At 38.4% G+C, this 72089-nt stretch overlaps 1 protein-coding gene across 1 annotated transcript; it reads left to right on the top strand.

Annotated features, from left to right (window-relative positions):
• Window positions 1-17380: 17380 nt before the first annotated feature.
• On the top strand, window positions 17381-70053 carry MTUS1 (microtubule associated scaffold protein 1). Its single transcript, XM_026078180.1, has 10 exons — window positions 17381-17839; window positions 37827-38044; window positions 52001-52067; window positions 60698-60912; window positions 61459-61564; window positions 62603-62676; window positions 62775-62870; window positions 65277-65393; window positions 66797-66894; window positions 67746-70053. Exons 1-10 carry the CDS (start codon window positions 17719-17721, stop codon window positions 67960-67962), a joined length of 1329 nt encoding a protein of 442 aa, XP_025933965.1. The 5' UTR covers window positions 17381-17718; the 3' UTR covers window positions 67963-70053.
• Window positions 70054-72089: the final 2036 nt, after the last annotated feature.

Raw genomic sequence — 72089 nt, 5'->3', positions numbered from 1 at the left:
ATACAACTAGGAAAATATTCCGGAAATACTGTTCACCAGTGAGATGAGAGTTGAGCTTGTGTGTGCTTAGGAAGACCTACATGCCCTGGATTACAAGACGCCTTCTACCTCTGACTGAAAGCTTTCAAACATTTTTAGTGAGAAAAATGAAGATATATAGCTCTTCTGCAAGATCATGCTGATTCTAAATTTTCATTTTAAACACTTTTAATGATTCAGAATTATGTTAATAATTTTCTGATCTGATGTTTAGTGCCATAGTATGTTTAAATGTTTGGTCTTTGCTGTATTATTTGACATCATTTTCCAATTTTGTAAAAATTAAGCTTTTAAAAATGTTGTCCATTCTCAACACCACCACCCACATACATCCCAAAACCAGGCCCCCCTCCCCTTTTTCTGATTTATGCCAGTGTTGAGTCATATCTGGTTTTTAACTGTTTAAATTTCTGGTGAGAGGAAAATATCATTAACTGACAGTAATCATTATTTTTCATTATGACTGCTAGCATGTCAGTCGTGTGATCCCTTGAGAATCTGTGCAGGGTGTTAGGAAACACAAAAGATGTAATCTCTTCTAATATAAATCCTGCTTAAGAGAGTTTTATGTGCCAAAGTCATGACACGACTCCCAAACAACTCTCCAGTTTGTCTGATTTCCTAGCCTGGGAAGATGGTTTCCACTGAAACCACATCATTGTGTGAGTCAGAATATTCTACCATCCTGGTTGGAAATACAAGTTAGGGGACCAGAAGAGCATTAGGCATGAAGAATTATGTATTCATGGTACTAGCGCTTGACATGGTGGTTTTGAGGGAACAGCTCTTATCCTGCTTATGGCTGAAGGATCTATGTAAATCAGAGACAGGCTTAATTTTGTTGGCTCCTAGTCTAAGTCTGACTTCAGCACTCCCGTTCTGCAGAGAGGATCCATCTCAGAAAAATGTGTTTCTCTCACTCAGGATATCCCAAGTCCAGTGGGTAGAACAGATTGCTGGAAAATATAAGTTCACTCTGCTTTGGAAAGAATAAAGCTTATAATTCAGGCCCCAGCCTGTTCTGAAAAAGGTTGACACAAAAGATCTCAGTTGACTGGCTCCTTCATTTACTTGGGACCCTAGTATCTCTAGATGTTTCCTTACACTCTCTCTGAAAAGACAGATACCTCAGATGTCTCCTAGATGTAATTATTTAGTTAATGGACAGTACTTAGATTATGTGTTTGACCTTTGGGTGAACTACACATGCAGCAGGTGAATCTGTCGTGTTAGTTCTTATCACCTATGTTGGCTATTCCTTCTTAAAGCATATAAAATAGTAGGCAAAGCATTTGCAGTACCCAGTCTGGCATATAAATACTAGATACTGTCTCTAAATCTGTGTCTGTAATTTTCTGGCACACTCAGTTATTTCTGTAAAGTGTAAGAATCATAAACATAGAATCAGAATAATTTAGGYTGGAAAGGCACTCTGGAAGAAACCCTGCCCAATCCCCCTTTCTCTCCCCCCCCCCCCCAAAAAAAAAGAAGGGGGGTGATAACGAAGCTTGCTGTGACTTACCTGCTCATTGCCCCAGTTTAGACCTGTGTTTCAACAGACTGGAAATGCATTTTGTGCTACATAACCCCCTACAATTCTGAAGTAGACAGAAGACTATTTTCCTGCCTTTCAGGCTTCTACATCAAAGYGTCCAAAGAAAGTATAGGAATTAGCTATCCTACCCAAGAACTGCTGGTGATTTTATGACAAATGCTTATGGAAGCTGGGAGTTGTTCATGACCTCTGTTCTTTTTACACTGTGTAGAGATAAAAAACTCAAAAGATAAAAAAGGGTTCCCTTATGAACAATTAATTTTAGGCCAGTGTATTCAATTTCAATTGCTTGACATATGCCTGACAAATTCATAGTCCTTTCAAAGTCAGAGACAGATTTTATAAAAGCTTCTACCCACTCTGCTCTAGTTTTAGCTTTGCATATACAATATGGTCCAAAAATAAAAAAAGGAAAGTCAGGCAAGGTATGTGTTCTATTTTGACTGTTCTTTACCAAGGAATAGATGCAAGAAAGGCTACAGGTAGCTTGAGGGAAGCAAGTTTAGCAAGGATTTTAAAATATTTCTTGCTGAATATGAAAGCTCAGCATCTCTGTGCTCTTTATACAGAACTTCTCTGGATTTCTGCCAACTACAGGTAAATTTTATTAAAGTAGTAAATGAAGTGCTAGAGAACAAGAAAAAAAAAAGAAAAAGATAGTCCTGTGTTCTTCAGTAAGAAAAAATCCACACGCTGGTTATGTAGTCATATTGGGAATATATCTCTAGTTATTAGTAAGATACTAAATCGGTGTCTGGAAACCACATATAGATAACAATGAACTATGCATTATGTAAATGTACATTATAATTTCTGATAGTTTACTAATTAACTTTTTAGAAAGACATTTTATGGATTACTTATGGGTTACTTTGCTTACAAGTTTGCAAATACTTTTTCATTGACCTCTGTGCTCTGGAATACCTCATTATTAGAGTTTTGTTTCAGCATTAACACTGATGAGTGTTCCTTCAGCTAGGCATCCACGTTTTTCTCTTTCTTACCTGAGACACAAGATTATATCAATGAGAACTTTAATCCATTGATCTATTTCCGGCTGGAACGTTATCTGTTTTAGTCTTATGCTGAAAATATTTTGTAGCTGATGGTATTCATAAGCATAAAGTAAATCAAACCATAAAAGTACTCAGAATCTGTTTTGGTCATTCCAACCTCATCTGTTGATACTGGTGTCCTTCAGTGTTATCTGACAATCACTCCAAATTAGAGTTCTCTACCTTCTTTGATAACAGAAAGCTTAAATTATTCTTTTAATTCAGATAGGAGTGGGAACATTAGTGTAGGAGGATTTTACTTGAAGTGAAGCAACAGCAGCAACATTACATATGTTATTTTCCTTAAATGTTGTTGTGAACATAAATTGTCCTTAACTTTAGGAAGTACCAACAAGTGTGAAACTCTAAAACGCACATCATTTTCTGCAATATAAGTTGTATGTATCTTTGCCTAGATACAATTCTGCTATTTGAACGTATCCAAATAAGTAGTTCTTGCTATTACATTTCAACTATTTTAGTAATACATTGCATCTTTTAGAATATTAGTGAATATTTATTGCTTCAGCCAAACCATTGAATTCTAAAAATGAAAACCTCAATGGGTAGAAAGAGGTCATTCTTATACCATGTAACTCAGACTTCATAGTTATGATTTTCAGTTTGATTACAAGCAAACATGAAATTGAACATACCCATTTCCCTTGCCTATGGATATTTTCTTTAGGGAAATGCATATATAATGTAAGCAGCTTGTGTAATGACTGTAACAAAAGAGAGAAAAATTAACTTCTTAGGGGCTGGTTAGTTGGCTGGCTTTTTCTAAAACCTACAGTTGTGGGTTTTTTTGTTTTTTTTTTATGGTCATCTGCAATAATCCCTCCCCCCTTTCTTACTCCAAACTCCTGCTTAATTAAGGCAGCTTCCTCCAAGTGTTTTTCTTTAGTCATCGTCTACAGGACAAGAATAAAAGAGAAATCTGAAATAGCCTTCCAGGGCTAGGTGGAAGGAAAAATACATAGCGAAAAGTATAGTTCTTTCACTGTTAAACTGCACAGTAGCTTTCCCTGCTCATTACTGCACCTTGAAAAAAATCATTGAGTCAAAACTCTCAAGTGAAAGGCACACAGCTTTTCATTATTGCTCCATCAAAAGAGCCCTTCTACATAATGCTTGGAAAAGTAGATCAAATAGTGTCAAAACTGCAGCAGATTTACAATTCTGCACAAAGCACTGTATAAAAGAGCACTTTACCTGTATGTTGCCCAACTTGACAGATACACATTTCAAATGTTCTCGTGGCACCACACTCTGGCACACTTTTTGGGACTTGCAGTTTCAGGAGGGTTTACTGAGTAGTGGTAATGCACTATGAATGCCTCTCCATACGTTCCTGAATGCTTCATCAAAGGAGCTGAAATGGCCAGTGCTGTGGCCCTGCCCTCACCTTTTAGTACCAGATAGTACAGAAAAGATCCAAAACTACAGAAAAGAACCAAAAAGGAGCTAACCAATCCCCATCCCAAAGCTCTTCTGGGAATCATGAAGATCCTGGCTGACTCTCTTCTGTAAGTCTCCCTTAACTGCAAAATTGGAAGCAGTGAGCACACGAGGGAGAGGGATGTGGGCTTCAGTAGTTCTTGAGTTATAGATCTAGTCATCGCAACTCTCTCAAGCACTTTATGGAACAAAATTTAGGAAATAAATGTGAAAAGCTTTTGAAATATGAAACTTTTTTTTTTTTTTTTTGGTGAAGTGGCAGTCAGTAATTGTTATTTTGGAAGTGTTTGCTGTCAGATTTCACTTGCTATCTTTTATGTTCCCTTAGCTAAAGAGAAAAACACTTTCCTTGTTGGGCTGAATTGATGTGAAACTTAGTAAGCAAAACCTCAAAGGCTTCAAATATAGCAGTATATTTACCCTGTTTTTGGTCTTGGTTTCATCCTTATGAGATCTAAGCTTTCAAATCATTGCAAAGTTCATCTGTGATGGATATTAGAGATCATTGTAAGTTTTATATTTCTTCTGTGGTAAGAACTGGAAACCTCTCAACCTGCTACTTCATCTCTCTTGAGTGGAGGGGAGGAAATGGAACAGTATGCATGGGTACAGAGTAGGAAAACTAAGCAAGAAGTAGAAAAGAATGACAAAGTGGGACTGCAGATATCATATCTTCTTTTCTCTGTTGGCAAGTATCTTATTTCTACTACTTGAGTTGTGAAGGACAAAGAACTGCTTGGTCTTTGTGTCTCTCCTCCTTTTAAGCTTTCTATGGCTAACTAATTGACATAATCTTGTCCTATGCACTGTCCTCTTAGACCATAACATCATAAGAAACAGCAGTTTTGCTCCAGCTAACTGATCTCGTATCTGGGATCAAGAAGGAAATTTTTCTTTCATAAAAAACTGACATGAAATTTTGCCAGTATTTTTGTCTTAGCATCTAGGTCACAGTGACAGTGCTGGGCTAATGGTAATATGATTTCCAGGATTTCATACAGAGAAGCTAAAACTTTTGGCACGTCACAGCTAGCTGTTATAAAGTTAGAAGATCAGTTCCCAGAGGTAGATGAAACCTGCGACAATGTTGGTGGAATCTGAGCTTCCTGGAGCAGAGGTTGTCTGAAGCCTCTTTGAATAGAAGCTTTCRCACATAACACTTTTTTTTTTTTCCCCCTCTCTCAATGAACCCTACTCCCTAGATAAACCAAATAATTAGGTAGGTATATGCCACACTGGAAGGTTTGACTGCCACTTTGCTTATTCATGGAGAAGAAGCTGGTAAGCCTGAAGAGATTTTGCTCAAAGATTTGTAGAAGAGTTTACTCAAAGCTGCTGATTATTGGTAAGAGTCTTCTAACTTGCCTTGGAATCGTTTTAATTCAATAGTATTGATATTTCCTTGTTGTCTTGTAAGCAAAAGCAGAGAAAACTCTTCTTTGATTGAAAAGGTAAAAGATTAGGCATGATCAAGAGCTGGTATTTCAGTTTCTAAGTGTTTCTCTCTGCATGTTTACATAAAACTGTGATCTGAACTAAAAGATAAACCTCATGTTTTTTTCTTGAACAAAGTTTCACAAGAGAATTCAGCTTAACTTGGCGTCTTTGAAAACAAGATTTCTATTAGAAGTACTGATACAAACTTAGCTTTAAGAAGAGTGGGTAGCCGTGCTGTGTTGAACATGCTTATGTTTTTTTGCATGCTTAGCTAAACAGTGATATTTGAGATCAAATTAGAAAAAAAGTTTCCTTTAATAGACATAGAGTAGCCTGTAATAACATCAAACTTTTTTGTAATTTTATTATGCAGATACAGTATCATAGTATTTGCAAATGAGATAATAATAGCGCTTCCATGATTTATTTTGGATAAATCCATATATATCTCAAAAACACTCTCAGAAAAGCATCATTATTACTTTATTAAATACTACTTTTGCCTACTTGAGCTTAACAAACAAATCTAATGGTATGAAAGAATTTAATTTCAGAGCTGAATGATAATTTGTCAGGCATGGTTAAATCATATAATTCAAAGTTAATTATGTTTGCGATATTAGAGAGTGCTGTAATTTTGTTCTGTTCAGTTGCAGCTTTTATTAAATCTTACGTTTTGATTAGGCAAGCCAGGCTTTAAGAGTGTACTGCAAATTTAAAAAAATGGCAAGGTGTGGGGAAGGGTTTGCAAGCATGTACTTTTGTTCGTGTTCACATACACTGTTGTGTTACATGACTTTGTCAATCCAAAGCTGTCTTAGGTACAGTAAAATCTTTACTGACAGTGTGTCCTAAATGTGATTTATTTCTGTTTTTCTGCTTTTGGGAATGTTACAACAGATGTTCCCAAGCCATTTGATAACTTGATATAATGATGTACAGTGGGTTCTTCAACTGTACTTCTTGGACTAAGCAGCAGTTCTCCAGCTATATTCTTCTGTGAAAGAAAAGGTTTTCACAGAGTGGAGATTTCCAAAATCAGTTAAAAAATGTCAGAGACCTTCTGACATCAAGTCAGTTCATTTCATTGTTATGCTTGGGTCATTTATCAGATAACTCTAACTGTATATTCAACAAGCACATTTTATCAGTGTTAAAAATATGTACAATATTCTGTATAAGCTATAATTCCAGAAAAAGAAAGGCAGGTGAATGTGTAAAGTTGTTAGGTTCTTTGAACAGTTGCAGAATGTGTAGGAATTGTCTCATTTTGAAGGCGTTTACCTGGGTTCAGGGTAACTTACTGACTTGCCTTCCTGTCTAATCTTGGTTATATTCTTTTAGATTTGTCACTTTGTTCTTTATCAGTCTTTCTTTAGAYATATGCTATTCTACCTAATGGGAGAAAATGGGAGTAAAATGGGTGTCACATCTTGTTCTGACTCACAGGAGTGCTGTGATACTAAATACAGCAAGCTATTAATGTTCTCCAGTCATGCAGCAATATTAGTATTAGAGACAACTACTACATCAAGGTGTAGAAAAGCTATGCTCAGACTAACACTGTACTGGAGGTAGTACAAATTTCTGGCTATTTTCATTGTGGGTACTCCTGTAGTCCTCCCAAATTCTTCTCAGGCCTGATTCACTGGACGATGATTCTGCTGATGAAGGAATAAAACATTAGGCATCGCCTCCAGGACAAACTTCTCTCCTTCTCAAAACAACTAGGAACTTCACAGAATCCCAGAATAGTTGCGTTGGCAGAGATTTCCAGAAATCATCTGGTCCAACCCCCCTGCTCAAGCAGGGTCAGCCACAGCAGGTTGCTCAGGACCTGGTCCAGTCAGGTTTTGAATATCTCCAAGGATGGAAACTCCACAACTGCCCTGGGCAACCAGTGTTCAACTACCCTCACAGTGAAAAAGTGTTTTTTTTTTTTTTGTTCAGATGGGATGTGTTTCAGTTGTGCCTATTGTTTTTTGTCCTTTCACTGGGCATCACTGAGAAGAGAATGGCTCTTCTTGACACCCTCCTATCAGATATTTATACACATTTATAACATCCCCCCTGAGCCTACTCTTCTCCAGGCTGAACAGTCCCAGTTCTCTCAGTCTCTCCTCCTATAAGAGATAATCCAGTCCCTTAATCTTTTTCATGGCCCTTCATTACACCTGCACCAGTCCATGTCTCTCTTGTACTGGGGAGCCCAGCACTGAACACAGCACTCCAGATGTGGCCTCACCCAGGCTGAGTAGAGGTGAAGGATCATCTCCCTCAACCTGCTGGCGATGCTCTTCCTAAAGCAGCCCTGGATGCTGTTGGCCTCCTTTGCCAGAAGGGCTCATTGCTGGCTCGTGTTCACCTTGTTGTCCAACAGGACCCCCAGGTGCTTCTCTGCAAAGCTGCTCTCCAGCAGGTCAGCCCTCAGCAAGTACTGGTGCCTGGGGTTATTCCTCCCCAGGTGCAGAACTTTGCATTTCCCTTTGTTGAACTTTGTGAGGTTCCTCTCCAGCCTGTTGAGCTCCTTCTGAATGGCAGCACAGCCACCTGCTATATCAACTTCCTTTTACTGTTTTTTTTTTTCCTCTAAGACCAAGGTTTAACATTACAATTTTTAATTTTGATTTCCACATTTAAAAAGCTGAAGGTTTTTGTATGTGCACTCACATGAAAAGCAAACCTATGATAAAGAATTATAGGGTGTCAGATTTGAGTAGTTGAGAGGAAAGGGGGATGTAAAGAGTTGCATATGCCAAGAAGTTCCAGAAATAATCTTCTTCACGGATCAGACTCAATTAATCATGGAAGTACATTGTGCATCAAATGAGGCAGAGCCCTATCACAAAAGCAAAATGGAGTCCATTGTTCATAAGCTCATAGTTCCTAACATAATGATATAGTCTTAACTGCATCAATACTGTAATCCTTATGTCAGGGAAGGAGGGAGGCATGAGTAAAATCTTGAACAGATAACATAATTCTGGTATTTCTTATCTTTTGCTGTTCTTTTAGTACAAAATTTCTGTGTGCATTATATACTCATATTTGGTCTTATTGTTAATTGCATTGGATATGTCATAGCTGCTGTCAGACTGCAGGAAGCAGCATTCTGAAGCTAGCAATTTTATCAGAAGTGCTAACAGCCAATGAATGTCTGTGAACACTGAGGACATAAGTCATTTAATGACTGTTAAAATTCCAGTCCAAAGGATTTCCACAAATCTGAGAATCCCTGCTGAAAAGAGGCCTGTTCTTGGGATGAAAGCCATTTTCTTTCCTTGTGCCAAATTTAACAATATAGAATTTTGTTCTCTTCTGTCAAATCTTCTTTCTCAAAGAAAATTCTTATTTGACAAAGCAAATGTAATATTTGATTATACTTAGGAAGAACTTTGACAGAAAGAAGAGAATCTTCTGAAGAATGGTGAGATCATTTATGTTTAGTTATTGTACAACATCGGACTTTGTGTAGGCTCTGAATGGATTTACTAATGCAGTAATTTTCTTGTGGTTCTTATAGTCAGAAGTCATGCTGCTTCAGCTGCACCCAGAATATTAGCAAAGTCATGGATATTTTTAAAGGGGAAAAATAGCTTCCTAGTATATCTGACATGTCACTGATAATGCCTGAAGTAAACACTCATGTGATGCCAAGTATTTATTTCAACAAATCTGAATTGTTCAGTTTCTTTGAGAAAACACACACACACACACACACACACACACACACACACACACACTTTTACTGGAAACTAGGGTATCACTAGCATAAAGGGATTGTTTGTTTAAAGCAGGTGATATCGTCTTCTCACTTAATGTCTTCTTGAGAAATATCTTGTGTACCAAATCTCTCTAGTAGCTGGGATTTGTGGTTTGTGTTGATGAATTGCCCAGTGACTTACCAGTGAGCTTAAGCACACCACCCTAGTTTATGCTTGTACCCAGTGGCCATCTGCTTGGAGTATTTAACTTCAAATTTTGAATGACTTCTGCCAGTTGAAATTCTGCTTTTTTTTTTTTTTTTTTGCTATGCTCCAACCCTCAAGGAGCTCTAGTTTATCATCTAGTGACATGTGACATGTAATAGTTGAAACAAATGGGAACAGACTTTGCAAAACAATTCCAAAGCCAGTTGTTTTTCACATTATGCAGTGTAAGAAAAATACAGATCTAAGCAAAAAATAGGAAATGTCAAATGATCTCCCACTGCAATTTTCTGACCATCATTCTCTTTAGGATTTAGTCAGAACATGTTATGGAGTCCAAGATACTGCAGAACACAGGACCTAGTACTGGAGCGGCTTTGCCAGTCACTGAATCCAGTTTTCTGATGTTGCAAGCAAGTCACATCCCAGTTTAAAGTCACTCAAAGGCCATCCTGAAATCTACGAATCTACATTCTGGAACATGACTCCTATCATGCCTATAAGTATCCTAAACTGAGGACTAAATTTATCCTGGAGAACTTCATATGCATGTTTTTTTTTACACAATGTGTCCTTTAGCTTAAATAGTTCTTTTTGTCACCTGGTATTTATATTCATCTCAGTGTACAGATAGACAACTAACATATATTTCCATTCAAACTATGTTATGCTATTGGTTCTGCTCCTGTTGGCCTTGGAAAGCAGTATCTTTCAGCTCTTGGATGATCTTGATTCCTAAGGGTCTCCTTTACCTCACTATTTTCCTACATCATATAGGATTTTGGATGTTCTAAAAGGCCATGTTAGTACATCAATCCCTTTATCATCCCTTAGGACATGTACTTATTTTTGTCTCCAAAGAAAGACAAAAAGCTTGGGAAATGCTTCTTCCCTCCTCCCCCCCCCCACCTTTTTTCCCCCCCAAGCTTCAGCCATCCTACTTTTTTGTTCAGGTATCATTTTTTATCTTGCTGGTATCTCTTAGACTCTTCTGTCATAGGTTTCCCTCTCCTAAACACAAGAAGTGGGTACAAATGCAACAGCAACAATTGTAATATGTCAAATAAGCAAAAAAATTCCACATACCAAATAAAATATATTCTATTCAGCTATCAATAGCTTCTCTGATTTTTCTAAAGGAATACGGCCTTCCTTTTACATTTCCTTCAATGTTCAGAGGTATTTTCCTATGTATTTTGTGTTGTCTAATTATGTCAGGAAACCAATGTATATTGGGACTCCCTTGTCTTGATTCTTAAAACTTTAGCCTGAAAACATTCAGGTAGCTTTAGTCATACATAGTAACTATGTGACAGTTAACAGTCCGTACATTTCAAATGTTGGGAAAGATGTCAGCCTTTTAGTCTAGGTTCTTACTATTCTGAGAAAAAGGAGTAGCAGAAGCTATTGAAAGCAAGTTAAATTCAGGTTTTTTTGGTTTTCTTTCCTTTTTTTTTTTTAAATTCAGTAACTGGGAAGCTAAAACATAGCTTTCCTCATTATTTAATAATTCTTCCTGTTCCATTAATGAAGAGTTGTTCACTCAATAAGAACTGAAGTACTTGTCTAGTGCTCGGCTAGTGTGGAGAATAAATGATATGAGTAAATCTAATTACTATTAATTATGGCCCTATCCTCCCACACTGTACATTCCCAGTGAGTTCAGGCTGAAAGCAATGCCAATATCAAGTATTAGATTTGTATTATTCTCTTTTCTTTCCTTGTTATGCAAAAGCTTCACTTGGAAGTGCTTTTCAATTTCTTATGCAACATATTAGTATGACGAGTTGAGGTAATAGTCATTTTTGCTCTTGAAGTCCCACTGCAGAAAGGGCTGTGAATCCTCACTTAGAAAATATTTTTTTTTCTCTGTAGTGACTAGATATCCCAACTAAAACAAAACATCTCTCATACTAGGGAAAAAAAATATGTACAGAAGGCAGGCCTAATGAAAGAACCAATATAAATGGACAACAGCTAGGAAAAAGGAAACCTGATTATTTCCCATTTAACAGATGGGTTCTGAAGCTCAGTGAAATGGTAGGCCAAATTTTTAAGTATTTAGCTACCTAAAGATGCATATGGTGCCTTTGGGTTTTTAAAAGCACCTGTCTGTGCATTAATACAGCTGCATGTTAACTGGCTTTAAAAATCTGGCTTGGAATTGCTTGCCCAAGTTATACAGGAAATCTGCGGTAAAACTAGGAATCGAGTCCTAAATCAGGTATTTTAACAATGATCTAATCTTTCCTTTTTTATATAATGCATAAAAGATAAAACGATGAAATGTTTTTTTTTTTTTTTTTTGAAGAATTAGCAATATCTATCAGCCTGAAATAACCTTTGAAATCTGTTACTTGTTTGGTTAGATTTTTCCAGCATTACAAAAAGTATATAGTACAACAGCAAATTTAAGGATTTAATTCCTTGAATAAGCACTAATATGCTTCAAAAGTCATCAAAGTGAAATGGCTACTACTGATGTTCAGAAAATGCCACCCTAAACTCTAAATTCACCTCTCTGTCTGTCTGTCTGTCTCTCTCTCTCTCTCTCTCTTTTTTTTATATGCAGTGTTTTCCTGAGATCATATATTTGCCAGAATATAATCTGGGATGCAAGAACTGAGACACATGTGAACTCAGTTTTCATATATTCCAGACCAGTTTCTTCAAAGGTCAAGTGGCTGCATCAATGAATTTGTGTTTTCCTAGTGTTCTTTCCAAACTTAATCTTCTGAAAATAAACACTTTGAGAAGGTTGTCTTTTGTTCCATGCTGAAAATCAACACTTCACCACTCTTTCTTTTTTAATAATTTCCGAAACCCAAGACTTGCTATGAAGTAGGGTAACACATGGACCAGCTCTATTCAAGTGGTGGTATTTTGCTAGGAAATTCCCAAATCAGTGGACTGAAAATGCTGGGATCTCTTTACAATCCCCACCACCAAGGATTTGAGGTGGGTCCTATTGGTTTTCCCATAGTGACAGAGCTCATTCCTTAGGCCTTTTGTAACATAACACAAATAGTTTCCACACTATCAGGTCTGTTTCTTCAGTTAGCACTTTTAAAAAAAAGGACCTATTTTCTGGATTTTGAGTTAGATATTTCAGACCTGTTTGCTATTACCTAATTCCAAGCTTCTGTGAGAAACTCGTTCCCCAGCCTAACGCAGCTGTATTCCAAACTGCTGATGACACAAAGGTAGGCAGACTTCCTTCTGAGGGAATGTTTGCCCTTCGCTTCTGTGGTATCCGTTTTGATGTTGGGAAGGAATGCTTGTAGTTCACTTCTGTGGTGCTTATTTTAATGCTTCACAGTAACAACCCATGCAACAGAAGAACACAGTGCTACAGTTTTCTCCCTCTTGTTTAAATATTGAATACATGAGCCTCTACAGGAGCAGAGGGAGCAGCTGAAATGGGTATTATATTACCTTCTTGAAAATGTCATCCTAGAGCAGTGCTTTCTGTAGTCTCTTCGTCTCTTCTCTCTCTCTAGTTAAACATAGATATGAATCTCTTCTGATGTTTCCAAACAAGTCTTTTCTCTCTCTCTTTTTTTTTTTTCCTCCCTCCTGTCCTCTGTGATTCTCTGAAATACCTTAGTTTATGCACACTGTTTTATGTGACTGCGGTAAACACYGAATAGTTAGATGTCATTGTAGTATAGTATAGTTCTTTGGGACCCTTAACTTTAAGGTGGTATCCCAGAGGAAGGGGGTTTTTTGTTTGTTTGTTTTTTTGTTGTTGTTGTTTTTGTTTTTTGCTTTTTCTCTTACACCTCTGTCTAGATCACTGAAGCTTAATATTTTAAGGTATGTTGTGCTAATATGAGTAACAAAACTCCATTGTATCTAGTAGCAATTTTTATTCCAAGCACTGTAGGATTTTTACTGTGAGTAACTTTTCCAAAATGACATTTTTRTTAGAGACACCCTCTACGTGGAATATAACTTGCTGCTCCCTTAAGTCAGAAGTTAAAAGCGAAGTGATTCTTGTGGGATTTTTATCGCCATTCTCAATTCTGAAAGAGTGCAAACAATGTAAATGTCACACTGGGGAACAAGAGACACTGGTTAGCCTGATTTCTGTAGCTGTTTGCCTGGAAATTCACTACAGTATCACTTGGAAAAGCTGCTGACTTTATAATGGTTAAAAGCCTCTGTGTACTAGAAGAAACCTAAATTATTTAGAATTTTAGTTCATACTTGAAGGTGCAAGGGAGAGGTTATCTTTTTCTTCAAGTGAGGATTAGAGCTTAAAGTAAGTCCTGAAACTGCAAGCTCCTGTCAGCATGCCGGCATATGTTGTTGCCTGCAGAAAGACTAGCTTTTCAAACTGGAACGCTGGCTAGAGCAAGATCGTCACAGGAAAGGGGGAAGGAGGTGATAATTTTCTGGAAATAAAAACTAAGATACAAATGACCCTTTTGCTGCTTATAGGATCCTGCTTCTCACTTCTCTTTTTGCATAAGCAATCACCTTTCAATTCTTCCTGCATGAAAGCATGCCAGTAAAGCCCATCTGCTCAGCTCTGACCATGCTGTCTTATTACATGGAGCCAGTTGTCTTCTGCCTGGTGTTTTCAGATCTATAGATCTAACTTTTGATTTAGATTTATTTGCTATGAGATGCTTGTCCTGCTCTGATGGCTCTTAGTGATTGTTGTGTGCGGAAAGAGGAACAGAGGCAGCAGGAACACATACAAATAACTGTAGACTTGGCCTCAGGAGGCTCAATTGAAGAACCTACAGATGCTGGTGTCCTTTGCTTCCTCCTTGTCATATTGCTAGTGTTACCAGGGAGTGGCAGATGCAGTGCTGGGATTAAAACAGATGTAGCCCCACCATCAATCTGACAGTATCGTCAGGTATTAATGTATTTAGCAACACGAACTGACTTGTGTGATCATTATGGGGAAGAGCCTCTCTGTCCATGTTGATCACCTCTTTTGCCCTTGGAGTTGGGGAGAAGACGGCAGTACAGGGCTGGTAAGGAGAAGCTATCCATCCTTTTCTCCCATCAGTGTTGTGTACCACTTCCTATTTTATTTTGCTCTTTTCTGATGCTCTTTTCCATCTCCTTTATCTGATGTCAAGATGGAAATAGACCCCTCTGTGATCCTCATTATGCATCAAGTGTAGAGAATGCATGTTCCTGTCATGCTGAGTTTGGATCTCATGGAATACATTCCTAGTTTTGTACCCAGTCAAAAGTAGGTACTAAATGGTCTTAATAATGCAGGTATGGAGTTGGGGCCAATGTTTTCCTCAGCACAGGAAACAACACTGGCAGATGCACAGACACCACAGCGGTGTAACATACAGCTCTAGAAATACTAGATTGGAGGAACCTTTCTGTGAGTTTGATCTCCCATAAGGAATATTCAAATAGAGACGGTCAGTCCTCTCGCTGACTGCTTGTCAGAGCTATCTGGATTTTGGATGCTAGATGAGACTGACATGCTTCTGTTGCTTTTTRTTAATGCTGTCAGGTCCTACTTCTGCATAAAGCAGACTTATTCCAGATTTGTGGGATTTAGCAGGATTCCAACCCCAAAGGCTAAAAAAGTATTTTCCCCCTAGACATAAGATTAAAAAAAAACAACCAACCAAAAACAAAACAACAAAAAAAGCCACCTTATACTATGTCTGTTTCTTCATGGTCTATTTGAACCCGGACTGGGAGTGGGGAAGAGGGGCAGTGGAAGAGGAATTTTGGGAGATATGTTTGCTTGCTCCATCAGACCTCACGGAGCAGTCCTGTCTTTGGGAAATGGACAAAATGGGCTGCGGACGGCAGAAGGAAAACGGGAGTTGTGGGTTCCATGTGAGCAAGAGAACCTGGTATGGGCTGGAGTTTGAGGAACATTTGAAGATTGGCTGTAGGCCCAGTCAAAGTCTAAGGATGCCTTTATTCTGGGAAGATTTGACAATAGTGATCTAATATTTGAAGAGATGGACTAATGAACTATGCTGAAAATGTGAGACTACTCTGACATGTTTTAACAAGCCTTCTGGCTTACCACTGAGAACTATCTCTAAGCGTAGAGTCCATAATCTTCTAACACAAAAAAGGAAGTGCTATCATTGATTCTGGTGCTGGATTAGGGAGGAGTCTAGAACTGCAGGCCGTTGGAAAGGTAGGCAAGCACATGTTGTTAATGCCAAAATTCCTCAAGCTAGAAGGACTGCATGATGGTGACGTAGCAGGAACTACATGCGTGCATGCCTGTCTGTGTGCAGAGGTTGCCCTGAGAACTGAACAAAAAAGCTAGTTAATTTACTGCCTTTTGTACTTATTCTGAATGGTTTTGAGACTGCAAGGACCAAAGACTAAAGAGCAGTTAAAGTACTTCAAAGTTGGTGGTACACCACTTTGCTGGGAAATAAATATTTTGGAACACCATCACAAGGCGTTCAGTGATATTCTTTGGCAGTATGCTACAGAGGTCTGATTTTCTTGATGCTGGGCTGCACGTCTTTTGCAGTGCTTACATATAGCTGCTTTGTTGTCATTGCACCAGCTTGTGTGATGTCAGAGATGTGCAGAGACAAGAATGAAGCAACAAAATGCTATTTTTAGTTCTAGTTGATGTGGCATATAAACACTAGAGAATTTAAAATTTTATGCTTCTTGAGCAAGTAAGACATGCTATTAAAATATAATAGATAAGTGGTAAGAAGAGGATGGGTAAGGCATCATAGGGATGTGACCTGTCAGTATGATTATACTTGTTTTGGGTTATACTTGCTTCAGAGCAAGTTGGTTTAATGGATTCTGGAACTCGAAAAACTGTCGGAGGGATAGATGCTGGAAAAGATTACCTGTGGTTTGATGAAATGGTAGAAGCAGGGGACTGATGCAGGGGAAGTACCTAATTTTGTTGCCTTTAAAAGGTACAAAGACTGTGGAAGCTCTTCAGCTGAATCTGCAAGCAACCTGAGTAAGAAAATATGAGCTGTTACTGTCTTGTGTCCCAGAATGGCTGTTCTTAAGTGGTACTTGTGTTGTCCCTAGGCTTATGGCTGGCCACCAAGGCAGCTACTGAGTCTGGACAAAGTAGTGAACTGTGTCTGTGCTTTACCCAGAAAAGTGGTCAGTGCAAGTCTGTAGTGCTTAGCAGCATATATTTCTAGATCATAGTCATAGGGAAAAATGTGGTGTTTTGAAATCTCTGTAGTGGATAGTGACTGCTTTAAGATTCCATTTCTCTGTTCTCTAGGGTTTTTTTTGTTTTGTTTTGGTCTTTTTGCTAGTGGCAGCTGGGAGAGACCAATGTGTTTGTAAAACCTTTGCATATATTAAATAGTGAAAAAAAATTTTTTTTTAAGAGGGCTAATTAAATAAGGAGACAGCATCTATTTTGAAGGAACTTCTGTAGCACTGCTTGTTTGCTGTAGTGTTTGGGTTCATTCAGGATCCAGCTGGCAGAGTTTTGTTTTAATGTGAAATGGATGCCTGCTTCCTTGTTCCTATTCTGATAAACTGAAGCGTCTGCAGTGTTGAGCTGCCAAACTAAATAGTACTTCTGTTAAGCAGTCCTCAAGTACTTGTTACAGAATAGACTTATTTGTGGATTTAAGACTGTAAATGTTGACATAATATTTAAAGCCAAAAAACTCTGGTAGAAAATGTTAGCTGATAATTCTGTTTGGATAAACTCAAGTCAGTCAAAAGAAACTGCTAAAAATGAGCCCTGAAATGATCTACAGTGACACTGAGAAGAGAGGAGAGCTGCAATATGCCTCCAGGAATATTAAAGTAATCCTCTCCCTAACAGTCTCCAAAGAATAATTATATGATCTGTGACATTACTGGATGATATATTCAGCTGGGGAGACCACCCACTTCCTCCTCCTCCCTTTTTTCCTCTTCTAGCTCCCAGCCCCACTGAGTCCCATAGCAGCTTAAGCATGAACGCTCTGATGTAATTCAGAGGCTGTTGGTTTTCTGAATCACTAAGTCTGTTTTATTCTGAGGACAAGCTTTGTTTCTGCAACATCTGGTGGGGAGAGGCTGCCAGCAGCATCTACACTATGGATATCTGCTTTTTCTGATTTTGTTTGTCTGTGCATAAGGAATAAGGGCAAAGGAATGGAGTTCTGAATTATTTATTTATTTATTTATTTTTTTAAAGCAAGAATTGCTTGACTTCTGCCAGGGGTGAATTAAAATTATAGTATGTGACAGTATATGGAGGCTGTTTCTTGCTTGCTTATCTTCCAATTGCACTGAAGACATGTTATGGTCCCCGAAATTTTCCTTATCCAACATGCGTGTACGACTGACCGCAAAGGGGTTGCTCCGAAACATTCGACTACCTTTTGGTTACAAGAAAAGCACTGTTATATTTCGTACAGGTTTGTATTTTTAATATGATGATTAGAATATGCATGGGGGACATCTTGTTTACTTCAACAGCAGCTTATTTATAGCAAATAAAATGATCTTGGGAATGACAGTTCTTGAATTTCATGTAGAAGTCTGACTTTTGAGCAAGGTAGCTTTATATTCTGTGTAACTGGAAAGCTTGAGCTTAAATTCTCTGTGTGCACGCACCCATGCTGAACTGCTAATTTGGAAGATGGGTATTCTGTTTATGAAATTCAAATTGGAATTTACTCTTTCCTCCCACAGACCCAAAAATACAAGCAGGAAGTCAGTTCCATTAAATATTTATCTGATCATTAAAATGATTTTCTGCTGAGAGCTATCCCTTTTCTATACTGTGAGGAGGGAGGAATGACTACAGGCTGTCACACAATGTTTTTCTGCTTGTGGCTGTGAGAAATATTTAAATGTTTACATGTAGATGTCTGTCGTCATACAAATGTTAAACATGTCTTATCTGTAAGTAGGACAGGCAAAGTTTTCGCTCACTTGTGTTGATACAAACCTAAAAAGTATGAATTTTTCATTCTGATGCTTTAGAGATGTTCATGACAACATATATTTTTAAAAAAAGCTGCACATGACCTGATTTTGATCTTAAGTGACAGGTAAAGCAAAAACTTGGAATGGGAAAATGATTATGTTCCTCGAGCATTGTTGCAGGGAATACGTACATGTATGTACATATATACATACATATGTATATACATATGTTATTTTTTGCTAGGATACATGACATCCAGACAAAATTATGGCAATCTGCATATTGCATGAAAACCTTTTTTTCCTCCACCACACTAATTTCTTTACATTTTGCTTAAGGAGGAGCAAGCAGCTGCATTAACTAGTTTTGCAAAAGCTCTTCCTCTCAGACATTTCCTCTTTCTCTTGAGCACCACCCTTTTTTTGCTGATATTTTTGGAGTTCAATTCTACAGTCGGCTTTCCTTTCTGTCCCTGGCATTTCACATAGGTAACAACAAGGAAAAYGTTTGAAGTTTCTATCTCCAACAAAGTAAAGTCAGTTTATGAGTTTCTCCTGGGTGATAAAATCAATTATGAACATAATGTGGGCTGACTATCCAAACAAAATCTTGGTTTCTGTTCGCAGTTTGCTTGCATGTCTTTTAAGCTAGGTTCAAAACACCTTGATGCTGAAAATTCCTGTGTGAGAGAGGCCCTTTCTCCATCTGCCTACATCCTTGATATTCCAAACTATGAAATTTTCACATATTTCGGGAAGAAAATCGTAAGGGAGCAAGGGGGAAATAATGTTCAGTCCTCCATGCATTCACTAACTGCTACTGAAATTTGTATCAATTAAAAAAAATAAAAATAAAAATACGTTCCAGCACATGTATGAAGAGAATTTTACAATGATGAGAATCCACTTGTGTTTTGCATTCATTTAGTGGATATAAAAGTAAAACCTGTCTGTTTGATCCCTCTGTTAAATACAGCATGTAAAACAGTTAGCCATGTGTTTCAGTTAGGCAGCCCTCCCTAAATAAGAAGTGCTGAATAGACCTTCTTTGTGTGTGTTCTCTAATGTGCTTTATATACAGCTAATGGAGTAGCACTAAAAGTACAGAAGTTTTGTGCCTGGTATGCCCCTTCTGCTTTGCTGTCCTCATGTCTTGCGGGAAGTCAGCAGGTTAGCAAAAAGCTGACCAGTGGTTGGTTAGTGCTGAATATACCAAAAAAGTAGGACATCTGGAAAACCAGGTCACATGCTGTAGGGGAGAAAGCAAGTATGTATAGATGTGTTGTCTTTCTCAAAACAGTGCACTGAAGCTTGTTTGTGGTTATTTCAGTTCATAAAGCTTTACAACAGTAGATCAGGCAATGACAATGTATACCAGAAGCGTATAGGGTCGGGGATTTTTTGTTAAATGAACCATTTTTGTTTTTGCAAGATCTATATGAATGTCTTCATGCAGTTGTTTAACTGTATTAAAATGACATGTGGCTTCCTTCCAAGGTCACCTAAGCAATGAGAAATAGAATGTGCTAGGAACTATATCAAGAAATAAGTGAGAAAGTAATTGGAAAAAGGAATTTCAGGGTTCATGCAGGAATGTGTGATATCATGTATGAGGAATAGAGTTATGAAAGCATCATTCAATTCTGTTTCTGGTGTGCATTGCATTTCAATAAGTATTTTCATGAAGTCCATCCGTTGCTACCTTCTGTGATAGCACAGAACACCTTCCATGATTGTAGAGCATTCTTGAGATATTTCTGTCGATTATTCACATGCAGAGTTTTAACATAGCCTAGCAGAGGAGCATAGGTCAAGTTGGATTCAACTGTTATGTCTTGGTTGGCAGTCTGTGGTGAGGTATCTTTGTGAAGTTAGGATGCAAAGTCTTGAGAGGAAGAGGATGGAACTTGCTCTTAAGTTTTCATCTTGTTTTGAGGATGTTCTGCAACAGCTTGCCTTGGTTCTCCACAGTATATACTATGGCTGGACATACAGTTGTTTGAACTGATACTGAATTAATCTAGATTAATCGCTGCATTTATAGTGAAACAAGTCTTGGGCTGAAGTGCATTTGCATTGCTTACATCTTATCTTGTTCATGTGGAAATGTTAAGGTAACTGTAATAGGTAGTTAAAGTATTGTCAAGTAAGCATACAGCATGTGCAGGGGGAAAACAAATACAATAAGAAATTTTTCTAGGAATGGGAATAAATCCCAATGAAACTTGCTGTGAAATTTAAAGTGTACTTTAAGGTCATTCAGCTTGTTATCTTGTGTCTAACTTTCATAGCTCTGTGCTTGTCACTGCTTCAAGGTCGTCATATCCAGAAGTCTCTTCCACCTTTAAATGCAGGCAGACATTCAGAAATGTCACTTTTCTCAGCTAGTACACCTGCATTGCTAAGTGTATATAGTGAGCATCTTCAGGAAAACAGAATCACTGAAATACTTCAGAAAATACTGTGTTTACCCATCCCGTGACTTACTACAAATGAGTTTTACTAGTTACTGTGACAAAAATTTTGACACTTCACAACTGCATGATAGGTATGAGTTAAATATGAACCAGTGTCTTTCAGTGGTGAAATATAAAAGGTACTTCCTTTATTAAGCTATTTAATCACTCTTTTGATAAAAAACCTTATTTAAGTGCTTTTATGCTCTTCATGCATCAATGGTGTGACGGAATAGATCATCATCTCTGGATGATTCTACCTAAACTTCAGGAGAAAGACATTCTTAATGATTCAAAATATTCCTTTTGAGTTGCTTGCATTTGCTCTTACATACAGATAAAATTCTGCACAAGCAGAGAGTTTTGAAAACAGATCAAAGCCCTTGTGCCTTTTGTTCCCAGAGTCTTTCAAGGATTGTGTACTGAACTGCACTGTTGCTTTTATGGTAAACGTTTTTTGACTTGAAATGTTTTCATCCAACCCTTCATGCTGCTGTTGCTCTTCTTCCCCTAAGCAAACATATTTAGTATTATCTCTGGTGACTTCCATTGCTTACTAAACCTTGAGACTGTCTTATTAACCTGGGAATAAGAGGTGTCTACTAAGACAAACAATAGCTGATGTTACTACAGCAGTGTCAATTAAAATTTTTTTTTCCTTTTCCCTTGCCAGCAACAAGCAAACATCGTATGTGTTTATTTGAGTAGATGACATGCATTTGCAATATGACCTCTAAGTTGTGCTTCAAATCACATTGGGAACTACCCAAAGCTTCTTCCAAGTGTAGCAAAGCAGTGCTCTTAAGCAAGCAAACAAAATCTTGAGGAATCCGAAATCCTCAGGTGTTATGACTTGCTTAACTGTTCATATGCCATGGTTTTTCCTAAGAATAACTGAAGTACAGATTAATGCCCAACACTGCAAATTAATATAGAACTGCAGAAAGATACCCGAACCACTCAACCTTTAGTATTCTAAATCTAAAAACCTACCAGAGAGATTTGATACTGGATAAGTATGTTAAATATCTGGGTCACCTGCCAAGGAAAAAAATAGCTCAGCAATAAAAACTGCTTATCTGTTCTGAGCAAAAGAAGTTAAATAGCTGGAAATCATTTGTCGTGGGTGATTTTGGATTTAGTCATGTTCCTGTTGAAGCTGATGAGGCTCAGCTCCTGGCTTCATCCATTCAGGAGTGGGTACTAAATGAGTTGCTATTGTGTACTTTATTTCAATCTTAATAGACCTTAGCTATGTCTGTAGGTGATAGCTAGGCCTTTAGGTGATAGCTAAAGGGAGGTTCTGATTTTTCAAGTGGTAGGGCTCTGTGTTTTGGAGTTGGTAATGCTTATTCTATACAAGTCTAATGCAATTCATGCATTTATGCCAAGTATAGTATGAAGATAAGGCTATCCCTTTCCAAATGAAGCCTAGACAGCAGAAAGTGGGGGGAATTCCCCCCCCCCCGATTAAAAGAAATTGTTTGTATGTGATATTTAYGCTTACAGCATGCCTATACTTTAATAAACCATGAACATGTATGTAAATATGTACATAAACTTTGGAGGAAGCAGAACTGGAGTACTGTGAAAAGCAGATGCATGGCAACTCTTTGCATTCTGACTCTCCACTACAGTCAGTGATGTTGGGTTTTGTTATTCCTTCACTTATGCAGACTAATCATCTGTGAAGGATGCCTCAAGTATTTACCAATATTAAATAAGTAGAATTACTGCTTCAAGTTCAACTTCCTATAAGAATAGTTAATTGGATAGTAGATATAAAAACCCTAGCAAATTATCTATGCTAATATCATTGCATATGCTAAATGTGCATTTATTTCCACTTGATATGTGTAAAAATGGTCTGGTTGTAATTTGTATTGTTGTGAAGTGGATTGCAGTTTCAAAGTGGCAGGCAGCTACAAACCTTAATAGCTTTTAAATTATTTTGCGGGATTTCCAATGCATCAAAGCCAGACTTTTAGTATTAAAAACTATCTATTCAAAAGTAAGGAAGCTTAGTTTTTAAGTTTTCTTAGGATGCTGGTGAAAACCTCAAATAAGTAGACACAAATTTTCTCTCTCTCTCCCCTCCTTTTTCTACCCTTGAGCAATCAAATTTCTGTGTTTTGAGGAAAACCTTTCCATGTTGTAGTCATATCCATCTGTTCTGCTTTTTATGGTGTAGCCACCTCTGTATTTAGACTATACTTGTAATATACTTAGTGGAGTCACCAGCACCTTTCTAACGGTCTCCATAAATAATGCTCTTCTCCAGCATGAAACTGTTGTTTCTAGTCTCTGAGCCTTACAGGGCAAAGAAAATAGCACTTGATCTTCTGTGCCAGCAGTATAGTTCATGTCTTTAAATTTCTTTTTTTTAAAATCCTGTTCAATTGAACTGTCCACATACTCAAATATAGAAACAACCCACCTTAAATAACCTGGCTTGTATCTGACAGAGGTGTTTAATTACAGTTGCTGTTCATGAACCTTCCATTGGTATCATCTTAACTGATGTTGAATAGTCATAGCAAGTGAGCTAATAGCCTTGTGTCCTATTTCTAAGTCTTGGTTAAATTTGCTTTTGCTACTTCTAGTCATGGTAATATGCTACTTATACATTTATAGTAAGTACAGGTTCTGTCTCAGATGCTTGTGTAAATGTTTTGAATGTGATGTTATGGAAATAGTTTTAGTTAGGGAAGAAACAGAACAGCTGGGGACATCTCTGATGAAAATCTTTTTAATGAAAACTCATCCTTTTCTTAAAGAGGGCTTGCAGTACTTTGGTAGAAAAGCCTGGGAAATATTGCTAATAATATTAAAGCTATCATTAAGAGATATTATTAAAGATATTAGCCTTCCTTCTTTAGTACTGTTCTTTAAACTCTTGGATATTTCAGTGGCCTTCATTTTTGTCTGCTTGTGAATGTTGTTAATATTAGAAGCATGTAGATTATTAAAAAATGAATGTTTATATTTATTACAAAAATAGGTTTTTGTGCTAAAACTCTTCAAATGCTAAATAGCAAAACAGGAATACAGGAAATGCTTCTAGCTGAAGAATGAGTGAACTTATTTATGGTGCCAGTTAAACTATTGTACTCGGAATAAAACAAAAGCCTAAAAACGTTGCTTTCTTAGCTGTAAGCATATGCCGCCTTCAAGGCTCATTTCTTTCTTCAGTTATTACCATACAAACTACAAAAGACTTAATCTGCTTTTCAAACTAAGGTGTTTTGCCACTTAAAATCCTAATATGAACTGAGTAGCATAAGCCTATTAAAACTATATTCATGCATCTCAGGAGGGACCTCTCAGCTATGAGCTGGGGGTCAAGGAAGACAAGATGCATCTGGAATGTGCAGTGAATATTTTTCTTGTTGCATTTGTTAGTGGCACGAGTAGACGTGTTTGTAGTCAGAGGTGTTAATCTTATGTACAGATTTTAGTCTTCTCAGTAAGTTGCAGGTCTTCCCCAGTGAACTTTGCATTTACCTGAGCTGTCACCTCCCTGAGAAGGTTACTGTTGTCCTTTCCCTGGGTGGGCTCCCCAGCCACTTAAGCAAAAGGGTAAGTCTGCTGGCTTCACAGGTGATGTTCGTTAACTTAAGCAGAAGTATATGGAGGCTCAGGGGAACATTAGATGTGAAGAATGATGCAATGAATGCTTTAAACCTCCTCCACAGGAATTGCTTGGACTCTACAGCAGGCACCACAAACGTTTGCTTTCTTGAGGGGAGCACTAGTACCCCTGTCAGGCTAGCAGTGCTCTTTCAGTCTTTGCCGAAGTGATCTTCAATTGCAAAGTTTGCATTTGTGAACTTTTCTTCCAAATAACTCCTAAGCAAAGACTAGTACTTTAACTTCCAGGTCCAGTCAGCAAGCATGGTAAGGACTGCGTGCCTCTTGGATGTTGAGAGGACGTACATCTTGTGGCTAATGAAAGCTTGGGGCACTGCTGTGTTCTCTGTTTTGTTTTTCAACTTGGCAAGATACTTTTATGTGGGCTCTATTGTGTTGCTGTTGGGCATGATTCAGCAGGCCATTCCTGAGACAATGGTGTGCAATGTTCTAGGATGTCCCTGGGGAGGAATGTTTGCTACTTAATAGCAGGAAAACTGCTTATCATAACAGGAAATACAGAAATAGTTCCCTAACTACAACGTGGTGACTGCCAGTAATTGTATAAGTGGAGCTTTTGTATCTTTTTGAAAAGGGGACGTGCCAGTGGCCCTTACTGCTGGGAGATCTGGCACTTGAGATGCCATATTTTCTACCTTGAAGTTTCACTGCAGTATTGAAGACTGAATTCACATGGGTGATTTTAATTAGCAGCAACTGAAGTGGTTCTATTAAGATGCAATTTTATTCTGTTAACCAGCAAATTGTATTTTGCCCCTTGGGTAGGTTTAAAGTACTTTTTAAAGAATAACTTTAGACATATGTTCAACTATGCTGGTATTTCTTAAAATATGCTATGCTGCTGCCTCCTAAAAGGTGTTGTAACTTTATCTGTAATTTTGGAGGCTTAAATTTTTCTTCATTCTGCAGAGACTTCACTTGTTAACTGTGTAAATCTGTGTAGTCAGAAGGATGCTTATATAATGCAGGTGCTTATTTTGTAAAGTGAAATAGTAATATGTCAAAGGAAAAATAACTTCCACTATATAAATATTTTTTTAAAATACAACTATGCCAATGGAGGTAGATACGTGTGAATACCATTTCTAGTGCCTTGGGAGAACAGTGCTAACCTGCAGTAACCCAAATTCTTAACCAAACTATGAAACCGTTACAGAAATTGATAATGCTCTAATTATGAATAGGACAAGAATAATGCAACTTTCTTTATGYGATCCTCTGGGTGTGCCAGATCAGAAAATAAGGTAAATGTTTGCTTCTGCTCTGTTAATCTGTACTGCGATTTCCATGCATCCATCCAAGTGCTTGGTTATTTCTGAGTTATGGGAAAGTGCCCAATCCGGGACYGAATCTAAGCTCATCAAATGAAGTCAACTTAGCTGGGAAGGAGTAATGTGCTCAGTTGCCAGGCTTTGGCTGCAACTAATCAATCCAGAGTTCAACTGAAATAAGGTTATTGGTTGATGCTGTGGTAAACAATGTTGAAAATACCGTTAGCATTTTCTGCCTAGCTCTTAGAAGCTCTAGGACAGATCTCTGAGGGACTTTGGAAATGGAATTGTTTCTGTAAACTTCATTTTATCCAGTTAACTTCCCACCTACAGACTTGATCATGCCTATATCCTCACTGATAAATTTTTTTAATCCATGGGCAAAGTTGGTGTCCTAGCTTGGTCTGTAAATTGTAATGACTTCCTAAAAGTTGAAGAAAAATTGCTGCATGTGTCAAAAGGAGAATTTGAATGTTAGCTATTTATTGTGCACTTTAAAACTGCAAACTGCAGTCATCCTATTTTATGAGAAAAATGTTAGAATTGGACTTTTTGGTATATAAAATATTACTACTATAGACAGTTTTTTAGCATTAATTGTAATGCCTGCTGTATGCTTAAAATGACATTGCTTAGCTTTTTAAAGAACATCAGTGAATTTCTGTGTAATCTGGATGTGTTTGTATGTAGAGTTTTGTAAACATAGAAAGCTGTTGCTGGATACATTCAGAAACAATTTTGGCACAAAGACGATAATATAAAATATAACTGAGGCTCTGGAGGCTCTTTAAATTCCTACTGCTTTTCCTCCTTCTTCTTCCATAATATCCTTTAGGCAGCATTTCAGTGCCATGCTTAAATGTAGTGACATTTGTTACAGTCATGTAACATCAGCTCATGTGAGTGTGATTGAATAAATAGCTTCAGAGTTCAAACAAAAAACCCTTCTGTCTTCTCCATTCCAAATAACTGCAGATATTGTGCAAGAAATGATGTTATGCACTAATATTATAGTCTCGTGATCAAAATGATATTTTGTAGGTCTCTGTGTACACCTGTTCTCAAGGAAAGATTATTATTCCCTGCAAGTCACTGAGCCTTCCGTAGACCCTTATTTTGAAAGATTTTGAGCAATTCAGAAAAACTGATGACAAACATCAAACTCCTGGACCTAACACTAAACAGAGCTGACCAGTTAACTAGCAGAACATTTGCTTATTGTGGAGGAAGAATTGCTACATTAACTCAATGGCTGGCACAATGATGTAATTAAGTTCAAATGATTCAATAAAAACAAAACAAAACTGATTTTGAACTCTTTCCCCAGCCTGCCTTTATTGCAACAGAGTGGGACTCCATGGTATGTAAGCAGACGGTGGCCTTCAAACTTAAAGGTTTAATTCTAATTGCTACAAGAATCCTGTTGGAATTGCTGTGAGGTTTTTCTTGGCAGTGCAAATTTTCTGCTAGAAAATTTGGAGATTGTTATATTGAAGGTTTTTTTTTTCTTTCCTTCCATTTTCACTGAACTTTGTCAATATTTCACTACTAGGGTTGACAAAGCATGTGACCTTTTGACATCTTTTCACCAAATACTGGCTTTGCTGACATAAAGAGCAGAAACAAATCGTCTGCTGGTGCAATGACTAAAATACTTAGTACTAGTAGAGAGCATAGGGCCATAGTTCAGGAGTGTCTTTACTCTATTAYTTTATCATGGACTGTACTCTAAAACTTGTTCTTTAAAAAATGCACAGGCTGGTAGGTCCAGAATTTGAAGCAATGACATAAGTGAGCTTGTGCTTTTATTTTGGAAGACATCAGCACTTTGGAAGATGATGCATTTTCTCAGGTTTAGTTTAGATATCTTTATAAATGTCATAATTTAGCTCCTTGTAAAGCTTCAGTATAAGGTTAATGTAGGTTGTAAAACAAAAATTATAGTCTTGCAATTATGAAGATTAATCATAAACAGTAACAGTTAAATGCAACATGGAGATTCTGTATGCTTAATCAGTTTAACAACAGAACATACCAAACTGCTGGCAGACTGAACTCTGCATCATTGCCATGCTCCCTTTGTGGGGGGAGAAAGTGCTGTGTTCTGGGAGGAAGTCAGTAGTGCACTTGACAATGCCCTAAAACAGTTGTACAGGCTCAAGAGCTGTTTTCTGTAGGACAGGTGACACCTTAGGGAAACAAAGACACATCAGTGTAAATTGCTTGGAAGAAGACAACTTTTCAGTTAGGAAGTACTGAGGTGATTAATTTGAGGTGATTAATGTTTGGTTAATAGGGATGTACATGCAGTGACCCCGTTCAAAGGCTGTCATGTGGGTGAAAGTCTACTTTATTGCGGTAGGAACTGGAAGGATAACATGCTCTGAGGCTTATCTAGGAACCTTAGTGCAGTGTCACACTTGCATTGCTGTTACTGTGCTTGCTTTGGTCTCCTGGCTTCCATTCAGCTCCTCCTGACTGCAGAGCGAATTTTCTCTGCCTTGCAAGAAGATGGCAGGAACATGCTCATAACCAGACAGAAAAAGTCCAGACCATCACACTGCAGGGTGCCAGGTTTGCTACATGCTGTGGGTTATCACATAAGAACCTGCTAGAGTATTAAGTATGTTTCAAATTACCTGGCCAGGTGTAGGCTGACATCTGTCTTTAAAAGAGCCCTTGCACAGAATTAATCAAGAAGGACTGCCTGGGATTTCTAAACTTTTGGCAGAGGTTGTGCAGAAGCTCAGTTAGAAAGGTGTGCAGTTGGGGGTGGGGGGGAAGGAAATGAGGTCTTTGTTTGGGGTTTTTTTGTTGGTTTGGGGGTTTTTATCTCTTTGTTTCATCTGTCTCATTTCTCTCCAGGCTTCCTATTTCACCCCTATTACTGCGTGAAGGACACTATAACGAAACAGCACCTTTGGTTCATACCTGTTGTTGTGTCAACAGACAGGACGATAATAAGCTGCATGCTGTATATTACAGATTTTGGGTAACAGCTTTAGGGTGCAAGACTGATGCAAAAATGTTTGGTTTCCTACCTAGTAGTYGTCATTGTAATGGACAGTGAAGCCTTTGACATGCTAATGGGTTCTGCTTCTAAAGAGACTTGCTCCATACCAGCATGAAACCCCACRTGGGCAGTGTCACAAGACACGTGTGTTAAGCATGCGAGTAAAACGTTGAATAGGCATAGAACTCTTTGCATAAATACGTCTGAGATACCTCTTTCCTTTTCACTATCATGTGAATGAGGAGAAAATCCAGTCCTGTGRTTGGAAATGAGGAGCAAAAAGGAATAAATCTAAAATGTTATACTGATGCTCTAAGCCAAAAGATAAGTTGACATGTAAGGACAAATACAATTTTGAAACAGTACTCCAAACTGATTGCCTCAAATAATGTGTGATGGCTCTGCACAACCTGTCCAGGACTGTACCAGTATTCCCCCCCCAAAAAAAAAAAAAAAAAAGCCTTTTTACCTCTACAGAGAAAGGCAGAGGGATTTCTGCTGTGTAGGTCTTAATCCTGCTGAATCAGTTTAAGCATCCAGGCCAAGTTTTACCTACCTACAGTCAAATTTTGTTCAGTTACTGTGACCTTTTTAAAAGCTTCCCTCCTCTCCTTTATTTTACTTATTTTTGTTCAGGACAGTTTGAAATGGATTTGGTGACAACTAAAATGCAGAAACTGATATCCCCAGGCATAGGCTAGGGCCTGACCTTAGAGAAGAGATATTCAAGAGGTTACAGTAAGAGTAAAGGAGTGGGAGAGTTGCAGTTCTGCTCTCTAAGCATTTAGTTGTCTTAAATTTCACCCTGCATAGATGTGGGGGGAGCTGCAAGATGAGAAATGGTTCTCTTCCTCCAGCTTCTTGAACCCAGACCAGCTAAATAAGTAGCTAGAAGACTTGCTAAGATACAGCACCTTCTGCAGAATTTGTGGCACTTGTTAGGCAGGCACAACACTGAAATACAAAGTTGTTTTGTTGTGGACAAGAACTGGCTCACGTCTGACTCCCTCGAAGCATGAATGGAGGGAGTTAGGGCTGTCCGCAGCGGTTTATGTAGAAAGGCCTGAGGTACTGCTTAGAAGCAGTACATAGCTTCTTCAGGAGTCTGTACATACAGTTGCTATCTTTAAAAACCTTAGACTCTGAGAGGCACAAAAGGAAAGTGTGTTCACTATTTCCCAAGCTGTAGGCAGGCAAAAGTTAAAAATTTTCACTCAGGAGGACAAGGGGGAGACTGAACCTGTGCCTGAACTTGAGCTTCAACAGTCTGCTGCCTTTTAGTAGTAGCCAAAGCTACTTTTCCTTTTCACGCTTGGTGTCAAATACAGTTGACCAAACTATGGAGCTCTCTACTAGTGGGGTTGGAAGAGTTTCCTCCAAAACACCTAGCCTTCCAAACCCACTAGCGACACTGCTAATTTAATTTTGAACTTGGTGGCTGCTTTCCCTGTTTATTTGTTTGAAACCACTTACTGGATTTACAGCCCAGAGCAGGAGTTCTGAAAGAAACTAGAATTGCAATTTAGAGCTAGCCAAATTCCCTCCTATTATACACATATAGTCCTTTTTAGTCCTTATTCTCTTTTTTTGATGTTTAATTTAGTCATTCTTCTTAGCTCTCAAACTCTTTGCCAACCCAACCCCAGAAAATCAAGATGTGTTTTTTTTGTTTTTTGTTTTGGTTTTGGTTGTTTTCTTTAGTTACCAATTATAATTAGTAAAACAGACTTTTTAGAAAAGGGAAAAGCCAAATAAAATAGATGCAACAACTGGATGCTTCCTCTTTCATGTTTGGGAAATGAAAATATCCAGTTGCTGTTTTCAAGTCTAATCCCAGTCAGGGCTGTACAAACTAGTCAGCCTTGCAGAAGATGAAACCACACTGAAGGTGAAAGTAATAGATATTTTTGTATGATTCACGCTAAGCTTTATGTAAACTTTTTCTTGTTAAATATTTAAAATGTGCTGCATTACTTAACATGGTAGAATATAGCTGTTAGTGTGGTTTAGTGAGTTTTTGTATTAACTGCAAAATTGTGCTTCATGCATTTTTCAAATGTTTTAACTCATAGATTTTTATTCCTGTAATAAAATTATTGGTGTCTGCTGATGGCTAATTATATAGAGGTTTTTGAGGTTTTTATTATTAAAAAACAAAACAAAAAACTTAATAAAAAAAAATCAAGACATACCTCACCCAAATAGATCAGGTTATATTTAAATATAAACTTTTTGTTCTAATCATTAACTTATGGTTGAGAGCAAATCCTCATCAGTATTTGATTTCCTGTTAATCAGGACTTCCCCCCCTTTTCCCCCCCCCTTCCCTCCATAAATAGAAGACAATATCAAGTTATTTCAGATGTATTAAGGACAGAGGCAGCTTAGCTGGAAGAGAAGCTGACTTACAGCAGCAGAAATTGGTACTCCAGAGGCTATAAATTCTAAGTTGAGAAGCTTGCATATTGCTCAAAGCTGTTGCTCATGTATCATTAGCTACAGAATATTTCTATTGAGAGACTGGTTGTAAAATTCAAAGCACCAGCAAGCTCTACAGACTTCCAATTTGCTGTGTAATGCAAAGTACCTACAAATTTAATTCAGGGAATTTTGAAGGGTGTTTTACGAAGTGGAGAAAAGTAAAGGAAACCTGTCTAGAAGTTGCATACAGAGGGTCATCTTTGCAAATCATCAAGCAATCCTTAGGGATCAGATTTCTTATTTTGAGGAGAGAATGCATGAACAGCAGTGATGTCATTCTGGATGAAATTAGTGTTTTCAAATAAAGAGACCAGTTTCCAAGAAGGAAAGTTCTTCACGATGCATTATATTGTATCAGAGAGCACTTTGCAATTGAAGTGGGGGCAAACACACATGGCAAGGAGCTTGCAGTCTTTGGAGCTGGTGGTGTTGGACAGGAAAGGCAAAGCACCGAGTTTAGTCACTTGAGCTTTGTCAGCTGGTTTTTGAGGAAGGCCCCCCGTCAAGGCTCCCACCATGTTATGGTTAGGATTCTGCTCCGAGCCACTGTCTGGGGGAGCCTGTTCCTCTGTAGAGAAATAGAGCACAGTATTATACTGCTGAGTTGAACTACTGTGTTTGTCTAGGGGTGCTGATGTACTGCTAGCGTTCATAATTGGCTCTTTTTACCTGCTTAATCCCTTTTGTCAAAGATCTTTTCTGAATTCAAATTTCAATTTGCACCTCTAATCTGTTTTGTGTACTCGTCCTTACTGATATTTGTGTGTGATTATGAATGCTTAAGAGCTTATGGGATATCTATCCATCTAGAAATGGGGCAGGGGATTAAGGGGAGGAAACTACACCTGCAACCTATAGCTGTGCTAGGAAAAACCTTTTGCTTAAGTACAGGTGTACCACCAGAAAGTGTATGTGTAGCCTTCTGGCAGGTGAGATACAGAAAAAAGGGGGAAAAAAACTCTACTGTGGGTGTTGTGTCCAGCAGGGGGCTGTGCCACCACTGCAATAGCAGGACAGCTCAGTGATGCCAAAGAGCCACGCTGGTCTGGACAGTCTCAGACTGTCCAGATGCAAGTGTGTGTCTCAGACCATCTTACTGGTCCCATTAATGCGCCTTGGCTGGAAAGTGAATAGTAACCTTGTTTCACAAATGGGACTCTCCAAACTGGCCCTTTGTCCCTGTGCAGCAGCACTGTGGTGAGCTGGAAATCCTGCATCTATGCACACGGGACTACAGGTGCTCTCTGTAATGCTTCCACTGAGTGGGTTATTGCAGCTTTGGATGGATGGTTTAACTTCTCTGGGGTGTTTGTGGGGTCCTTGTGGACTCCAAAAGCATCCTGGAACCATGACAGTGCAAAGGTGGTGTAAAAACTTTTGTGAGCTCCAACTCATGTGRTGCTTAGTCTTCCTCTGAATGCTGGGTGTTACTCTGGGCTTCAATATCAGGTTACCTGTTTGAATGCGGGGGGGGATGCATTCTGTAGGCTAAGATCTACCACCACCACCCCTGAATTTGAATTCAATGACTTCATAATTAAGTTGCTGTGTTACAAAACAAGTAGTAGCCTGGTGTCATGTCTGCCTGCACATGTTTTTACATGGAGTCTATATCAACTACAATGAAATCTGTACTTAAAAGTAAGAAGCCTTAGCTTCTGTAAAGAAAAGTTAAGTCAGGCCTGATAGTTAAAAGAGCCTCCTAAACTTATCAAAAACATCTCATTAGTCAGTTTTCTTCTGTTGCTCTGATAACTGTTCATCATTTGTGAGCTAGAGAGCTTCCTCAGGATCTGTGTTCTTCCAAAGATGGCTAAATGGGCTTTAATAGTTGTATTCATGAGGAGGGGAATGGGAGAATGGCAAAGGTGCTCTTGGATTTACTCATGAACTCTCATGGCAAACGTCAGCGGAAGGATGGGTGCAGAACCACCTCTTTGAATATAACAATTGAAATAACTAAGTAGTGTTGAACTGTTTGACTTTCAGCTCCTACAGGCAGCTCAGACTCCCTTTGAGCCTTTGTGTTGAAAAGGAAGGGCTGCTGTGTTCTTGCAGACTGTTTGGCTGTTTTGCAGCAAACACAGTTACTGATGCCCAGGCACTCCTTGATGCACAGATCAGATGACTGGGAGTGGCCTTCTGGGTGACATCCCACATACAGTGATGTCAGCAAAAGATTTCTAAAAATTCAGGTGTGGCACAATCTGGCAATTAAATTGATTAGTGCTCTGGCTGAGTCCTGAGACGGAGCTCTGGCTCTACAGCCCTGCTCCTGTTTAAGGTATTTTATTCAGTATTTATTTTAAGGTATTTTATTTAGTACCTTCATCTTACCTAGTACTAAACTTTTCCCTAGTACCGTAATTGAAGCATGCTGTGAATTGAAGTAGGATACTATACCAACAGCTATGTGCTAGCTCTGTTGTTATCTTAGAAATCTGCTATTTGCTCACAAATGTCCCTGACTGCTTGGAAGCTGTGACACCAGGAGAAGTGACTCCTGTGGGGCCAGGATGGAGTGCCTTGCTACGCTGTTGGCAGAAGTTAAAGCTAGCCAGCTGGCAATGGAAGCTGGACAGAAGGAATTGAAGCATAATGTGGAAACATCTCAAAAGGAAATCAGAACAGTGTTAGCAATGCAGAGGAGCCAGCAACAGATGAAAGAAGATCTGAAAGCAGAGATGAAATCCAGTCACCTGGATATAAGAACTGTGCTTGAGGAAATCCAACGAATAAGGGAAGAAATGGAAGCTCGATTAAATACTCAGGCTGATCTGGTCTTATTGATCAAAGAAGTGAGCACCAATTTAACATGTGTAGACAAGGCTTTCCATAAAGTGGAAGAGAGTCAGAAAGTTTTTACCAGTCTACAGCTTTCTACAAGAGAAAATGTTGAGCAAGAAGTTTTCTCTGAAAACAGTTTGGATGAGGAACATGAAAAGAAGGTGCTTAGGGGTAAGATAATGGTGCCTGCAAAACTGGGGGGGGAAAGGTGAGATTGTTCCCACTTGTGCTTCTCAAGTGGTYTGTTTAGGCTGTTTGGAGTGCTTTTAAGAAATATGTTAGAAATTGAATCTCTTGCTAAAGAAAATAATTTCTAGCAAATGCATATGTTGCCATGCAGACCTTGCTATTACCTGGTAAGCAAATAAAGACTTTGGTTTGGTTCTGCAAATCACAAAGTGGGCGATGGACTTTTCCCCTGGTAATCCAGCAGTGGCGCACAACGCAGAGAGGCTCAGGAAACCAATGGTACCAGGCAAGCTCAGAGACAGCCAGCCAGTGAAGTACCAATGTGAAGTACTGTGTAATATCAAAGTGCTTAAAAGTAACAGTGGTATGCATCCTATATAAGAACAGTTCTGTATTACTTTCTTCTGAATGCCTAATAACTAGAGAAACTGTGTATGGGAAATGATTTCCTTTACAGAAAAGCTTGGGATGGGTATGATATAATCCCCAAGGAACCACATTCTGTATTATGGCAGCTGCCATCAGCATAGTGATCTCGGAGGCAGGGGAAGGAGTTCTTGCCCTTTTCCAAGGTCATGGGATATTCTTTTTGCCAGCGAAACATTGAATCTTCTGTCAATGAGTCGGGGATCAGAAGGCTCAGTCATTACGAAGTTAATACTAATTTTTTCTATTGATACGAAGAAGGATAAACCCTTTATATGGTGATTCTGTTTGGTTACTGCACTGCAGTACTTGAAAATCTGCGACTTCCGGTCTTCAGAAATTAAGTCTTACAAATGGGCTGAGAACAGTGTTTTCTAGTCTTTTGGAAGAGTGTTCAGAACATAACTGAAGGGGGAAAATTACTGTGCTTTACAAGACTGACTGTATAAAGGTGGCAAGTTCTTTTTTTTAAAAAAAAAAGAAAAAAAAGCAAAGCATGGGATTGAGTTAGTAACTGATACCATCTTTAGAGTCCATCAAAGTGTTATATTGGTAGTTAGACTCTTAATTCCTTTGTTTTAATGAAAGCATGGTTTTTTGTTTTGACATCATGGCATGCCCCCTGTACAAATCTGGAAACATAATCTGTTGTTGCCCAGAGGTACATAGGTCATAAATAAGCATAGGAGTGTTGCTGGTGTTAATCTGCAGAGGCAGTGCATGCTACAGAGGGTTCATGCTAGCAGAGGAATACTTTTTAACATTTGAAGTGGTTGTGTATAGCACGTATCTGTGATAAAACTGCCCAAAGAAATGTCACTGAATTCTTTTTGTGCATATCTTTTGTTGAACTTTTTTTAGTATGGGATCCAGGGCTGGCTTAGATGGATGTTTGAATTAACTTCTAGGAAAAGATTTGGTAGTCTGGACACCATGATTAACATCAACAAAAAAAAAAGCCTGGCTGAACTTTGGAAACAGTGGTTATCTGGAGTCTTGTGTCATTTATGGTTAGCTGTGGTATCAGTATATTTAAATGAAATATTTCATTAGGTAACAGTGTCTGATGTAATTTTTCTCAGAACAAAAATTGTCTGTAACCCTTTGTACTGGTTTAAAGCAGCTTTTCATGATCTGTCAGGGTCATAACAAATGGGTGTCAAAGTCATTTCATATAGCTAATGAAGTGATGACATCAGCATCTGTATCACTGAATTTAGCTAGCACCTTTAAATCAAGAATAGTGCTCTAATTCTCCACTTAAAGTGGAGCATTCAGAGAGGGAGGAAAAATATATGAGAGAGTAGGAATATATGAGCCAGTAGGGCAGGGAAGGCACTCTCTAGTCTTTTTATTTCTCTTCCCTTGATTAGTCTCTCTTATGATTTGAAGAACCTTCAGGAGGAGGCCAGAGTAATAAACACAGTATTTTCCATAAGTTTGCTGGGAATATAACATGATAGCTCTGAAACATGAACTGTATTGCTCATTTAAAGAGGTCTAACTCAGAGGACCTCAGAATGTCTGCATTGCAAGAAGGGAAGTCATCAGATTAATTAAAATAGTGGTAAAAACAAGGTAACTAGAACTGGCAGCCAAACTTGATCTCCATTTCCTCTGCAGATATGAACTTTGATTTCTATCTTGTGTTATCATGTTAATTTACTTTGAGCAGCTTTACTTCTACATGGCAAAACAGTATGTTTCTAATTGAAAATATACCCTTTAACAGTCAGCATCTCCTGCACAGATATGTAGTGAAATCTCTAAGAATGCAGGCACATCCAAACATTATAAAGCAGTATGCTGATGTTCCTCTGACTAGGAGGGAGGACAGAAAATCTTGCCTAGAGAGGATTTCTTTGGAAAATTAGTAGGCTTGAGAATGCCCTTCATACCTGGCTTAGCATGAGAGGTGCAGATGACATCAGTTTTTTAAACAGGAAACTTTACTTCAAATGCTTTGAGAACAACTCAAAGCTATGCAACACTGATGTATTAATGCAATGGCTGATGTATCAGATTAACATTAGCTGAGAATCAAAGCATTTATTATTATTAATACTATCTTCAGTTGTGTGACTAGACCTTAACCTTCTGGGAATATTCCAGAGTCATTTGACAACCTTCATGCCAGGTGTTTGGGGCTTTAGAAAGAATTTATAAACAACTAGTGCTAGTTCATTCATTTGTCCCCCATTTTTTCCAAATGTTCCTTCCCCCCCCCCCCCCCCCGCCAGTCCTACTTCTGAGTTTTCTTCACTTTATCTTGAAGAAATCTTGTTAAGTGAAACTGTACAAAGCAATCTGCTCAGATGTTTTCATTAAGCTGCCTAGGGATATTTATGTATTGCATCAGCCTCATTGCAAAAGTGTTTGTTCCCTGTGTGATCAAAAGAGGAAGACTAGCCCTATCTGCAGAGCAGTTTTCAAACTGAAGGCAGCGGAGAAACCTGGTATCTCTGTGGTGTTTACGAATCAAGTGCTGGGTTGTGTAATGTGGTTTCTTCTGACATGACATGATTGAGTACTGTGAAGTGATTGAGGTTGCAACATAACTAAGACTATTACATAAACTATGTAATTATTGGACTATGCAGGGCAAGCTTGAAATATATTTTAGAGAGTTTTCTAAAGTATCATCTTTGTGACAAACTGCTGACACTGAAAAATGTTGCAAGACCTATGGTTAGTAGAACTCAAACCTGAGCTGAAGAGAGTGGAGTTGTTGCAATGCAAATTTGAAAGGAAAAAAAGATCGAGTAAACGTAGGGAGAACAATTTCCTATTCAATAATACAGTAGAGTGCAGAAAATATGAAATCCATGTTGCAAACAAAAGTCATTGACTCTTAGGATAGAATAAGTCATTAGACTTAGTCATCAGTCATTAGATAGGTAGAATGACAAAAAACTTGCATTTTATGGAAATATCGATTCAAAGCACAGTGTGTAGGGTATGCCAAAATGTGTGCTGAAAAGTAAACGAAGGAGTACATGCAAGATTATATATAATGCTTTGCACTTCATTTCTGAAACTATGGTGCAAGCTAGTAGATGTCTGCTCTACAGTGCTATTGAAGTAACCCTTTCAGTATTTCAGGAAGAGTTCGTAACTATTTTCTTTTGTATGTCTTTAATTTTTTGCACAACTTCAACATAAAATGCAAAAAAATCTTTTTTCCCTCCCTCTTTTCCAGTTGACAAGGGTAAGCAGCGGAGTCCTAAAAACTCGTACATACAAACACAGACCTCCACAGATGTGCATTCACATGGGACAAAAACAGCTGAGTTGACACAGTATAAAACAAAATGTGAGAACCAAAGTGGAATCATCCTTCAGCTGAAGAAATTCCTGTCAAGCAGTAACCAGAAGTTTGAAGCGTTAACGGTTGTGATCCAGCACCTACAGTCTTTGGTAAAACTCTCAGTTAATCCATTTTGGCTTTGATTTGTTGAGCCGTTCTCRATAAGGGCTTCTGAATGTATTAATAGGCTGATGTATAACATCTGTATTTCCACTCCAATTTCTACAGTCTTATATCTTCCTCCTCCTACAATTCCTATTAAACATCTGCTAAATTGCAACTTTCTGTATTAGCTACAGGTGTCCAATTAATAATGCAGTTATAAAAGAATGCCCTTATGTTAGTGCTCTCTTTTAATATACCTTAATATACATATTTGTAATGTAGAAATACTTTTCAAAAAATTGCAAAACCATCAGGTAGAAATGTGATTACCTTTGTTTAATAAAGTAAATGGTACTTCTTTTTCTGTAACTTCTATCTCTTTTTCTTTAGAGGTAGCAGAAAATTTGCTTTGGGCATTAGCTGGATAGGAAAAAATGACACTGAGTCTTAATGTCTCTTTACAGCTTCATGTCCTTTCCTGTAAAGGAATTTTTAAAAGCTTGTAGGCAAAGAGTCCTTAAGGGCTGAGCACCTCTCCAAGTATATACTTCAGGTTTTGCTCTTGTGGAAAAGACTAGTATCAACAGATAATCTATATGACTTTGCTTTGTTGTCTGACATTGTGTTACTTGGATTTATGTAAAGGGTAGATATCTTTTGAGCTGTTAAGTGTGAAGTGCAGGATGGTAATGGTTGTGTTTATTGAAAGGGCGACAAATTTTGCATTATTAGTGCTATCTTAAAATTATCAATTTGTCATTAAATTTTAGACTTGCAGCTGGATTTTAGAGTGGAATTAAACTGTGTTTTAGTGTTTATTTGTCTATGTTTGACACACATAATGACTTGATAAGGTTAATAGTATACTAGAAGGTTTTGGTCTGCTTTGAAAGCTTTCAAGGGAAGAAAAATCTGCACTTAGTGAAGGAAGTGATATCATTATGGATTTCTGCTGTAATAGCTGATACATACTCCAGTAGAGTGGCTTTAGATATAAATGCAAAAATAAAAAAGTAATGTTCCAAGGTTGATATCGATCTTAGGTATTCCAACATAAAATGATTTCATAGTCTGGTATACAAAAAAGCACTAAGTTGTCTTAGTATGCTGCCAGAAGCATAATATTCTCTTTTCTTGTGGATAGTATCTGCTTTCTCTCATTTCTTCTAAAAATACTACTTTGCTGTTGAGTTTAAGTCTGGTTCAACTCAGCAAGAGCAGCTGCTCTTGCTCAGTTTTGTCTTCTAGCTTAGATTTATCTTCTTGAACTGTTGATTGGAACACCTTTCTCTACTAAGGAACTAATTAAAGATCTTAAAGCAATGTGATACAGAATTTTTGGATGCCTCTCATCCAATATGAAATTGTGAAATTCATATGTGAAATTCTCACTACTGAATTTCCACACAGTCTTCTAATTATTGTATAATAAGCACCTTGATTTTGGTAACTTTTATAATTAAATGTCTTGGCCTAGGTTCTTCCCTCAAATATTTTTATATTGCTACTTTTTAAAATTCAGGCATACTTTATCTATGTAGCATTTAATGAGAGGAAGCCTGTCATACATACTTGCTTCTCCCAGGCTGTTTTACACCTTGCTTACGATCTAAAAATGATTTCCCTGAAAATAATTGGAATGGTGATTAAAAAAAAAAAAAAAGCGTAGGAGGGAAGGAAGAGAGGAGAACTGCATGGAGAAAAATATTAATTTTGCTGCTTCTTCCTTTTCATTGTTATTCTGGAGGTGGAAAGAAAAAAGAAATTTGATTCCTGTCCGGTTATATAAAATGAGTAATCTTTGAGAGTTTAGTCTAAGCTCTTGGAACAGGGCTAAAACTACTTTTGTATGTGTTCTCGCACCAGTTGTCGACTTAGATTATTCTCTCCCTTTTTGGGATAAGACAATGCTACAGATGAAGAGCTATTATCTTACTCTTGTGTTTATTGTAGGAGTGAGGAGGACTGGTCTGCTATGGTTCGTATATGGACTACTCAGAAGCTTTTAATTAGCTGGGGGAAACAGCGGATTTTGGTATTTGGGAACACTGAATAGATTGTTTTTTCTTCCCTTTCCCCCCGCCCCTTGGTAGGAGTGTGGATTCTGGTATAGCTAACTTTATCCCAAGTGGCTATACATTTAGCTTTCTGAAGTACCTCTTGGAGACCCCTTCAGTGTAGTTCAAACTTCCTGTACACTTGGGCTCTCGGTTGGAGTTAGGTTTAGCTCGTGAGCTCTGAGCCCCTGACTCATCTCCTGCGCAACCAGCTGAAAGTAGCTTCAGCCTGAGCTGCTGCTCTCTCTCCTGTTTGTCCAAAAGGAAAAAGAAAAAAGAAAAGGGGGGGGGAGCTTAGGCTCATGCTTAGCTGATTACATGACCAACAAGATTGTGCTTGCATTCCTGCTACTAGAGCAAGTGCGAAGTAACATGACACAGCTGGAGCTGTTACAATAGCTTGCTGTCACCAGGAGAAGGCCCTGCTCTGGACCCCTCTCTGGTGCTTGTCTGTCCCTGCAGAAGGCTGATTCAGCTTGCAGCCAGCAGAAAACTAGCCTAGCCAGAGAGAAAGAATTTTTGTGCCAGATTAGCAAGGTGAACTGTTCTCCTGTGTCTCCTCCCCCTTGCACTGGCTCAGACCACAGGGCTGAGGACAGGCTGCCTGGTCAAACGGAGCCTGGCTGAGCGGTTTGCTCGCYCTGAGGCTGTATGGCGAAGCTGAGCCCCTTGGCAAAACCTGCCCCTGTCTCTCACTTTGCCTGCAGGATGAGGAACACACAGAGCTGAAGTAACTGGGAGAGGCGATCCAGCTGTTGGATTTTTGTTTTCAAGAGGTCCTGGTGTGTTTCTGCACAAAAGTTTAAAGTAACTTCTTATCAGCTTACTTGAAATGGGATTGCCAACAAATTCTGATTTTGTTAGCAGCTATGAGTTCTGTCAAAAGTCTGCCTAGCCCTTCTGGAATAAAGTAGTGAGGCTATGTGTAGGGGCTTAATAATATCTTGCAATGCCACTGTGCTGTTTCTAACTGAATAGGAGTCTGCCACAGAAGCCTGCATGAGCTCAAATGTGTGTTAAAAGCATTATCTGGGAGCTGTCAATATTGACAGCTGGCTTTGATAATACCTTAACACTCGAGCTGTTAGGGTTTGTCCAGATGATTGCTATGCTTAACTACTTTTACCAAGACTATTCTGAATTTTAACCTCTTGAAGGTGGGCTGATCCATGATGATAAAATTCTAAAACCCAATTTTTACCTAACAGGAGCTAAGGTCATCTTTACTACAGAGTGATACTGCTGCAATAAGCTAATACTAGCTAGAAACTCTCTTGGCAACCAGAGTACTTCATGGAAGTGAGCAACATGCCTGACAGGAATGTCAAACTGCCCCACGATTTTCCATTGCTGAGATAACTGCCTGTGTGCTAACAGTGTTAAAAGACTGTGTCAAACTGCAGTCTAATCACACAAACAAGCCAGGCTTTTTCTAGGCTATTATACTCCCTCTAATCCCCTGATAATTCCTGTGACTTCATAATTACTTTCCCGTTTTTTAAATTCAAACAAGAAAGGAAGAGTGGCGGTACAGAGGAAATGGTGAAATCGGCCATATGCAATAAACTATTGGGTCCAAAGGAAAGCTGTCTTCCGTTAACCTTTAGCTACATTAAACTCTGAAAACCAGAGCACTATATTCGTGTTGATCTTCACTTTTGCTCAATAATTTTGAACGTACTCTCTTGTCTCCTGAGGATTTAATAGATACATTAGCAGAAGCTTTAAACATATGTTTTAACAGGTCTGCTGTAAGTCAGGCTGTGGCTCACTGTAGTTTGAGCTGTCACTCATGCAACACTGCCCTCTTCCATCTCCCGTGCATTCATGTCTGCTTCCTTGCACCAACATTGGCCAGCACTTGCCTCGCCTTGTTGGAGAGCCAGGTCAGGGTCCTAATCAGGAAGAAAAATTTGATTATGCCTCTGTTTTATAGGTCTGTCCATACCCCAGATTTTGCAGGTAAACCCCTATGAACTGGTTAATTCAGAGAAGTAAGGGGAGTGAAAAAGCACCAACGCTGACGTGAGGTAGGGCGCTGTGTGACTGGGAGGTCCACAGCAATGTGAAGTTAAGTTGCTGTCAAGCTGCGTCTATGGGTAGGAACTAGATATTCCTATGCTAAGGAAAATTCCAAATTCAGATAGCTTCCATAATATCCTGAAAAAGCAGATGAGCAACTGGTGTCATTGAGGCCATTGCAATTACTGCACTAGCCTATACCTTTCTCCATTTGCAAGTTGCTCAGCCCCTTCTGAATTCCTCTGTGCTGTTCCCTTCTTCCCCAGCTGAACGTTTGGACAGTGTTATTTGAACTTCTAATTCATTATGATATTGAAACTACTAAATGCTTGGAGGTAGAGAGATTTTTTGTTGTTCTATTGGCACGATATTAGCTTGGTTTAAATATGGCTTTGGTAACTTCTGAAGCTGTTTAAGAGAGATTTAGCTTTCAAGCAAAAAAGAAATGTATTGCTATAGTGACTTGAACTGCTTTGTGACTGTTGCAAGTGTGAATTAACAAATATTACCTTTTCATCCTCGTATTAAAAGTAATGCATGAATTTTAATTGCCATGTTCAGAAGCAGTTAGGCAATTTTAAAATATTTTGGGCATTAAAATGTTAAATTATTATTAATACCCAGTTCTGTTTTTCTTGTTTAATAAACAAAATTTAATTAAGTATTTTCAAGAGCCCTCAAAAGATTCTGCTATAGAAAGGAGCTGTAAAAGTTTGTGCGGCATTCTCTGTAGCACTGTGTTGGAAGATTTCAGAAGAATGGAAACTGAATTTCACTGTTGTCCGTCTCTTCGTATAGTTATTACAAAAAGACTGGAATTTACAGCCCAAGTATTATTTGGGAATGACTATGATGACATCTTGAAAAAGCTTTCTGCATAGAGTGAATGTGATTTGAGAGGGTATGGAGCCTTGATAATATGTGGATACCATTAATTCTGGATGTGGCACAGGAAGCAATGTAAGTAATGAACCAGAAATTGTGTGGCTGAAACAGGCTTCAATATTTGTAGGTGGAAACAGAAATGAGCCATTAATGTATAAGCCACTGTAACTGGCGTTTCCTGACATGTGGATGACTGTAAGAGTCAAGATAATAGCTTTCTTGGGAACTTCCTAGAATAGTAAGGATATTTATTTATTTATTTAAATCTTGGAATACATGAGCACGTGTCAGAATAACTTGCCCTGCCCTGCATCTAAATTCAGTAGAAAATGTTTCATATTTATCAAGTGAGGAAAGCGTATCCAGCTTAAGGAATAGAAGCACATACTGCATCACAGAACCAAAAACTCTTAATGAATGGAAGAGTTTTGAAACAGTCATATTTTCTGCATATAAATTCAAAATATATTGGCAAGCCCATTTTTAAGAAGAGCTGTCTTTGGGTTAAATTTGCAGTTTTGATCTTTCAGAATCTAATATCAAACTTGGGCAGTTATCATTAGAATACTCATCAGAAAAATGTTTCTCCAGCTTAAATCTGGGTGCTATGGACATGTCTTTTTACAAGACAGAATAAAGATGTGTAGTTTCGATCACTTCTATATGCTTCTTCAGATCCCTCCCCCCCCGCACCCCCCCCCCCAAAAAAAAGTCAAAAGAGAACATCTTGAATTTGAGGAATTCAAAAAATATATATATTTTAAGTGTTTCTGTTCAGTAAAGGAGAATGTCTGAGAAAAATAACACAATAGCTTCCCCTTTGAAGGAAGCCTAGGCTCTGGCAACTTGCATCTTACAGGTGGCTATTTGAAAGCAAGGAAGCTGCAAATTGTTTTCAAGTTYTCTGTCACGCATAGCTGCTTATTGACCAAAATAGTTCATTTTTGGCAACAGATTGGAGTTTTGTGAGCTGTAATATCCAGAAAAAGACTTTAAGATATTGATTACTATGGAACTAGGCTCTGGTGAAGTAACTGTCTAGCTTTTTTGAAAACTTCACGCACTTGGGTCTTCAGAACAAGTTCTGGATAGAGAAAATTAGAAGGGGCTTCAGGACAGGACTCTCAGTAAAAGGTATGTGGAGAAAAGACATCTTCAGTTCTGAAACAGGCATTTCAGACAATCAGTATTGCTTTACATGACACGTTGATTCCCATGACTACTTTATTTCTCCTGTTCTTCTCCCCCGCCCCCACCCCGAGAAAATGAAGAATTAATGACAGTAGCAAGCTAGATCTAACTATTACAAATTCAAAATAAAAGCTAGGGACTAGTTAAAATCACATCTTTGCTTCTTGTTTCCCTCTTCTGATTTGTATTGCCTTTTCAGATTAAATTCTGCGCATCCTTTAAAACAGCATGACTTAAAACAAATACTGTACTGTTTTGCTCCAACATAGGATCTCATATCCTAACATTTCGAAGAACTTCATAAAGGTAATTCTAATTTCATAGGCATGAGAACTAAGTTATAACAGTGTAATTTGCCAAAGCTGCATGGTAACTTGTTTGAGACTTTATGCTGTTTTATGCTCTGAGATGAATTGAGATTAAAAAAGAAAAAAAAAATCTTCAGAAAACAATGAGAAAGTAGATAAATGATTGCTCAGATAGGGTAAACTTACTTGCCTGTGACATCAAAATATGTACAAGGAAGAAGGGAGTAATTCTGTGTGACAAATGAAAACTAATATTAGAGTTCAGAAAAATCTATAGAATAGAAGATGGAATCTTATGGAAAACTGAGGTTAAATAGCCCATATTACTATATCTGTTCCTAACTTTGTGAAGTTATTGCTTCAAGGTGGACATTACTTTTTCAGAATGGGAAAGTGAAGATTCCATATGATCCCATATAAAGATTGTAAAAGCCTAAAGATCCCAAAGGGTAAGATCCATGCTGAATATCAGGTGACTCGTAGAGAACCAGCCAAACAGGATTCCTGTTTTAGTGCTTCACAGGGTAACCATCGGGGAATAAACATTTGATTCTCCACAAATGTACCTATCAAATGAGAGAAGTAAAACATGAGAAATTGGAGTGAGTCTCTTTTGGCTAATGGCATAACTGTTGTAGTCTGAGACTTGATTGAATTATTTTCAAAGTAGTATGTCAAGGGCAGGTGAAAATTGATTACTTATTTCATCTTATAAAAAGGCAACACTTAGACTAACAACATCAGGAGTAATTTAGAACAGTCATTTCACTGTGGATTTATTGATTCAAGATGGTTAATGGCATTCTCACCTTATTGCAATAATAGTCTTCTCCTCTGCTCAAAATATACATGGGGGAAATAAAGCTTTTTGTGTGTGTGCGCGCACATGCGCCACTTCCTTGGCTAATTTCATTAGCTTGCTTTTGCCTCTGAGTAATGTGAAAGAAACAATATTTCAAGGGTTTTAAAAGGGGAGGGGGATGAGTTTAGAAAAAATTTCTTCTAAAATTGCTGATTTCTAACTAAATTATTGAATTTAATTTGGAGGACTGGGCTTTGCCATCAGAGAATAAATAAGAACTGGTAGAAACACTTTAAGAATCAAATTAAAGCAAATGTAATACTGCAAAGCAGATATGAGTGGCCCTTCTGTTACCTATTCATAAAAACCTTCAAGGTGTAGCTGATGACGCATGAATTTCTGGAGTTTGTAGAAAGATGTGACTCAGTTTCTACATTGTGGCCAATGATCATATTCATCTTTTTATCAGCAGTGCAGAGCAGGGATAAAATAGGCTTCAGTTTCTAAGACTAACCATAAAAAGGATGTCTGCTTGAATGAGGAAAAAAGCATCCTGTATTGGCAATTGTTGACAACTGAGACTGCACCAATATTAAGAATAGTTAACTGATCATCTGTTCTTTCATACAGACTGAGTCCATCTCTTGTAAGGTCTGAGCACTCACATTATAGAACTGCTTACAAATATCCCTTGTTTATTTTCTTAAAAATACTCAGTGTTTCTCTCTGAGTTTGACTTTTGGGAGTAAATGATTGTGGATTGACAGCAAATGGCTTTCAAAATCAGGCTTTCCCTTCCCAGAATAAAGTTAACTTGACCCTGTATATGACAGTAAAACACATTGAAGTGCTTACTTCCTTTGCTGCACTAATGAATTTCTATTTTAAGCATTCTGATGAAGAAATTTCAGTGTGGTCTAATAATTCTTTACAAAAACTGTAATGGTTTTATATTTGACTCTTAATGTTCTTCACCCATAGGTCTTGATTCTTGAAATTATTTGTTTATGAAGTATATTAGCGATAAAACTAGAAGGCTGATCTACAGCCTTCCAGATGAGAGCTGTTTCCACCTTGCAGGTCTGCCCGTGACAGGCATAATTGCTATCCTTCACCTGTGACTCGAGGCTTCCTGTGTTTCTGCATGCCATGGAGTGCTTTGCAATAGCATCACAGGAGCTTTTCACTGCCTCCTGTTCGCAGGGGCTGCTTCCCAGCCCGCTCTGAAGAGCAGAGCATTCCGGTATATGCAAAGTCCCATGACACAACCCCATTTCTTGAGATATTTCAGGAGCAAGAAGCCAGTTAGGTCTGTTCCATTTTAACGTGGAGGGTCTAATAGTCTAATACTTTGCAGTTTTCACTGTAGCAGTATAGTTCACAATACTTGTTCTAAACCTGTTAATGTGTAGCAGTTTATAGTAAAAGGCTTCACATGAGCACAATTCTGAGGAAGATTTGGGAGCACTAATCTGAGGATGAAAAACAGATCATTTGAGTGAGGGGATTTGATAAATGACAGTTACTTGAAGTTTGCTCAGAGGTTTGAAATGTTACAGAAATCCTGGAGGAGGTGATACACTGCACAGTGTAGACCAGGTAACTGTAACAAATAGTTTATCACATGGATATTCATGTAGCTACTTGAAATTAATTTTAAAACCCCAATACTTTGGTACATAAATGTAAGGTTTTTCAGTATTTGTTCTTGTGGATTTTTCTTTGTTTCTCACAGCTCCAGAAGGGTACATATTTCATTTCCAAAAGGAGTAAGTGTTTGGGATGTAAACTATGGAGTGTGGATAATTGCTAACACATGGCCAGTGTTAGCTTGTTAGGCACACATACTCTAAGTCTAGTTTCTGCCAGAATTTGGCCTGTTACACTAGATAGCTGCTGAAGGGCTTATAGTTCTCAACATGTAGGAAACACTTGCAAAAGGCAAATGGGGCTCCTCAGCCAGTCACAGCCCCTCTGTGGCTCTTGAAGCATTGGCTTGGGAGCAGGGAGTGCAGCTCCCACACCAGGGCTATGTCACCTGGCTAGCAGCCTGGCTGTGCTGAGAAACCCAAAACCTTTAATCTGGCTAGTCTCACTTTGTCACAAGGAAATAAGCTCACAAGTTGCTGGGGCAGTTTGCCCTTAAACTGCCTACCTCCAGATTTGCAGTCTGTAGTGGAGCTGTGGGATATTAAAGGAATACCTGTGCATTCCCACTTGAGAACTACTTGTAATCTGAGTGCTTTGAGGTATCTTGTCTCTTGTTTGTGTGAAGTTTTGTTAAAGGTACATGTCCGGGAAGGTTGGCTGCTTATGTGTGTGGTGTAAATACCTTTCTGTTCTTTCTGGAACTTGGACTTTTGTAGAGCTTCCCACTTCTAAAGCAGTGTGATGGAAACTGTTCAGCCATTGATGTGTCTTCACCCTAAAATGACACTAGGCTGGGTCTGCTTAAATTTCAAGCTACAGCAAAAATAGCTTGTTGCCAGGAAAAACATGCTTTTAAGCCTATTAACTTGCCCATGTAACTGTAATACAAACATGAATGCAAAATTTTCTAATTTATTCCATTCTTGACTTTGTCGTCTTTGTGATCCTGAAGCTGTCTTCTCCACCCCTCCTTGCTTTGGACCTCTTTTCCTCTGCTTTCATGTTGCCATCAAGTTGTAATGGGACATAATTCACCTTCCCAAATGTCCTTGTTATTGGACACACATCACCCTGGAGTTTCTTGTCAAATTTTCAAAAAGCATAAACATAACAAGAAATCTCCAAGTCTCCTGCTTTGCACTAAAAACTGTTTTGTAGCATCTGATAGCACAGGTGCTCCTTAACAGAACTGTCTGTTGTGACGCTTTTATCCCCAAACTCTGTTCTTATAGTAGTAAGCCTACAGCTTCCAAATTTATGGTTGGAGGAATGTTTTGGCTAAAGCTCTACTCAGTTTCTTGTGCTACTACAATAGATTCTTTTGATATAAGAAAAATGGGTACCTAATCATCCTATATGATCTTGTTTGCCATAAACTCATAAATTGTGCCAGAAATAGCTGTAACCTGGTATAAATGTCCTCCTCGAGCCCTCAACAACTAAGCAAGGATCATCCCACTAAAATAGGCTTTCTTTTACTGCCAAATATATCTGGAGAAATGAACACTGCCAAAATTGCTCTTTCTTGTGTGCTGCCTCTTGAGTCTGCTCTTTCAATTTCCAGTTTTGATCTAAAGCATGGACTAGAAGGTAGTTTGATATTCCAATCCAGAGCATGTGCATACAAGTCTTTTAAAAGAAATATTGAAAGTGATGCTTACTGGATTATTCAAGTGGTCTCTGGTATTTCATTGCACTTAGATTTCTGGTCTTGAAAACTTGAAAGTTTTATTGAGGAGACCCTCACATCTAGAACTTCACTTCTCTCAGAATCTAGACAAAATAATGCTAAATTAACTGCAAGATTTGGTCAGTCTGGCTATTTAATATGGCTGCTTAAGCAGCTATCTGACCAATTTATTCTTCCTATTGGAGGCTGACAGCCTTTATGGCTAGCTGCTTTCTTTTGAATAGGTCCTTTCATGATTGGAGGCAGAGGCATGGGATTAAACAGCACCAATAAAAAGCAAAAAGGGTTAAGAGCAGCACAAAGCAAAAAGCATTTAAAAAGGGGGGGGGCAGTAGAGCAGCAATACCCTATATATGCTGGGTTTTTAGTCTCTGGTCAGTCCTCAGTATATCCTGATCTAATATGCTCTTTTCTCATCAAACAGTTTTGCTTAAAAATAAATATAAAATGTTCTGTGGACTGTGTTGCAGGCCTTGTGGAAACACTAAGCAAAATGTTCAGTAGAGGTTGAGGGGGGAAAATCAGAGATGTTTTACTGACTGATTAGGTGGGCTGGAACAAATCAGGTTGAAGGATGACTTTTTTGAGAATTAGAATAGGGAATGAATATCCAAACTAAAAAGTAAAGATAAGGGAAGAAAAAAATCCTAAAAATAATTTGCTAAGTGTGTTTGTATGCTAATTTAGTAATGGACAAAGCTGCTGAAAAAGCCTTGGAAAATCCCATCAGGCACCTGAGATGTGAAAATAGAAGTATTATTATAGTTAACTTCCTTTAAAAATTCACTACTTGGTTGTGTACACAGTGCAATAGGATGCAGCTCAAATAACTCACTGCAGTATTCACATTGTCATCAGTGCTGTGTCTGTAGTGGGCACTGATGTTGAGCAGGATGACTCATCTCTCCTTTCCGACCAGGGAGATGGGGAAAAGAAGGGTGACTCTTCTGAATAACTGAACTCTATGCTCTCCTGAGACTCGACTGTGGTAGATAAGGGATAGCTTTCAATCTTAGCCCAGCTAGCATTGTAAAAAAAAAAAAAATTTCTAAGTGCTTACTATAAAGCTATGACACAACTACTTAATATCCCTTCAAGGGTGTCAGTGTCCAAATGAGTGCTAAGACTGTTTAAACCGTAGGGATTAAAAGTAGGCCTTTTAAGGTCTACAGGGTCAAATATACAAATATTTCTAGTAAAGGAATGGTCCTGTCTTCTAACTAGCCTCTTTAACTACAGAATAATTTCCTATCGCTTGCATCAAATGAGGATGTATAGCATTATGCATTTTGATTAGTCTTTTATAAAACTTGATTTTTAGCCATACAGCAAGTTCAAGAAGAAATGCTAAGTCCCTGTTTAAATGTAGCATGAGCTATTGATCCACCACCACCACAAGTTGACAGCCTGAAAGCAAGTTAATCAGATCTTTGTATTTCAGCTGTGTAGTGGTACGCCTAAAGCTAAAGGTGGGTGGTCACCAAAGCTCTTGGTGCTCACTGCCTCTTCCTTTCCCTCAGAACGGTGTGTTTTAGTGCTTATTTTCTTGGTGCTTGTGGAGCAAGTACTCCCCACCTCCAGGACAGGGTGCTCTTAAGCAGGTGATCAGGTGCCAGCACCAGCCTCGGGTCAGTCTGCAGGGACCGGGGCGGACAAGGAACCCGCCATAAAGGTGGGTTTTCCTCTGGGGAGCCAGCCGTGAAGGTTTTCTCYAGGGGTGCCCTGCTGGTGTGCAACCTGTGCTACCATAGTGGATTGTGTAGTAGCTACTGGAAAAATCTGAGTGGTTTTGGGTCAGTGTTTGGTTTTTGTTTGGTATGCTTTTGCTTTTACGCATTAGAAACAAGGCAAGTAGCGAGCTACAAGTGCAAGCTTGGGTATTCACAGCAGTGAAGTTGCCTGTGGCGTGTGTCTGGGGCTCTTCCATTCAGCTCAGGCCTCCTGTCACTTATTTTTGCATCAAAAAATTAAGTGTGAAAGCTGGGTAAAGCAAGCTTTAAACAGCTAAAAATAAACTCCATTATCTGCAGATCAGGGCAGTGTTGCCTTTACTGTCCTGGCTGCTACTTGAGCGGGTGGAAATCAATCAGCCTAACGTCTGGGGCTTGGTTTTCATAAATGAAGGGCTGTGGCTTTAAGTAATCGCTGGCTGCTTGTGCCAATTGCAGAAGCTGCAGTATCTGCCGCTGTTGGGAGCGATCAGCGCGGAAGTACGGTAACCTGCGGGCGTGAGGCACGGCTGAGGCAAGGTCCAGTGGAGCTCTTCCCACCGGTGCCTTATTTGTAGCCGGAGCAGTTTGGGTTGTGGTGCTGCCACCTGTGCACTTCGTATGTGCGCGGGGGGCAGAGCGGGGGGCTCCAGAAGCTGGAAAATGGGCTGCTCTAGTAGCAAACTGTGCCTCTATTCTCAGTGTGCTGCAGCAAGGGTAATCAGCGTTTGTTTTGTAGCGCTTTTCCACACCAGCGCCAGGGAGCCAGGCAGGAGCTGATCGCCAGCAAGGTGAAAGCGCCCCGGCAGCAAGCGGCTCCTGCCCGGGAAGCTGGGACCTTGTCATCTCTGCAGCGCTACGCAGGCCCTGGCAGCGGCTGCGGCACCGAGGGGCCTGTCGCCGAGGTGCACCTGGGGCTGCGGAGCTGCTCTCCTGCAGCAGCGGCGTGTTTCTGTGGCCTGTCCTGCCTCTCCCGGGGTGGGGTACGGGCCAAGGTGCCCCGAGAGCCTCCTGCCCCAGCTCGGCTGCGGCCGCCGCTGCCTGCTTCCAGGCGAAGGGGGGCTTGGGCTTTCTGCTTGGCTTTAACTCCGATTTGTTGTAATTCTTTCTAGTATAGGAACCAACATCCAGCTTAAAATTTAAAAATTGTGAGCAGGGGGTGAGTTGCTTTCAACTTTGAACTGGGCTGTGCCTTTGCTTCATGGAAGATTGAGCTTTTAGCAAAGTTTTTCATTTTGTGTTTACATTTTGTGAAGTAAGCTTAAGATAAATATTTAATGCATGCCTGTTTCACATTTACCATACTTTGGTGCCCTTGACAGGTGTCAGTTGATATGTCCTGTAGGTTTAGGTTGCCACACTCATCAGAAAATATGTAATTAATTGCTGCAGAGTAGGATTTTAATTACAGTGTTATCCTGGAAAAAAAGTATTCTTTGTTTTAAAGTATAACTTCCTTAACAACAGATGAACATCTGTGTATTTTGTAACAGCAGAACTGTTATCCTAAATGATTCATATCTTGGCTCCTCACTCCTGCCTCTTGTTTTCCTACAGAACACATGCAAGTTAATTGGTGGAAGGTGCTCTATTCACAACACTAGTAACTAAATGTTTTGGGTTTGTTTGTTTGTTTTCTCTCTACAGAGGGAGGAAGCACTAAAACAGCATAAGGAGTTATCTCAAGAACTAGTTAACCTTCGAGGAGAACTGGGTAAGAATCTATTTTTTAAATTTTAATGAAAAGAGGAAAACTCAGGTCTTTGGAGAGACAGATGCCATGGTATTGTAATGGCAGTTATCTAATTCCCTGACTGTATTCTGCTCAGACGCTTAATCGCTGCATTTCTCTGGAGCCTTGACAGCCTGACCTCAGGTTCACTGAATTCCTGGCACTGATCTGGCTGCGCCTAGCAGGGCCTCTGCACAAAACATGTATCTGATGACCAAGACATTCGCTTTCTAAAAAGGGGAGGATGTCCGGCAGTGTGTATATATTTCTGTTTGATCCTTAAATTATTTGTGCGCTGTTTCTAGAGATTTGTTGGCAAAAATCCACAAAGCTATAAAACATACTGCGCGAAATCTGCATTTTTGCCTTAGTGGCTTTTAGGTGAATGAGTGTAAAATTAACAGAAGGAAATGCTATCAGACTAATTAGATTAAATCTTTGAACTCATCCTAGTGGACAGCTATAATAGGAAACTGAGCTATAATGTTCAAGGGCAGGTTTTGCCAACTTTGAAGCTTGATTTAACTGCATTTGATGTTAACTCCATATATCTTGAACTCAAAGCAGCATAATCTTCTAGAGTGCAATAAGCCATTGAATTAAAATTGATAGCACTTGAAAGTGAAGCTAGCCTTTTATAAAAGCACACTTATGAAGCCCCTTTTAAAAAAAAAAAAAAGTTTTGAGAACAGATGTAATCTGTGTGGAGCAGTTACAGATACGTCACTTATTATTGAAAATTTGGAATGTTTATTTTCACATGCTTCAGAAGTTGAGTATGGTCTCAGCCAAACTTGAATGTGAATGTAGGTCTTATTATGTGCAGCTGCTGCATTTAATTTCCAGATTTATTTTGCAGTGCTGATTAATAAGATGGACGTTCCCTGGCAACTAATCAGAATTGAAAGCTTGGTGGGGGGGAGTGACCCCTCCCAGCTGAACCAACAGAGCATGGCTTTTCTGCTTCTCTGCTCATCACTAGTACTGTAGTCCAACTTAAAGTGTTATTTTAAAAGGCAACTTTCTGGTGGGAGCTTTGTTTGATATTGCATAAAAATTGCAAATGTGTGAATGAGCAATATCACTGGCAAAGAAAGCCTTGGAGCCTAAGGAGATACCTGAGAGTACCGAAGGTAACAAATACACTGCAGAAATGCCAGAATTCTCCCAATTTACATTTCCTTTCTTCAGAGTTAGATTGATGCTGAAAAGTTGAGATTTTTCTAGAGCTTGGTGCTTTGTGGCACCTGTCAAAGGTGCAGCCTTTAACTGTTGTACTGATGAAATGCCTGGACTGCAGTTTTGCAGTTGTTTCAGGGAGCTGTAAGTCAGGGCTGCCTTTGAAAGAGCTTTGCTATCTTCTGGCTCTGTGCTGGCCCTGGCACCCGTGCAGCCATGCAGCGAGCCAGCCCGGGGGCCTGCCTCTGCTGGAGAGGAGCAGTTTGAAGTGCTGCTGCGATGAAGGTGCCTGGTCTAGCTCAGTGCGTGGTTGAAGGAGCCCCAAGGCCAGAGCAAAGGAAGGGGAAGGAGCTATGAGCAGGGTGGAGGAGGGTGGTTGTGTCTCTCTCCAGCAACAGCCTGCACTTCTGTGTCGGCTTAAAATGGCATCCTTGAAACTAGAGTCTTAGTGGAGAAATGAGTTTCTTGCATTCTTGGTGAACCATAAAATCCATTTGTTTAAATTTGTTGAAAAATGACTTCAGAAGGATTGCTATCGGAGCAAGAAAAGGTTTCTTTATTTCTCCATTTGCTGGCATCCTCAATGTTCTTTTTCATTTATCTCCCTGGTCACTACACTTGGTCACTTAATAGAAACAGGAAAATTCAGCTTAGATGGCTAGACCAAAATCTAGCTAGTGCTTTTGCTGCCCATTGCTTCTAAGGATGCCTAACTCTTAGATGAGTTTCCCATGAACTTGTTTAGTCCTGCTTCTATTAACAGCCTGCTGAGCCCATATATGGGATTTCTGTTTCAAGAATATGCCGTTCAGAGGAGTGGTAACTAGAAAACTTCAAATGCAACTCAGCTTGATTGACTTTTGATCCACATTGATCTCAGAATTGCACAGGATTGTCTGTGGGCTATGCTATGCTAGCCGACATGCTGCTAGCGAAAGGGGACGGTGTCAGCAGTTCCCCTTATTTGAGATGATCTTTGTGTGTCAACTCTCCAGCAGCATCTGAGTAGCAACTTCTGATTTGCTTCCCTTTGTAAGGTTTCCAAACCATGATTTCAGTGAAGTGTTCATCTTCATGTAGTTCCCTTGTCTTCACCATGTCACATGTCTGCATGTCTCTCTCCCCAGCATGTGAAATGGAATGGATTTAATCACAGAAATAAAAAAAACTAGGCAAGTCTTCAATTTGAACAAGTTTTAAAATGGTTAGGTTAACAAAAAAAAAAAAAAAAAAGCCAGACCTCACTGGCTGACAAGGTGTAAGAACAAAACTCATGTGACGTTAGTCTTAGCTGCAAATAATCTGTCCATACATACACCCACTAAGCAGCTTTGTACTGTCACTGTTAAATGGATATAGCTGAACTTACCTCAAAACAGCCTATGGAAATCTTAAGTGCTGTATATCTTAATAAACAGTACGAGTTAGGCACAGGTGAGCTCAGAAAGTAAAGTACAGTTTGAATCTTACTTAGGCTGCATGTACATATTGTATGTGTCTCATGGCATCCCCAGCTGTTTTTAAAACAACATGCATTACATTTTGGGAACTGGCAGTCTAGGAAGAGGAACCAGGTGTGTCAAGCTTAGGGTAGTCTGTGCACTGCGTGTTGTCAAGTTTGAGACAAACAAGAAATCTCTTGCAGCTTGCACCTTGCACAGTACTGAGTCCCCAGTTTGTTCCTTTGAAGTTTAATTGTGTACACTCCCAAGCTCCTTTATTTACCTTGCAAAACCAAATTGGCTTGCTATCAAATAGTCAGTTTACTAGATTATTCTGTATTACCCTTTTTACCAGGATACCCGTTAGCTTAATAAATGCGTGCAAATGTTTTCTTTTGGAATGATTTAAATATGCATCATGATCTTATAACCTCACTTTTGTAACTACCGCATTGCTGAGCAGAGCATCTAGAAGACTTTCATGTGGCTGATGGTTACCGGACACTTCATTTTCCGATTTCAGTATTTGGAAATGCATGTGAGAGATAACAATGATGATGGATTTAAAGAAAGGCTTTTCAAAGGAGTTCATATACAGGAACAGTCACATTCTTAACTTAGATTTCCTTACAAACTCTGGCCACAAGGCCTAAACCTAAAAGCTTTGAATATAAATGCCTTTGTTCTGGGAACCTGGAGCTGCTATGAAGGCTCTGTTTGTCTCCTCTTTCTCCTCTCATTAACATATAAGATAATGTACAAATTATTCTTAGTTACCTGTTTAATTAGGTAAGTAGAAATTGCAAGAGTTGCATGTTTTTTCAGAGACACAAAACTAACCCTTTAAATTTAATTGCATTCCAAATTGTTCTAGAGTCTCTTTGCAACTGTCTTGGACGTGATCCAGTTCAATACTGCCACAGAGCAGCAGGTGCAGAGCTGACTCAGGCTGCACGTTGACTGTCTGAAAGTTGCAATTCATTAGCCTTTTTCAGTGGGCTGGAGACTTGCATGTATCCTGTATAGCCATATGTCTAAACTCTGTTTCTTCTCCTTTTGCTTTATGGCAATTGCTCAAGAATATTTTCTTTAAAATGCTATTTTGTTACCCTTTATTAATAAATGACTTTTAAAGTGTTTTGTAGGTTGGGATAAAAAGACTTTTGTTTTACTGAAGGATGGGGTGAATGTGATTTGGTTTCAGGTTATGATGATCTTTAAAAATGCTTAATAGTTAATAGACATTTCTATCAATTATTGGTGGGGGAGGAGATCTCACTTCCAGAGGTCACGCTCTTGCCTGCCTGCTGATACTGTAGTATTTCCTGTATTAGAGGGCAGGAACTTACTTCCTTGCAGATACTTGAATGCCTCAGATGTATTCAACCATACACACTAAACTGTAGCTTAAAGCATGCTTTTGGTTAACCTATCTCATTTCGGCTTGCCCAAGAACAGAAATATGAAATGTGACTTAATGTTTTCTACCATTAATCTCATAAAAGTAATGTCAAGAGGAACTTGGTAATAAAAATGATGTTTGGGCAGAAGAATTTCCAATATTGAGAATCTGCCGAAAACATGAATATATTATTAGACTAAAAAAAAAAAATCTGTAGGGAGCTTTTATGGCTCCAGCAGGCTTACTGGTCGAAGGAACATATACATAAATCTTCCACTGTGGAATATAAAGTTAGAGCAATAAAATATTACACTGTGACAAAACACCATGTTAAAATACTTAATTTGGCGGGGGGGTAATTATTGCCTTTCCACATCCCCCAAACATATTAAAATGCTGCTAGTTAACTGTTCTAGTGTATTGCATTTCCAAAATGATGAATTGGACATACTAATGGATTTTTCTTAAGTCACAGTTAGATCAGTGAGTGACCTAGACAATTTTATGAAGATAATTTGTTTTGAAATAATTTAGGATTCAAAAAAAAAAGATCAATACTGTTTCATCTTCTTAGAGCTATGGTTATGGTGACTTTTAGGGAAATAAAACTTGAAAAATATTTTCATGGAAGCATTTGAGACAGAAGGGCTGAACTGGTTTAGTTACGAATTGTTATATAGTTAGAATAAGAACAAACTAAATTTTGTGAGGCAATATCTCACAGGTGTAAGCGTTTATCCTTTGGATGCTTTTATTGAAAATGTGAAATAGATTTCTTGGGGATACTGAGAAATGGCCAAGGCCACATGTGCCCTTGCGCACTGCCCTCCTTCCCCTGGTGCTACCGTTTGTGTGCTTTGGATTCGCTGCAGTTCATACTGCTGCAGGCAGTTGCCATGTGTCGGTTCTGTTCCTGTTTTTTTTACAGTTCTGGCACACAAAAAGCTTTGCGGTGAAATACATGCAGCAGTAGTGGCCATTGTTTAATAATTAAACATGAATGTTAATTTTGCATGTTAAAAACAGCATTTCTGATTGGAAGATATCCTGTTATCAAATTTCAGAAGCTTCCTGTGGTTGCCAGAGGTTTTGCCCAAAAGAGTTAAATTCTTAATTTATAATAAAACAGGTGTTAAGCAGCCTAAAAATGCAGATTAAACCTGCTTCCTGCTTTAATAATACAGGGCATGAGAGGGAGAGGGAGTGTTGTATGATTGGCTGGGACAAATAAGTGCGATAAAATATTGATGGTTTTGCTGTTGGAATAATGAAGAAAATCTTGCAAAGTACAGCATTCCCTCTATTCTATAAGCATGCTGAAAGCTTAAAACTGTTTAGTGTTACAGATTGAACCTACTTAATGGATAAATGGTCAGTGCCTCTCTTCATCTGTATGGTTTGATTTTTTTTTTTTTTTTTTTTTTCCTCTCAAATGCTGTTGGGCCATTTATCTTCTGTTGTTTTTGCGCTCAGGGCCTGTAGTCTCTTTTAATGTGTGGCATAATGAAGATGTGGAATTGCAGGGGGTAGTGCTTTCGGAGGGGAGAGGAAGGCAAGGGAACACTACAGTAGCGTACAAAAACGGGGGAGCGTGCATGGCAAGTGTCTCTGAAGGGGATGAGAAGCTGAAATAGACATTTTGTGCAACAGATCCCTCTGCTGCTGGAAGAGCACATCCTTTGGTTACCAAAGTTGTCTTCAAAACTAAGCTCCAGTTTTATAAGAAAACTCTTAGGTTGAATAGTCAGCATCTCCAATTTGGTTAGTCACAACTTTTGCAGCTTCCCCTTGCTGTGTATGAGCGGCCAGTTTAAGGAATTGTTTGCCTTTTTTCATGGCTTGTCACTTTCTTAAAATAAGGCAACCTATAGTCATTAGTATTATTCATTGTGGAGGTGGATAGGGCTGTGCAAAATACTTGCTGCAGACACTTACGGGCCTCGAATGCAGGGACAGACCGCTTTGGCTTGCAGGAGCTCTCTTAGTTGCCAGTGAACAATTCTTTGATCAGAGCTTTGGCAGGAACTTCTCATGTGCAGCCTCCTGCATTGCCGTGACGCTTGGAGCTCACGTAAGCCATCGTAAGGGTCATTCTGGCCCATGTTTGAAGGACAGGGACTCCTCTCTGATTCTGTCAAGATCAGAGTTGTAATCTGCAAGGAAGCATTTTAGAGGCCAGGCATTACCTTCAAGGTAACACAGCCTTCAACTTCCAGTGCAGGTTTTAAAAGTTAGTTTTGTTTCTTTGTGCCATTAGTCTTCTCATAAATCTGACTTGCAAACTGGCTGAACGAGAACTAACATGACTATTTTCTTTAGTAAAGGCGTGGTTTGTTGTTTGACTTCTCTGTTCTATAAAATGTTACGCATCACCTGAAATTGTACATGCTTGGCCATCTGACATTTAAAGATAAGAGAATGATAGAAGGCAAATTCTTTTAAACAGAGGCAAATGCATGACTCTGGCCTTACAAATAAAGAATTAGATGACTGTTTCTTCCTCCTTCCTTTTTAAAGGAAATGGGTCATTTGAAGCATTTTGCTACAATTATTTCAAATGAGGCATGTGAGTTGATTGCCTCTCAGCTATACCTCTTACTCTGCTATAAATGATCAGATCAGTTCTGCATGTGACTGTAATGGCTCTGTTTGGCTCTCTGCCTGTTCCTTTGCCTTATAAAATAAAGCCCCTTATCCCACAATGTTCCTTTCCCCCCAAAACATGACAATGCAAAGCATATATATTCAGTAACTTTACACCAATGTGCTGTGATAGAAGTGTGAATATTAATGTTTTATTTTTCCTGAAAGGAAGCAGTTATTACAGACGTGGGCGTAAGGAATAAAGAAAGCTTAATAAAAACCTTACTTGTTGATGACCATTTTCCCTCCAACTATAGAAAGCTGTGAAATTAGCTTTGGTTGCAGAGAGTGTTCTGGTATGTTTTTGTTGAGCCTTTTGTTGGGTTATTGCCTGTTATGGGATGAACAGCTCTGTTTACACCTGTCCCATCAGCAGACCTTTTAAACAGAACTAGCACAAAGCTAAGCCTGTTAGAACTAGTTCAGGTAGATACACCTCAAACTGATTTTGATGCAGTACATCTCACTCTTTTACGCTTGTTAGTTCAAGTGCAGGTTCCAGGTGATTGCTATAGAGCCAAGACTTCATTACAGTTTCCTTAAATCAGAGTGCAAGTAGCATCCGTTCAGTTACTCACTTGCTCTTGATGAGCTTTAGCAAAGTGGGAATCTGACAAGTACATAATTTCAGGCACTCTGCTTGGAAAGACTGCTCTCCCTAGCAGCTGAGACCAGTACTGATTTGGGAATCTATACTTTAAGATATTGTACTGTATATATCTTAAGGCTCAAACAAAGTTGTGCTAAGAATTTCCTGTAATGCCTATACAGATTCATGAATCTTCCAATGCTTTTATATAGAGTTTAAATTGATATTGTTCGGGCAGTCTGCCAAGCAGTTATAAAGTGCATGTATGTATGACTTCTCTTCCTGTATTTAATCCAAGATTACATTAACATTCCAGTTATTTTTTCTCTTAAATAGACATATGTTGGCTAATCTATTTATTTATTTTAAACAAAAGCACTAGAGGCTGTATATAAGCAATTTGCTTATGGTATTCAGGGATCGCATGCTTGTATTTCACCTTGCTTCTAGCTGTTGGGTGCAGCTGGAACTGTGTAAGATGTTTGTTGCAGCCATATTAGTGGTAGAAAAATGATTCCCCCTATTAAGATTCTTCTGGCTGGGGTTGTGAATACTAAATTTAAAACTCAGAAGTAGAAGTTACTAACTTCTACCTTATCTTTTAATCGCCTGTAAATATGGGGAGACAAACCTAGGCAGTTGTCTTAGCTGGCCTGTGTTTAATATAAATGGAAAGAGAAATACAGTATATTTCTTTTGTTTTCTTACTACTCTGCACTTTGCCTGAAATTATCCTGCATCTTGCATATTTAAATATCTTAGGCCTATGCATGTTGGTAGTGTGTTTCAGATTGGAGGTTTGGTGTTTGCTATCACTCCGTATTGGGTAGCCCATGTGAGGCTAGAATTGCTTCTCTGTTGCATATCTTATTGTAATTAACATGTTGAATGGATGGCCTTCAGGATATTAGGACTTTCCAATTTAGCGAAGTGGTTTACATAGGAAGAAGTGAAGTACTCTGAGAAATCCACTACTGAAATGGGATCAAATTAGGTGAAGTAGGAAATCCAATTACCTTTTTTATTGGAGCACTCCAGTATCTCTAGTGAGACATTCATTGATGTATCTTTTATGTCATGACAAACTGTCACATTTGTGTTCTTTATATGGGTTCCTGATGTAACTCCAGATTCAAATAATTCTCAGCATAAGAAGCACTGAACTGTGAATTCAGAATTTTTCCGAAGATCTTAAAGATCATCTTTTTATATGGAAGTGGCACTAATTTATAGATAAATTATRTTTGTATAATGCTATTGTTGTGCAGAGTATTCATTGCTATCTTTAATACCTGTAACAAAGACTAAATGTGAATTTAGCGTTGAACTTGATTATTTTTTCTTTTGAAATCTTCAGTAACCACTTCTGCAGCTTGTGAGAAATTGGAGAGAGACAGGAATGAGCTGCAAGCTGCTTATGAAGGATTTGTGCAGAAGTTAAATCAGCAACATCATAACGATTTAGCTGAGCTGGAGGAGAGGCTTAAACAGTTTTACACTGCAGAATGTGAGAAACTCCAAAGCATCTGCATTGAAGAAGCTGAAAAGTACAAAGCACAACTCCAAGAGCAGGTTTGTGACACCTGAAGTAGAAGTGTTCCCTAGTAATTGCTTTCTGTTACAGTGAGCCTTCAGACTGTCCTGATTTTTGCTGCTAATGGAGTTGGTTGCTTCATCTAATGCGAAATTCCCCTTTATTGCAACTAGAAAAATGTTACTACACTAAGCTGTCCAGATCTTAATGTTTAAACATGGTGCAGATTCCTAATGTTCTGCAGACTCCAATGACTTTTGGAGCTCTACTGGGTATTTGCGTCAGCTTCGGTTTTAAGATTTATAAAAACACATCTGGCCTGTGAACTTGCTTTGCAACAATTCCATGTATGTGACAGATAGTTGCATCATCCTGTTAGTATCTGTGAACTATACAGCATCACTCTCATCTACTAAGTGCTGTCTGTGGCTTAGTTTCTCACATTTTATACTACCTTTAAGTGCTACCTAGACTATCCAAAACATGTACTCAACATACTGCATAAAGTCATGCTAATAATGCTTCTTTAAACATGAATTAATTTGATATGCTGCAGGGGAGGAAATCATATTGTCATATTGCAGGTTGACAACTTAAACATCACACATGAAAACTTTAAGCTGGAACTCGAAAGCAGCCACTCAGAAAAAGTGGAGGAGCTAAAAAAGGAATATGAATCTTCTTTTTCAGGCAAGTATTTTGTATTCAAGTAAATGCTCTATAGTTCTGCTAGTTCTAAACATAAATATTTGACTTTTCATCAACATTTCCATTTAATTGTTCTTGATAATCAGCTGTGTTTAATAACATTGTCAAAATTCCTTCCTTTGGAAGAGAACAAGGCTTATTTTACTTACAGAAATAATTGTAATCCCATTATAGTTGAATGAAACCTTCAAAACAGTTTAAGATTGGAGTTCATTTCTTCTTTCAGTAAAAGATGTGTCTAAATTGCAGACTACCCTCAAAATTTCAAGGTAACAAATAAATTGCTTCCCCCGCCATGTTTTTATAAGGAGCACCTCAGAATTGAAATCCAGGAAAAGTGGGGTTGTGTACTTCCCAGATAAAGATAGAAATGTTTCTCTAGTTGAGAAATATTACACATTATTTACACCGTACTGGGGTGAAGGTTGTTTTTCAGGGCAGGGGGTGAGTGTGCTCAGTTCTAAGTGGCGTTGCATCTTAATTGACTGAAGAGAGGATTTCCTCCCTCCGTCCAACTCCACTTGACAGCCCAGTTTCTAATGAGACTTTTGCTTCATTAAAACTGGTGACACTTCCACTGCAATCAAGGAGCAATGTCTTCTGCTTGACATCTCCAAAGTATGAATGAGTATAGAGATGAAATCTTTTTATAGAAGCTCCTGGAAAACATAATTTCAATTCGTCATCTTTCCTTTCAGAAGTTCAGCTTTTTTCAGATGCATTTCTTGGTTTCCCGTGCTCAATTCCTCCATTTGTTGCCTGTAGATGAATGCTTTCAAAGTTGACATGCTGTCAGCTAATTAAATAGAATGAAGTTTATGTGTGAGGGGATGATCAACAAATCTGAAGCAGCAATAAATCTGATACTTTGTATATCCATATTGTTTGAAATGGTAATGATAGATGTTCTAATGTTTTTTCCATGTTTTTTGTAATTGACTGTGTATGTTTGCTTCTCACTTTTTTTTTTTTCATGTCTTATACAATATTATAAATCTGCAAAAAAAAAATTTGTTTCAGAGCTCAAGAGTGCCCATGAATCTGAAAGGAAGTCACTTCAGGATTCCTTTAAAGAGAAGCAGGAATTGCTAGAGGTTTGTTAAGGGTTTGAGACATGGCAACAGAGTAAAACTTGCAAGGTCTTGAGATATACACTGAACTGGCCTAACTATACCATATCTTCTTGTTTCAGAAAAAGATTGATGAATTAAAATGTGAAAACGACTCTCTAAGTGAGAAGCTGAAATTAGAAGAGCAAAAACAAATAGCCAAAGAAAAAGCCAATCTTGTAAGTCCTGATCCTCAAAAGTAAAGCAGATGAACAAATCTTGTAGGCCTGGGGTTTTTTTTGTTTTTTTTTTGGGGGGGGAGGGGTGGTTGTTGCATAATGTAAAAGGTTTGCTCCAGTAGTGAAAATACGTGCAGTAGATGATATGGACAAACTAGTACATTAATAGCCATTGTTGAAAGGCATACACCTGAACTAAGTTGGTACACAAAGTAGCACCTACTCTATCTGCATCAGAATTAACTTCCTAATATAACTGGCAGCTATGTAGCATTCTAATTCTTTCCAAGAATGACAAGTAGTTGGTCTTTGGGAATGTATTGAAGGAGTTTTAAGTTAATGTGATTAGAACATCCAGATAAATTATTTGTTACTAAAATGTTCTTGCAGCCAACTGTCTTGTCTCTTACTCTAGCAACTACCTTGCTTGTGAGCTGTACAGAGAAAGCCAGAGAAAGCATCTGCTTTGTGTGCATCAAGTGCAGACTTACTAATAGAAGTTATTCTAGTTTACACTGGAATTTAATTTTTCTCTCTCACCGCTTACTCTAGTGGCGGGGCAGAGCTGCAGCAGGGGGAATCTGCAACTGCAATACACTGCTGTGGTTGGGAGGGATGATCCCAAAGCAGACATCACGGGGAGGCTGCACTTGGGAGTTTGAACTGCATTCCAGAAATATGTTCAGATGTTATGTAATTTAAAGGAGCAATAGTCAGTGCCTTTTACACAACTGCAAATACCTTTCCCATCCTGAGAGTGGGGGAATGACAGTTAGTATAAGACAGCTTCATAAGCTTGAGGCTTCTCTATGGAAAAAGATTAATCTGACCCAGTAGACTCTTCTGTGCTAAATACAAATTCTGCACAGTAAGAAATTTCCATTAGCCTTTTGAAGACAGAGGTGTATTTTTAATTCTCCAGTTTTATCTAAATAGTGTCACTTGATATTCCTGTAGGATTTTGTGTAGGTGTTGTTGTTGTTGTTGTTTTTTTGTAAAAATCTTATCTAGACATTTCAATCTTTTTATCTGACTTTGTGCTGTAGTGTGAATAACTAACACGGTAGCTCAGATGCAACTTTTAAAAAAGAAAATTTTAACTCAGGGGCAGAGGAGGAAATTTAAAAAAAAAAAAATTGACATWTTTGTCCATAGCTCCTAAATTCTGTGTAAAGCCATAAAAAGAAAGAATTAAGTGCAAATTTGCAAATTTTTTGCCTCTTTCTCTGAGACACAGCAGCATTTCCACATACAGACTTCTGTTCAAAAGTAGAAATTCGATAAGAATCACAAATGCCACAACCCTTAAAGTGCCAGGAGAATGAAATGCATTGCTGATTTGGCCTCTGCATTAACTGTGAACGGTACTGGTTGTGTCCTTACTCTCCAGCGTAGCACTCTGACACTGTCTGTGGGCTGCATCCCACAAAACTGCAGGTCATCTCCCTGCAAGTTGTTACTTTTCTGATGTGGCAATGAAGCTGTTACTCAACTCAGTACACCAGTAGTCTTACCAAAATACGCTAAAACAAGTTTTGTTTGTTTTTAAAGATAAACTTAATTACACAATACGCTTAATCATTGATTGTCTTCTGTTTCTGTTCCACTCATGCTACCTGTAAATGGATCGAAACTTAATTATTTCTCCTTACTTTGCTTGTGACTTCATCTTTGAAATCTTAAGAATATGTTTTACTCTGCAAAGTTCAAATGGTTCCTTACTCTGGAGAAGAGATCCTTGATGGAAATGTATCTGACCAAAGAAAAAAATTCAGATTCAAGTCCCGACTTGCTGTATAGTAGATGAGTCACTCTACAACAGCACAAGACTGGTATTTGCTGTTGCATTGCTAAGCCATTAGGAAGAGTGTAAAAATGACAACTTTTGATTACTTTGTAAGAGCTACCTTCAGACTCGAAACAGTGAAAATTAGCTACAGTCAAGTTTATAGGTTTAAACTTTGGGTGCTACTCCAGCACCTGAAAACTTTTAAAATATTTACTCAAATAACTTTTGGGGATGAGTTATGAGTAAAATGAAATAAGTTGTGGAACTTGTAGCCTTAGAGAGAGCCTTTGGGCATGCCCACAAAATGAGTTTTGCTGTGACAGCACTAGTGCCTTGCTTTTGATTCGCAAGTGTTTTTCCACATTTGTACAAAAAAATTTTCTAAATGCTTTCTTCTAAGAAAAACTGCAACTGTCCTAAACTGAAGAACAAACAAAATCAGAGGGGAAAGTGATACCAGATCGTTTTTATTCAAAACTGTCCAGCTCAATTTCACTTCTTGGAACAAGTAACTCTCGGTACCACATTTATTTTCTTTCTCTTCCTAAATAGCAGAAACATACTTAACTTGTTCCTGAAATACAGGGTAATAAGCAAATTCTATGGAAATCTTTCAGAAAAACCCGCAGATTATGTATCTGGAACAGGAACTGGAAAGTTTGAAAGCAGTTCTGGAGATCAAGAATGAGAAACTACATCAGCAGGATATAAAGCTAATGAAGATGGAAAAATTGGTGAGCTTCCCTTGGGGTCTGGCAATTTAGGACCATGTCTCCAAGTTATCTTCTGATAATGAATTCAGGCTGGTGAGACTTATGTGCAAGGATTAACCTTTTGCTTAAAAGGAAACATTAAATTATAATGTGATACGCTCACATTGCAGGTACAATTATATCAATATTGGGTTGTAATGCAGAGGGGGAAAGGAATTACCAGATGCTGCAAATAACCTTTTAACCTCTAAGACAACTACTGGTTTGTTCGCATAGACTGTAGCGGGCAGCACAGGATCATCTTGGGGCCCTTCCACATCTCCTGTCCTCTCTCCTCTCCTACTCCAAAGAAAAATCCTTACCTGCTACCATTTGCTCAAGTATTACAGAAGAACCTTTTGAGCTTGTACCCAGAATTCTGGCCTGCACTGTCAGGGAAATGTTAACACAGAACTGATCTTAATTAAACAAAAAGAGAAACCCACCTGAGGTAGATAAAATGCAACTAATTAATATCAAATATGATATTGAATAAATATTTTAATCTTTTCATCTAGAGTTGATTAGCTTAGATCAAACATTTTAGCTATTATTTTTCAGCTGCTTGTTTAGTTGTGTGGCTTTGTTCCTCATCTGTCTGTAATTCCACATGAGAAGACAATTTGGGGGGCACAATTTGTAATTGTGTATTCTTATTTGAATGGCAGAACTGGGTCTGTGTCCTGGGTGGGGCCTTTGAATGCTCTTGTAATACTTGCGCAAGATTTTAATGAGGATGTATAGGAAGGGGTTTGGATACCAAGCAATACTTTCATGTCAGCTGTTCAGCATTGCACAGCATCGTGTGTTGTCCTGTACCACTGGTCTACAATTACTGTGCAAAAATCCTAGAAAAACTTCCTGTATTCTGACTAAAGATTGTCAGTTTAAAAGGCCTTGGAATATTCAGCCATTTAATCACTGTTTTTCCCTAACTTTTGATAACATCCTGCAGTTACAAAGTGAAATGAGAGCAGCAGGGAGAGCTGATTACATAGGGGAGCTCTCAAATTTGTCACTTTATCATGTTATTTCAAGAAAGTCTGTTGTCCACAGCTACTACGAAAATGCTGTAAGTAACTAGATAGTCAATTAGTAGATACCTTACCCAGTTTTTTGCTGGTATTTAATCAGCACAAGTGGCAAAATGCCAGTGTTATGCAAGAATAAAATCAGTACGCTCTTTTGACTATTAGAGAATATTAAACCATTACAGCAGGTCAGTCTTACATTACTCCAAGGTCATTCTGTATGTTTTTTGCATTTATTGTAATACGGTCTGCAAACTCCAGATTATGAATGTCTGTTATAATTCAGTCAATAGCCTGATGAGCGTACGTATTAGCGTATGGGTTTTATTTTAATCTGTGACATTTTTTTGAAAGGTGGAAAACAATACAATCTTAATGGATAAATTGAAGAAGTTTCAGCAAGAAAATGAAGAATTGAAAGCTCGAATGGACAAACACATGGAACTTTCGAGGTGAAAAATATCTGAGGACTTCTAGATATTCTTATTAATCAGGAGAAGGTGTTCCTGTGACTAGGGGAGAAAAAAAAAATCAGTGCAAATATTACAGTGACCAGTTTTTTGTTTGAGTGCTTAGAAAGAATACACTCCTTTCTTTCCCACACATATCTATACAAATCTGCATTCTGATACAGAAACAAACGGGAACAGATTGCAGGGAGTTAAAGGCTCATCATGTTCTTCAGTGCTCTGAAATAGTATTTCAATGAAGAGAGAGCAACTCAGGAATATTGTCTTACAATAGATTGTTACAGTGTCTTTAAATATTGTTGGTTTGTGAGATAGGCTTGGCTTTACTTTTAACCATTTCAATTTAGTGATTTGTCTCCAGCTTTAGATTGATGAAAAGACAAGTGTGTTTTGGTTAGCAGTAACAGCAATATCTAAATGGGTCTGAGGTTTTTGCAACTTCATCTATTGCTTAAATGGGCAAACTCTTGTAGTTTGAAGGAAACTACAGAATTGCAGCCTCTATGTAGAGCTGGGCCTGCAACAAGGCCCAGAGTCTCCAGCATGGCATCTGTTATTTTAAGTAGGACAAGGAACACTTTTCAGATGTTTTTTCTGGCCATCTTCACTGGTCTTTAGGAATGCTTCTTACTAGGACTCTTCCTCCTGCTCTCTGCAAGCTGCAAGTTTAAATCCAACAAGCATGAGAACATACCAGATCCTCATTGCAACTAATTTAGTTGCAATCAAAGCAGGGTTTTATATAATTTCAAAAAGTTCTGTTTCAAAATTATGTTCAGTAATGTAGCCTCCAACCTGAATTATGTGCACTGATGTAAATCTTATTTTTGCAGGCAACTTTCTACTGAGCAGGCTGTTTTACAGGAGTCACTAGAAAAGGAATCAAAAGTAAACAAACGTCTGTCAATGGAAAATGAAGAACTCCTGTGGAAGTTGCACAATGGTGATCTATGCAGCCCAAGAAAACTGTCACCCAGTTCTCCATCCATGCCTCTCCAGTCCCCACGAAATTCTGGTAACTTCTCTAGTCCTACAGTATCACCAAGATGACATCTCTTGAGACAAAGAGGCAATTGCATTTCATTTATGATCTGCAGAACTGATCCTAACTTTAATCACAGGACCGAGAGCTATATTAGCCGAGTATGATGACTAAACATAACTGGAAACTATTTGGCGCAAAAACAGCGATAAGAGACAGACTATGGGAGTAAGACGCTCATGTTGCTCCTCCCAAAAAGACTTGATTATGACCTCTATGGACATTGCACAAAGCACTTACGGAGCAAGGAAAGTCTTGTTCATTGCCTTTTCACCTAACTATAAGAAAAAACTCAGGGGCTTAAAGATAAAGATCACAACATTTATAACATGTTCCTTATCACAAACACTTTTTTAAGGCTGTGTGTGTGCGCGTTTGTGTGCTGTGAATGGAATGGATGTAACACACTGTGTGTGTGTCTAATGCTGCCTTCTTTGCTGTGTATGTAATAAAGGATAAAAGCTGAAGACTATACATTGACATGTACTTCCTTAATAATGTTATCAGTATGCATGCTTTTAGCAAAGAGTACCCTTACCGAGAATGGAGGAGAAACTGCCATTAGTACTACAGGTTAGTTTCCTTCATCCTTCTGGTTTCAGTTCAGTACAAGAATGGCATGAAAAGCTTTTCAATTGACTTACTAGTGTCCTACTTTAGTATGCAGTTTTGAAGGAATTTTAAAAACAAGTTGAATCACAGCCATATTGTGCATGAATTATTTGTTTAATATCCATACACAACTGTCAGTTATGATGAGACTTTTTTTTTGCAGGACAGTTGATCTTGGCTTTTAAGTCAGCAATCATAGTCAGAATTAGACCTAGGGTCACCCTCAAGGTCAGACCTTGGAAATTATTAGTCTAGTTGCAGGCCTATCCTTTTATCTGCTGAAAAGAATCACTTACTTCCCAAGAACAGCATGTCCATTGCAGAGGCCATCTGCTGAGGAAACAAGATGCAAGTTGGAAAGCCAAAGGAAAAAAAAAAAGGTAGTAATTGTCTTTAGGTGCATTCTTAATGCAATTCTCAACAAAGATCTTAAGTAATTTGTGAATACCAATTTATTACTTGGTGACAACCCTTTACTTTAAGTATTAGTATTTTTATTAACATTCATCAGGGTTGGCTAAATCCCTCTGAGTGGGAAGGTGGTAACTGGATGTAGATAACTTGCCAATTTTGCCATACCTTCCCCCATAGACTGCAGAATATCAGTGTTTTGCCAGTTCATCTGTCACAGGATCTCCTGTACAGGATCTTTTAAAGTATGAAAAGAAAAAACCCCTGTCCCTACTGCTTAAGCTGGAGGATAAGGGTGTCAGCATTTCATGGCATGTCTTATGCTGTGCTTGAAGCTTAAATAAGGTAACTGCAAAGCCTTGATACTCCCTTGGTCAGACCTGTTTAAGATCTCTACGTCATATCTACTAAGCACAGGTTCAACTTCCGATTAGTATTACAAAACACTATCAATGCTTACATTAGCTCATTTTTTAAAGTACCATGAAATACCATTTTCATGACCACTGCTCTACTACTGTTTAGCTAATGCTGTTATCTAGCTATAAAGTTAACTACTTTGGAACATTGTATCTTCTAAGCTTCCCTGTGTTTTCCAGTAGCTTGGGAGTCTTGAATCAAGGGGATGGAAAAAGTTTAGGGAATTAAACTGGAGAAGCACTTCAAACCATTTTATCCAAAACTTGAAAAATCTTGGCTCTTCATTGAGGAACACAGACATACCGACAAGACTCTAACAGTACTCATTCTGTAAGTAAACTTGTAATAATACTTAAAAATGCAACTATTTAATCATTAAATTTACTTAATTTTACATAATGTACAAGTTAAGGGTGCCATTTCTATGGAACATTTTACTCTCTATCCCCTTTAAGGCACTGTACATGCCACTGTTAGTGGTGTCAGGACTTGATCTGTTTTCCAGCGGTTTCAGATTCAACTATGAAAATTCTCTGTGGGCTGAAACTTGGCTTAAAGCATATCTTGGAACATTCTTTTTATTCTATGGTCAAAGAGATTTGATCACATGTATTCAAGCTGAATGCTTAAGAAATAAACTTTTTGTACTGCTTGAAGGGTTTTTTTTTTTTTTTTTTTCCTGCTTGTATTAGTCAAATGATCTTTAATCTGAAGAGGGACGTTTTTCCAAATGCTAAAAACTAATACCTATTCAGCACAGGAGAGCAGCAACAGTAAAGCTTCAATGCACAAATAATTAATGTTCAGCTAAACCATTGCAAATTTTAGCCTTACTAGTCTAATGTAGACAGAAGTTACACAGGGCTTGCTTATGATGAGTACTGGTTATTCATTTTGAGATGGTTGTTCCAAAAAATGGAGAATGGAGATAACATCACAAAATCATGCAGTAATAAAATACTTGACTACAGTGGGATTAATACAGGGACTCAATGTGAATATGTGTGATAATTCTATTTCTAATCTTTCTGCAAATAGTTAAACTGCATCCTGTTGCAAATAGTGTTGAAAACTGACGTTTAATCGAATCAAAATTCTCACTTTATTCAGGATTTTTTTGTGTAAGAAAAGCCACAAAGTTTAACCACCTAACAAGTTAAGTAGTATGAACTGTTGTCTAACACTATTAAGAACAGTATTAGCTTAGCTGTGATATTAGTGCCTCAAACAAAGCACAGTAAGAGTGCATACAAATGTCCAAAAATCAAGTACAGTATGCCCCTTCAAGTAATGAGGAAGTGGAATAGCTTTTCCAGCCTACCACTATAGAAAAGTGCATATGGTGGTAGTCATACAAAGACTGTAGAGGGGAAATTAGATATGAGTTAACAATACAGGAGACTTTTCACTTCTAAACTTCTTGCAAATAGAATCTGTAATGATCTTAAAACGAAATGGGGAATTCTTGTATATAGAAATTAAACTATAGAAATATCTGTTTAGTGTTTGTCCTCTTGGTCAGAAAGACTTGAATACTCTATTAACATTGTTTCAATGTTTTTCTATATTCAGCTGGTGCTTTAATACAGATACCATATTATTAACAAAGGCTTTATCTGGTCCAGTAAATTTCACAGATTTTTGATAATTCCTTCAGCATGAAGCTTCCTTCAGGAAAAGCTAGAAACCTGCTCCACTGTAAATGTATTCCAAAGGTCTAGTGTTAGCCTAGCAATTATACTCTCTTTGGATACTCTAACTAGTAGTTCCCATCTCTAATGATAGGTTTAAAAGGAAGTTTACAGTGACATTTGCATCTGCATTGAATAGTTTGTTGTCATTCAAACTAATTCATAACATGGTATTGCAAGGTTAGTGTAACTTCAATATTTTGCTCTGAAGGTCTTTGTTTTTCAGTTACACTATGCTTGCAGTAAAATTTGAGATGAATCATTTCCATGTGCTAATTGAAGACTTTTTAAAGTTTCATATGATAAATACCAAAGACACTTGCATGTAAATAGATATCATGCAATTCAACAGGAAATTCCTTTTAGACAATAGGTTACCACTGATTTTAAAACTACAGTGGCCTGACAACCAGGAAATCCTTTAGGGCTAGGCTGGAGTTAAAAATTAGAAATCAGAAATTTGGAATAATGATCAAACCCTTATGATTAAGGCAGCAGCAACGCACTGAAGGTATTTGTTTCTTGCCTTAGCAGAGAGGTGACAAATACAGAAGTAGAAGTAACAATACTGGTAAATTTAGGCATGTGACTTTGACAGAGCATTTAGATTTCTTGCCTCAAGCTTCACTCTCTTACCCTATGTCACCATCAATTTCTGTGGTATCTGCATGTATTTGCATTGAGGCAAGAGGAATCAGGCTCTTGAGCCCATAAGGCTCTTGATAGTTAAAGAAAGAACCATGCTTTTTGTTCGCAAAGATAAGGATTATTTTGCTGTTTGCAGAAAAAACATGCAAAATTTCTCCCTTGAGAATGTAGTTGTATTTAGTCTTAAGAACTGCATGTGATCACTATATGTAACTATTAAACTTGAGGGAGACTACTAGAGGAGTGATGCACCAATGGATTTACATCATCTTTTCCTCTTCTGCAAAACTGTCATCAAGGAAGTGATGTTACCACATGAATTGCTGTGGTGCTGAACAAGTTGGAACAGGTGA

This window comes from Apteryx rowi, unplaced genomic scaffold (assembly GCF_003343035.1).
Source record: "Apteryx rowi isolate R43461 unplaced genomic scaffold, aptRow1 scaffold_472, whole genome shotgun sequence".
Classification (NCBI taxonomy): domain Eukaryota; kingdom Metazoa; phylum Chordata; class Aves; order Apterygiformes; family Apterygidae; genus Apteryx; species Apteryx rowi.
The sequence above is the reverse complement of the archived record's forward strand: the minus strand, read 5'-3'. Positions and strand labels throughout refer to the sequence as shown.

Bases quoted from the DNA above. Each gene is read 5' to 3' on its own strand.
- MTUS1 (XM_026078180.1), top strand. From the start codon at position 17,719: ATGTTATGGTCCCCGAAATTTTCCTTATCCAACATGCGTGTACGACTG. The intron at 17,840-37,826 runs GTTTGTATTTTT...CCTCTTTTCCAG, and splicing joins CACTGTTATATTTCGTACAG to TTGACAAGGGTAAGCAGCGG. The intron at 52,068-60,697 runs GTAAGAATCTAT...TGAAATCTTCAG, and splicing joins TAACCTTCGAGGAGAACTGG to TAACCACTTCTGCAGCTTGT.